We start from the raw sequence: 71,602 nt of genomic DNA on the forward strand, positions 1-71,602 counted from the left end.
AGTTCAGCAACGCGCCATAGCCATAGGATGAATGAAGAACACGGCATACATATCATTCATTCATATCTCTTACCATCTTCTCAATTTTATCATCTTTCTCTTATTTTATTGTCACCCTTTTTCCGCTATTTTGAATATTATTTTATGAAACTATTCTTAGATAAACGGATGTAACTAATTTGCATTATGGTTTTTATGATTTAGATTTCAAATATTTTGATTCTGATCGATAATAAACTAAACTAAGAAAATCTGTTTAATATCTATTTATCCACTAGACTAATATAAGTTGATTATTTTCTTTCATTTTTTTTTATTTTGGTCGATTGAATAACTTCCAATTGTAAGGTTACACACTGACACACACCGGCTCGAACCTAAGACCTCCCCCTAGGAAAGGGGAATTTGTGCTACTTGAGCAAAGTCTCATTAGCATTTTCTTTCATTATTTCTGTCTTGGTTTTCTTTCCCCCTTTAATGTTTTTTTTTTGCATTGGGTCTGTATTAATTCTTTTTTTCTGGACTTTTGGATCTGATTTGGACCAGCAACATTTTGTTGACAAGTTTCTTTTTGGACTTTTTGTTAAAAAAAAAAAGAGATTAAATTATTAAAATGCTGATCTTATTTTTGTTGTGTTGACTATGTTCTATACTATATGCATCTTCATTGGATAACTTTCTAAGAGAAGTGGGTCAGCTTTTGGCTAATGATGCAAGAGGGGTCTTGGTACCCCGTAGTGTAACTGTTTAGTGTTTTTTTTCCGTTAGGCCTTAGGCCTCGTTTGTAGACCAAAAAAAAAAAAATTACTAGACAAGTACACTGCATTAAGATTATTTTCTGCAGTTTAAAGTTTAAACTTTAAAGATCTTACTTTGTGGTCCCGTAATATCTGAGTATAATTAAATGGCAACTATTCAAAATGAAAATGATAAAAATATTTTTTTATAAAGATGTTTTATTTAAAAGTGTGATTTATTTATTTAGTCACATTTTAAACAAAAACAACATTTTTATATCATATCAAAATCTAACTATATAATCCATCATCCAAAGATAAAAAAAAATTTTCATAGAAAGACAATTATAAAGTCTTCATTGTATTGTCTACCTAATTAAATTTACTGTAGTATATACTATTATATATCCATGCTATGTATGGCAATGTCAAATAATGATGTGAACAAGTGACATTAGCACTCAATCAATGGAAGCTAACTAACTAACTAATGGGTAGAAATTTCAGACAGTGAAATAAATGTAATATCTTATTACAAAGCATAAATATCTGGTACAATATTGCAACGAATTGTATTCTTTTGACATGCTTAAAAACTAAAAAGGATTAAATCCAACTATTACTGACTCTATTTTAGCCTTGATCATGTAAATACCAAATTGAAGTTGCATTCCCATGAAGTATTGTTTTCTTCAAGTTTTGGCCATGCATAATCATTAATCTTTGCTTCATTAGAGACTTAATCCAGACAAGAAGCGAACTAAGACATGAATCAAATCTTACATTGGTTGCTAGGCTCTTTGAAAGTAAAGAATGCAGCAACAATGCACATAACTATATTTAATAAATCAACTCAGGGGAGGCAGCAACATTAACATTTTTTGTCACATGGAATTAGAAGTTGGGCATGGAGGAACTGGCACATCAGTAACCCCTTCAAGCATGAGCACAACACTCTTCATTGAAGGCCGGAGAACAGGTTCATGTTGGATACACCACAGTGCCACCTTCACCATATTTTCCACAACATTCTTATCCACTTCTTCCCAATGAACTAGCTTATGCACCTCTCCAGCAACAAAGCACTTATAGGCCCAACCAGACAGATGAATCTCATTTGGCTCTTAACACATTAACATCTAGGTTTCTTCTGCAACACACTGTCTCAAGAAGCACTATCCCATAGCTGTAGATATCAGCCTTCACTGTTATTGGTGTGTTCCTGTTCCATTCAGGGGCCAAGTACCCTCTTGTCCGTCTAACCCCTGTGAAGGTTCTTGTTTGGTCAGGCATGAGAAGCTTTGCTAGCCCGAAATCAGATATTTTGGCAGTCCAGAACTCATCCATCAAGATATTTTGAGCCTTTATGTCGCAATGGATGATGGGTGCCTCACATTCTTCATGCAGGTAGAGGATCCCTCTTGCAATATCCAGAGCTATTCTGACTCTTTCATCCCAATCTGGAAGCCTTTCATCGCCAAAGAGAAGCTTGCCAAGGGAACCATTGCTCATGTATTCATAGACCAGAAGCCTTTTGGGACCCTCGGGCACAGAAGCCAAGCAAGCGAACAAGGTTCCTGTGGTGTGTTTTTCCAATGGCTCTCACCTCTGCTTGGAACTCTCTTTCTCCATCTTCAACCAACTTCTCAAGTCTCTTCACCGCAATGAATCTCCTACTTCTTCCCGCCTTGTATAAAACCCCTTTGTAAACTGCTCCAAAAGATCCCTTTCCCAATTCTTGCTTGAAACCATTGGTTGCTCTCTTGAGCTCACTGTATGAAAATCTCCTCAAAGCCACTTCCTCATTCAGGCCCAAGTCCCCAATCTCCAAGAGCCTCCTGTACTTGAGAACTCGAATCTTCGACATCAAATGGCAAGATATCCCAATAGTGGAGCAGAAAATCAGAGTGAAAATGGAGGTAACAAAAATAATATGCAGAATTGCTTTGTTACTAGTATTCTTGATGATCTTATGAGAAAGTGGAGTCTCAGGCACAGGCTCACTACTAACATGATTCAAGTTCAAGTTTCCTACCCTGAAGAATTTCAAGGAGGGTACTTCTTCGTTCAACTGTACCCTTCTTGCATATCTGAGAGGGGTTTGCTGCTTCATACAAATCTTGCTACTCTGATCATAAGAAGCAGCCCAACCATTGCAATCTTTAAAACAAGAAGAAGAGCAATGTTCCTCATCTGCCATCTGTGCCTGAAAATAAGACCGGTCACCATGCCAGGCCAATTTATCCAAAGAAACCATCCTGTAAACCAATTTATCCTAAGAAGTTTCTTTTGCAGCCAAGAGTGTTCTGGTTCGGATCAAGGTAATCAAATCCCGGAAGACAATAGCAAAATGGATTCTCATCAGCCAGTGCACAGTAACTGTTGAAGCCGCAGAAGCCCTTCACAGAACAAGCATTATCAGGCCAAGTTTTTACTATGTTGATGACTTTGTTAGCCATGTCATGAGCATAGAGTCGAAAAATTTCATCAAAATCCAGAGTTGCACGATAAATAATTGTGTTCTTGTTCTTGTTCTCATTCTCAGCAGCAACAAAAAGATTCCGAATGGGCATCAAATTAGTGTCGTTCCTAATAAGTAGAGAGCCTGTTGTATGGTTGAGGTAAAGATGATAGGTGAAGGTGCAAGAAGCACTGGTGCTGGTGCCGGTGACAAAGTAAGCATCAGAAGGGTAAGGAAGGCTTTTGAGAGGGTAAGAGACAAGGTTGTTATGTCTCTGCATGATGAGATAGAAAAGCCCCATTGATCAACCTTTGTCCTCCTAAAATGGTGTCAGTTGGGTGATCAAAGCTCTGCCACACGACACCATTGAAAGCATTATAGATCACAAAGTTACCGTCATCCAGTATGGAAGCTGAAGCTGCTTCTTCTCCAAGGTTTGAAAATGAAAAGTTAGTGATATTGAGTGCTTCTTCTTCTTCTTCTTGTCGAAGAAGCAAGCCCTGTGTGGTTAGCTGCAAGGTGGACGTAGAGGGAAGTGGCGAACCCTCGCGGTTAGCGGTCCAGACCGTGTTGTCGGTGCCGAGAAGCCATATTCCAAGAGCGTAGCCATCACGGTGAGGATAAAAACCAAATGCAAAATTGCCAGGACTTAATAACCATGAACATGGATTGTTGCTGTTACTATTATTACCTTTGGGAGAGAGTGATTTGCCCAACCCAATGATATTCTCAACAGCTCTGGCTTCATTTGCTTATATTAGTATTAGCAGCAAGAACAGAACAAGAATGATGGAAATGGTAGCCATGAGCAGCTTCAGAATTAGCATGAGCATGAACATGTTTACTACTAAATTAAATTCCACCAATTAAGGAGTGGGTCCCACTCCAACATGTCGTAATGGCTATTGAGTCGAATATAAGGGATAATAAACATCTTCTCGATGAACCTTCATTATAACACTAATAATTATATCTCTAATACTCCATAAACCTCCATTATACACATTGTATAAATATTTCATTGGCTCCTCATACTTTCCTCCTCATACTTTCCTTTTACAACGTTGAAGTTGGAGGTGGCCATCATGGCCTATATGGCACCTTTTTGAATCTATGAAGCTTCGCCACTGGCAAGTCAACTACTCAAATCAACGCATCGAAAAGGAAAAGAATAGCCATGCACGTTGCATGACTTACCATTATAAGCAAGTCTTTTGGGGATACATACATGTATGCCTACGTTGAAGGAATTGTCTAAGTAGCTGGTGAAAGTATTTTCTAGTTCTTTAAGGTCTATGAATAAATATTCTAAATTTGTGGTTATTATTTGTGCCGTATAAACATTATAATTATAGAGAATGTTAGGTAAATAATGACTATTTTTAACAAGAAAAAATATGAGGAGATAATAAAATATTTATAAAATATCTGTTATATATTTTATTATATATTATTAATTTTTTAACAAAAATACATGATACTTTTTATTGTAATTAAAAAAAATTAAAATTAAAATTAAAAAGTTTTTTTCCTTCTTTTTTCTTTTTTTATCATCTATTTTATTTTACTTTTTAATTTTAATATTAAAAAAATATTTTATAATATTATTAAACTATGATGTGTATAACTAGGATATAAAGGATATAAATTTAACTAACAGATTTATTATGTAAAATACAAATCTACTTCTCATATATTTGTGTACTTGAATTTTTTAAATTTTTATAATACACAAATTTGACATTCAGATTTATGTATCGAATTTTTAATGCATAAATCTAATTATTAAATTTGTGTATCGCATCTAAATCAATTCTTTAGATTTTTTTTTTCTTCTTAACAAATTTGACCCTCCAATTTGTTTAATAACAATTTATAAAAAATTAACTCCATATTCAAAAAAGTACCAACTTTTTTAATAACTGTGCATTACACACCAATTTATTCTATATAAAAAAAATTAGCCACTATTTTTTTATATATTATTATTAATTATTAGTTTAACAATCAAAATATATCACATATCATTTGCTAGTTGTAATTAAAATTAAAATTTAAAATCAATATTTATATTTATATTTATATTTATATTATATTATTAGTTTGACAACAAAATATAGATTTTTTTATTTTGAATTATTTAATTATTTTATTTATTAAAATGAGCAAAATGTACTTTTTAAACTACCATTATACATCTCAAATATAAAAGGTAAAAGATAAATAAGTACAGAAGTCGAATATTATGTATTTGAGATGAAACACCTTAAAAAAAATTCCAAATGCACTTATATGTATATATTTAGAGTGCACAACATTCGAGATAAAGCCAAAAAATTAAAAAATATATATAAATATAATAATATGATTATTAAATAAAAATAAGTAATAATGAATAATAAATTATTAATTAATTTTATTTCGAAACAAAATACTAATTGTAAAAAAAAACTAATATATTAACAAAATAGATAAATATATAACAATAAAAGAATAATTATGTTATAATTAAATTAATAAGTATTTATTAAAAAATTAAATATATGTCTTCGAATTAGGACTTAGAATTACAGTTTTTGGTTTGAATCTTTAGGATTATTTTTGTTAGACCTATAATCTAATAATATTATTATTATTATCATAATATTGGCAATTAACATAATAATAATAATAATAATAATAATAATAATAATAATAATAGAAAAAAAAACAGTATAAAAACAAAAAGTTACAAGAAGAATAATATTAGTATGACTATAAAATTAGCTTATATCTACATTTGTCCCAATTATTACAATAATACAAATCTATTTACTTTTTTTTTTCAACCTTTGCAAACTTATCTAGACCTTTATTATATAATAAAAACGTTATTTATATATTAAAATTAATCACTAAAATTAGTATTATATATTTATATATATATTATTTAATTTATATTTAATATATATTTTATATTTTAATATATATTTTATATTAATAATTAATTTTAATAGTTAACTTTAAAATATACTTTAGCATAATTGATCTTATAATTCTTAAAAAAATAAGTATAGAGAATCAAATTTTAATCTGTTAATATTAATCAATTTTTTATTATAAAACTATTTCTTTTAACTTTGTTTTAGTAGAGGATTTGGTTTAAAGTTAAAAATTTATAAATTAAGAATTTAAAGTTAAAATTCAAAATGCAAAAATAATTTTAAAAAGATTATTGTTATTTATTTATTTATTTTTATTATATAAAAGTTGATATCTAAATTCTTTTATATTATGTTTAAACTATATTTTTCTTTTTGACGATGCCATATGTATATATGTCAGTAATTTTATTTATTTGGTAAAACTTAGAAACCAACAAATCATCTTTTAATAAATGTTTTTAAGAAAATTTAAAAAACATCTTATCTATTATATATTATTATTCAACTAAAACATAAAGTACCAATTAAATACAATAAATATACATTAAAAGTATTATAATAATAATTATAAAAATTTCAGTTACAAATATTGAAATTTTATAATTTATATGTGTTAATACTCTTACTATTATATTATTTGGTTTACTTATACTTACTACATGAGATTCTACTATTTTTTATTTCTTAATCTCTCGTATCAATTAGCGAAAACTCTTTCAAGTAAATTTAATTAAATTTGTCACATTTTTTTACTAAATACATTTTAATATATCATGATTATAAAGTTAATTCATAATTTTATATTTATATTTTTGGTATTTTTCATTCTCATTCATTTTTTTAAATTCAAGTAAATTCAAATTTGGCACATTTTCTTACTAAGTATATTCAAATATATTTTGATTATAAAACTAAATTTGTATTTTTGGTGTTTCTTATTCTCATTCATTGTTTTTAATTTTTCTTTAATTATTTACAATCCAAAAAATACCATATGAGAAGAGACAAAGTATGACAATTAAAGCAAATATAAAAATAAAAACAACAAATAAAAATGTAATTGTCTACAACTCTAATATAAAAAATTTATATTTCTTTAAAGATAAATGAATTCAAATTTTTAAAATAATAAACTATATTTTAATTTATATTATATTTTAATCAAATAATTATATAAAATTATATGTAAATTATCAAATAAATATTTTGCAAACTATTTTTAATATCAAATAATTCAAATTTAATATTAATTTACATATTATCTAATCAATCTCTAAATAGAGGAATGTTAGGGGGCAGCAATTTTGGTGTTTTATAACCGTCAATTGGTCATCAATAGTATTTTTAATGGTGTGAGATTATATCTAATGGTGAAAGATCATTCACTTTTATTTTGATAATTAAGTACTGGCCAGAAAACACAAAAGTTACTGGTCCCCTAGACTTTTTTACTACAAGAAAAGAGAGCTATTTTAACATGAGTTTTTTTAACGGCCATATTTAAGTGTAAAAATTAATATATATTTTTGACAAATATCACAAATGTTAAATTTTTTATGTTTTTTTATGAATAATTTGATTGTAGAAAATTACTCCTCAATTTTGACACTTATTTATTTTCAACTTACTCTATTATTCTTTTTCTTCGTTGAGCTCCGTCAATTTTGGCATCACACTACTCTCAATTTAGGATCATATTACTCATTCTTTATCTTCAAAATTTCAGTTTATTCTTCAGTTTCAAGATCTCATCTCATTCTTTGTTAAAAATTTTTGTTGAGAATTAAACTGCATGTTCACTACAAGAAAAGAGAGCTATTTTAACATGATTTTTTTTAACGGCCATAGTTAAGTGTAAAAATTAATATATATTTTTGACAAATATCACAATGTCAAATTTTCTATATTTTTTTGATGAATAATTTGATTGTAGAAAATTACTCCTCAATTTTGACACTTATTTATTTTTAACTTACTCCATTATTCTTTTTTTTTGTTGAGCTCCGTCAATTTTGGCATCACACTACTCTCAATTTAGGATCATATTACTCATTCTTTATCTTCAAAATCTCAGTTTATTCTTCAGTTTCAAGATCTCATCACATTCTTTGTTAAAAATTTTTGTTGAGAATTTTTTATGGTCAATAAGTGTCAAAATAAATAGTATTTTTGACGATTAATAAGTATCACAAAAAATATATTCTCAAATTTTTCTAACAAATTATTTTTGACGGCCAATATTTATCAAAATAAGATTTAAACTTTTTTTACAATTACTTATATGTCAAAAATACTATTTTTGACAAAATTTTTATTAACATGTTTTAACCGTTAAAATGGTGTCAAATTTTGTTTTTTTGACGAATTTTAATTTTTTTTGACACATAATAATCCTAAAAAATAGTCTATATTATTGTAATGTTCCCTCTAGATAATATAACACTTATTAAAATATACTATATAACATAATTAAATTACAACTCCACACATCACGCGAGTCTTATTCTAATATTTTATAAAAATTAATACAAAGTAACTTTCTACATTCAAGTGATAATACATAGATTATTTATATATAATTTTTCCATGTAAACATATTATAGTAGATGTCACTTTATTATGAAACCAAACATGTATTTTTTCCTTTCGATCTTAATTTTATTTCTTACATCGGTATTCACAATAATTAGTAATATGAACTATATTACTAAAATTTCTTCCTAACAATATTAATGTATGTCCTCTTAATATTATGTTATTATTGGATTTTTAGGATATTATTAAAATTTATTATATTATTATTAATTATTTAAAATTTAATGTTAAAATTTGTTATGTATATTTTTTTTTAATTTATAAAACTATAAATCTAATCCAATCCAAACCGCTTAAAGTTGGATTAGATTGGATCAGATTCTCTTAAAAAAATTATCTAACCAAAAACCGCAGCGCATACAAAATGAGTATTCGAATTGAATAATTTTTTTACTTAAAACCAATCCAAACTAGATTGTGAACAACCCTGCTAGTCAAGTGAAGCCAACTTTCAAAAAATATTGTTTTTTAAAATTTCAAAAAACCTAGATTTCGCAATAAAAAAAAAACGCACGCTCTCCCATTCCAGCCCTCACATTGCGACCTTCCTCTCCAACTCCCTACGCCACAACCGCACCGTTGCTCCGTGTCGTCGATCACCGTCACCCAACGCCTGTCTGTCACCGACAGCTGCAAGTCCTCCACCGCAAACAACGCCGGAAAGCCCGCCGCAGTGACGCCAGAGAGGAAGGCCGCGGCGGTTCATGTCACTACGCCGCGCCACACACTTTCGAATGAGAATTGCAATTTGTCCACCACCAACCACGCCGCTCTCCTACAGTGAACAACACAATACAACGTCTTTCATCGCTTCTAATTTCAATTGATTTTGAGTGTCTGTCTTTTTATTGTTGTAAGTTTTGAATGATTTTTGTTATTAATTTTGGATGTTTTTTTTTTTAAATTTTGGATGTGCCTTTTTTCACATGTTTTGAATTTTTTTGTATGACATGTATGTTTTTTCCTCTTAATTTTTTGGATTTTTTTTTCAATAATTTTAAATAACTCGTTATGTTTCTTCCTGCTAGTTTTTCGGGTGTTTTTTCTAATAATTTTAAATGTCTTATTTTATCAGTTTTAGATTTTTTAAAATAATTTTGGATATATATATTTTTTTATGTTTTGAATGTTTTTTTTTATTAAGTTTCTGATATATTTTTTTTGTTAGATTTTGAATTTTTTTTCACAATAACTTTAAATGTTTGTGTTCATTTAATTTTAAATATTTTTTTAAAATTTTGAATATTATTTTCAGTTGATTTTGAATATTTTTTAAAATAATTTGAATTTATGTTCTCACCAAAAAAAATAAAAATAAAGGGACTCAACTGACGGTGGGTTTATGTTTTATTTTTTTTTTTATTGGACTTCTTTTACGATCTATGTACTAATTGGCTAAACTCTAATTAGTTACTTAACAAAGTTAAAATAAAAAATACTCCTTAAACAAATACTTATATATATATATATATATATATATATATATATATATATAGTATAGATCGATCAAATTAGTTTTCATTACATTATTATCATTTTATTATTCTATATTTATTATATTATTTTAAGATCTATATAGACTCTTTTATAATTAACTATAAAATTCAAAATTCTTTTATTATAATTTTAAAATAATTGTACAAAAAAATTTTACATTTGTACGGTCTAAATCTAGTTATTACAAGACATAACCATGTGGTTTAATATTGCTACGAATTGTACTCTTGTGACATACTTAAAAAAAATCCAGCTATTACTGACTCTTTATTAGCCTTGACCAAGTAAAATACTAATTAGGCTGAAGTTGCCTTTCTTTTGAGTTGAGATATGGTCTATTCTAGTTTTAGTCATGCATACTGTTTAGTTTTTGCCGCATTAGCGTCTAAATTTATTCAAAGAAGAAGCAAACTAAGACATAAATCAATGGTTCTTACAGCTCCAGCCTGCTGCCTTATTTCACCTGTACTCATTGCTCAGGCACGAGTTTTACAATAAGAACTTGAAAGTAAATTAATACAGAAATAATGCACAAAAATATATATATTAAATCAACTCAGGGAAGGCAGCAATAATAACAATTTTTTGTCAAATGGAGCTAGAAGTTGGGCAAGGAGGAACTGGCACGTCAGTAACCCCTTCAAGCATGAGCACCACACTCTTCATTGAAGGGCGGAGAACAGGTTCATCTTGGATACACCACAGTGCCACCTTCACCATATTTTCCACAACATTCTTATCCACTTCTTCCCGATGAACTAGCTTATGCACCTCTCCAGCAACAAAGCACTTATAGGCCCAACCAGACAGAAGAATCTCATTTGGCTCTGACACATTAACATCAAGGTTTCTCCTGCAACACACTGTCTCCAGAAGCACTATCCCATAGCTATAGATATCAGCCTTCACTGTTATTGGTGTGTTCTTGTTCCATTCAGGGGCCAAGTACCCTCTTGTCCCTCTAACTCCTGTGAAGGTTCTTGTTTGATCCGGCATCAGAAGCTTAGCTAGTCCGAAATCGGATATTTTGGCAGTCCAAAATTCATCCATCAAGATATTTTGAGGCTTTATGTCGCAGTGAATGATGGGTGCCTCACACTGTTCATGCAGATAGAGGATCCCTCTTGCAATATCCAGAGCTATTCTGACTCTTTCATCCCATTCTAGAAGCCTTTCGTCGCCAAAGAGAAGCTTGCCAAGGGAACCATTGCTCATGTATTCATAGACCAGAAGCCTTTTGGGACCCTCGGCACAGAAGCCAAGCAAGCGAACAAGGTTCCTGTGGTGTGTTTTTCCAATGGCTCTCACCTCTGCTTGGAACTCTCTTTCTCCATCTTCAACCAACTTTTCAAGTCTCTTCACCGCAATGAATCTCCTACTTCTTCCCGCCTTGTATAAAACCCCTTTGTAAACTGCTCCAAAAGAGCCCTTTCCCAACTCTTGCTTGAAACCGTTGGTTGCTCTCTTGAGCTCAGTGTATGAAAATCTCCTCAAAGCCACTTCCTCATTCAGCCCCAAGTCCCCAATCTCCAAGAGCCTCTTGTACTTGAGAACTCGAATCTTTGACATCAAATGACAAGATATCCCAATAGTGGAGCAGAAAATCAGAGTGAAAATGGAGGTAACAAGAATAATACGTAGAATTGCTTTGTTACTAGTAGTCTTGATGAATTGATTTGTTCCACGAGTCTCAGGCACAGGCTCACTGCTAACATTATTCAAGTTCAAGTTTCTTACCTTGAAGAATTTCAAGGAGGGTACTTCTTCGTTTCCCTGTATCCTTTTTGCATATCTGAGAGGGGGTTGCTGCTTTGTACAAATCATGCTATTCTGATCATAAGAAGCAGCCCAACAATTGCAATCTTTCAAACAAGAAGAAGAGCAATCTTCCTCCTCTGACATTTGTGCCTGAAAATAAGAGCGGTCACCACGTGCCCAGGCCAATTTCTCCAAAGGGACCATTCTGTAAAACGCGTCCTCACTACACTTGTCTTCTGAGAAGTTCCTTCTACATCCAAGAGTGTTTTGGTTCGGATCTAGATAATCAAATCCCGGAAGACAATAGCAAAATGGATTCTCATCGGCCAGTGCACAGTAGCTGTTGAAGCCGCAGTAGCCCTTCACTGAACAAACAGTATCAGGCCAAGTGCTTACTATGCTGCTGTCTTTGGTAATCATGTCATGAGCATAGAGTCGGAAAACTCCATCAAAATCCAGAGTTGCACGATAAATAATTGTGGTGTTGTTCTTGTTCTTGTTCTTGTTCTTGTTCTGGGCAGCCGAATAATAAGAATTATCAAAAAGAAGGTTATGCTTGGTCATCAAATCAGTGTCATTCCTGATAAGTAGATAGCCTGTTGTTTGGTTGAGGTAGAGATGATAGGTGGTGATAGGAGCGTTGCTGTAGGTGCCGGTGGCATAGTAAGCATCAGAAGGGAAAGAGAGGCTTTTGATAGGGTAAGAGACAAGGTTGTTATCTTTCTGCATGACGAGATAGAAAAGCCCAATTGATGAATGGTCTGTTTTGGAGACACCAGAGACCAATTTGTTTCCATTGATCAACCTTTGCCCTCCTAAAATGGTGTCACTTGGGTGATCAAAGCTTTGCCATACAACACCACGGGAAGCATTATAGATCACAAAGTTGCCGGAATCCAGCATGGAAGCTGAAGCTGCTTCTTTTCCAAGGTTTGAAAATGAAAAGCTAGTGATGTTGAGTGCCGCTACTGCTTCTTCTTCGGTTCCTTGTCGAAGAAGCAAACCCCGTGGGGTTAGCTGCAAGGTGGAGGAAGAGGGAAGTGGCAAACCGTCGCGGTTAGCGGTCCAGACCACGGTGTTGTCGGGGCCCAGAATCCATATTCCAAGAGCGTAGCCATCACGGTGAGGATAAAAGCCAAATGCAAAATTGCCGGAACTTGAAAGCCATGAAGATGGATTGCTGTTATTATTATTACCATTGGGAGAGAGCGATTTGCCCAATCCAATGATGTTCTCAACAGGTGTGGCTTCATTTGCTATTATTAGTATTAGAGGCAAGAAGAGAACAAGAATGATGGAAATGGTAGCCATGAAAAGCATGAGCATGAGCATGAGCATGACAATATTTACTCTTAATTAATAACTTAGGTTCCACCAGTAAAGGAGAGGGTCCCACTCCAACATTCCGTATTGACTGGTGGCAATGGCACGCGGTACCCTTTTGAATCTATGAAGCTTCGCCATTGGCATGTCAACTACTCAAATCAGCGTATTATATTGGAAAAGAAAAGCCATACATGCAGGTTGAGCGACTTACCATTATAACCAAGTCTTCTTGGGGGATACATATAAAAGTATACATGCATGTTCACATGCCTACGTTGAAACTAAACGATTTCTTTAGTAGCAGTGTGCATTCATATTATGATAGGAAAAGTCTAGGCCAACAACTTTATCAAATTCTAGCTAGCATGTAATCAGCAAAGAAAAGTGAGTTATTTGATGAAATCCCACACTAATCTCACACCATTAAAAGCCTCATTAATGGTTATTTGATGGCTATAAATCCTAAAAGTTACTACCCCTAGCATTTCTCGTGAAGATAACTCTCAAAATATTTTTTAAGATTTATTTTTTGTCCTTACTTCCAAACTTACTTATTGCTTTGGTGTCTATGAATCTAATTTGTCTTTAAAATAGAGATAGAATAAAATAAAATTTACTCTTTTATTTTTGAATTCTATGAATAAAATTTAGATATTATAAAAATAAACCTTTTAAACATACTCATATAACTTAATTTATAAGGTAGAAGATAAAATTAAAAATTAGTTTAACACTCTCTCCCATATAAAAATTCTTTTTATATTTTAAAATTTTTTATTTATTTTTTTCCAGAATTCTTCTCTTATTCGAATCGATAAGAATTGAATTCTATACTTTTTGGAGGATTTATAAACTCCGATACTCTGTCATTAAACTATTTCTTTCAAAAAGTTATACTAATAATTACAAAAGCTCATTCAATTTTAGAAGTAATTTATTTATTTCATGAACAAACTCCCACTCATGGAAGCTACTAGCCTTTATAAACATACAGTTACAATAATGTATGAAAAAAATAAACACGAATAATGTATATAAGAAACTGAAGGAACAACAATGCTGTAATATGCATTAGTAAGATTGCTAAATTAAGTTGAAGCAAGAGGAGATGGAGGAGTTGGAATAGGTTTCCAACCTTCCAACATCAAGATAACATTCTTCATTGAAGGACGCAGTGATGGATCATCCTGCACACACCACAACCCCACCTTCACCATTCTCTCTAATGTCTTCCAATCTGTATCCTCTTCTTCTGATTCATTAACAACAAGCTTCCTCAACTCTCCTTCTGCATAACACTGATACACCCAACTTGAAAGAAGAACCTCCTCTGGACACTTCACATTTACATCTATACTTCTTCTGCGGCACACTATCTCCAACACCACAACCCCATAGCTGTAAATATCAACTTTCACAGACACCAATGGAGATGAACATGAAGATAAAGATGGTGATGCCTCATTCTTCCATTCAGGTGCCAAGTAACTGCTTCTTACCTCATCATCAGTAAGAAACTCTGGTTGTTGAGGCTGCTTCAAAAGCCGTGCTAATCCAAAATCAGATATCTTTGCTGTCCATGCTTCATCAATCAGTATATTTTGTGGCTTAAGATTGCAATGGACGATTCGAACTCCGCACTCTTCATGCAGATACTGCACTCCTCTGGCTACATCCAATGCAATTTTAATCCTCTCTTTCCATGGAAGTGCCTGATCATGATGATGATGATGATGATTCTTACCCTTAAACAGAAGATTCGCGAGGCAGCCATTGCTAACATATTCATAAACAAGAAGCTTCCTTGACCCTTCAATACAATACCCAACAAGCTTAACCAGATTCCTATGGTGAGTTCGAGCAATGGCAGTAACTTCAGCTCGGAATTCCCTCTCTCCTTCATCATCAGCAATCCTCTCTAGTCTCTTCACAGCAACGCTTTTGTTACTACCATCACCTGTTACTGTTCCTTTATAAACTGCTCCATAAGACCCTCTTCCTATCTCTTCCGTGAAGCCACTAGTTGCTTCCAGAAGTTCGTCAAAGGAAAACGAACGCAATGAACATTCCTTGGTGAATCCCAGGTTTGAGCTTGCAGACAACTTTGCATAACTATAAACATGATGCCTATAATTGAAGAAAACCGAGACAGCAATGATCACACAGAGCAATGTGACAGAGCCCAAAGAAGAGGATAGAATCAGTATTAGGCTTCTCTTGTTATCAACAACAACATGGGAATCCGGGTCTAGATGTGTTTGGTTAATTAGAAATCCTGAATGATAAGGCACTTTGAAAATGGCTGTGGCTGTGTCTGATGCATTTGGAACCTTTCTGCCATATCTGAGTGGAAGCCTGTATATGCTGCAGATACCACCATTATTTGCATACAATGCTCCCCCACAATCACAATCTTCCTTGCAAGACTCCTCACATGCTTCCATTGTTGTTTCTTTTGTAACCAAATATGGGAAATCACTCCATGACATGTGCTCCAAAAGAGTAACATCGTACAGCGAAGATGGGTCAGGATTAGATTGACATTCATCTTTGCTGTAGTTCAGTTTGCATTCCAGAAACATGCCATTGCTGCTGATGGGGACGAAACCAGGATAACAGTGACACATATTGGTGTTGGAGCAGTAACTGTTGAAGCCACAAAAACCATTGATTTGGCATTTATCATGCAAGGCTTCCCACCTAATTTCAACACTTAATGGCCTTCTATTTCCCTCACCATCAAATTGGTGCTCATACAATCTGAAAACCCCATCAAAATCAAATGTTGCCCGGTATATTGAGGTTGTGTTCTGTTTCTGAGAATTGCTATTTCTCAACAAGTTTGTGTTGTTGACAAAACATTGATGCTCTCTTAGGCAAAGAAATCCTTCCGTGTTAAGACTCAGCTGCACCGAACTAAACCAAAAAAAAAAAGTGTTAAGTTAAACCTTCTAGATGGAAAACTAGAAATGAAGTGAAGTGAATAATGGGGTGAATTGGGTGACTTACCCGGTAGTAGCATTGTCAATCTCAGCCCAGTAGTGATCCTCAGCGTATGGTAAGGTTTTGAGGGGATAAGCAACAAGGTTGCTATCCGATTCTTGCATGATAAGATAGAAAAGTCCAGTGGAATGATCTGTTTTGGACAAACTAGACACCAATCTGTTTGCTGCAGTTAAGTTCTGACCTCCTAAAATGGTATCGGTTGGATGATCAAAGCTTTGCCACACAACAACATGTGAATCATCATAGATTACAAAGTTTCCGGAATCCAGCATGGATGCCATAGAAGCCCCTGTGACATTATTAGTAATCTTTTGTCCTTGTTGAAGAACCAAGCCATCAATGGTCAAAAGTAAGGTGGAGGAAGAAGGTAGCGGCGGATCGTTGCGGTTAGCAGTCCATACTAGAGTAATGTCAGGCTCACCAAGCAGCCATATACCAACAGCATAGCCATAGCCTTGAGCATGAGGGTAAAATCCAAATGCAAAATGGCCAGAACTTGATAACCATGATGAAGATTGGTTTCCTTTTGGAGAGAGGGAATGACCCAACTCAATCTTGGTTATTCCATCATCTGCATCTGCAAGTGATGAGTGTAGCAGTAGAATAGAAGACAGAAAGAGCAGAACAATGAGAATGGGGGATTTAGAAGCCATGTCTATCTAGCTATTTGAGACTAATTCAAACTCCAAACATTCAATTTTAACAAATATGTATTAGTCTTTTACTTTTCCTCTTGCCGTGTAGAATGGTGAATGCAGCTTTAAGTTATGTAAGTCAATACCAGTCTTTAAGGCATAGATTTAGATTGATTCAATGGCATAATATCACTCATATCACTAAGGTTCTTTGGACTTGGCACAAACTGTATGGTGCAGTTCAAGTACTCATACTGTAAATTTTTTTCACTTGATAAACAGGCTTGTGAATGGTAATTTACTAAGTTTAAGTTGATTAGCAGGAAGTAACACTAAAGGCTAATGTGAACAAAAGAAAAACAAGTGAAAAACTAAAGCTAAAAGATGAGTGTTGCTGGTCCAAAAATAAGTCATATATAAAGCATAAACGCGTAGAGGAATAAAGTAGAGGCATCAAAGACAAGAACAAGAGTCTGGTGAAATGACCTTTCCATTGTGCAATCCACTCTGTGAACTCCACCTTCCATTCTCTAACACAACATTTGCTTAAGAAAACTTATATGGGAAACCATCTTTTAATTTCTCCGTGTATGTCCCACTTTTATCAAAGTGTCATTGACTTATGGGCCAAGACCTTAGTGATTGGCCGAATAAAGTAGAGTAGATTAAGAAAAGCTTCAGACTTATTTATTTTTGCATGGGACAAACCCTTATATAAGTGCCTGAAGGAGAGAAACCATCAAGTAATTAAAAACAAATTCAAGTTTCTATAGGAATACTAGTTTCTTCAATTTCTGGTATCATTGTTGGTGCAAAATGGATGCCATATTGAGCTACCTAGTTATGTTTATGATGATGACTTTGGCAGTAGTTCAAGCCCAACTAAGAACAGGGTTTTATTCTAGTTCATGCCCAAGTGCTGAGGCCATTATACGGTCCACTGTTGAATCTCACTTCAACAAAGATCCTACCATTGCTCCTGGCCTTCTCAGGCTTCATTTCCATGATTGCTTTGTACAGGTAATGCTATCTTATTGCTATCTGTTCTTCTATGCTGTCTCAACCTTATTCATTCACTACATAGCATTGTTTAAGCTTGATTAACAAGTCATTGGAAATATCTTCTTCCATAGGGGTGCGATGGTTCAATTTTGATTGCAGACTCTTCTGCAGAAAGGAATGCAGTGCAAAACATTGGTCTAAGAGGTTTTGAAGTCATTGATGATGCAAAATCACAGATAGAAGCTACATGCCCTGGAGTTGTCTCATGTGCTGACATTCTAGCATTGGCAGCCAGGGATGCAGTCCATTTGGTATTAAAATAACTAATCATGTTATGTGTATATCAAAATCAGCTAAGGAATCAGTCACCCATGTAGAATATATATTAAAATACAAAATACACATTAAAAATCAGTTAAACAATAAATTATGTATCTGTACACAAATACACCGTGACTGATTTGATAATTAATTTTTAGCGTGCACATAGCATTTTTGTAAAACAAACATAAGACGTATTATTTGTACTTACTTATTTTTGTTTTTGTTTACGAAGCCGACGCATCATAATCTAATAGTAGAAAAGTGTGTGTACAAGACAAAATAAGTACCCAATACATTTTTGTAAAATGATGTTGAACTCTATATTATCATGGACCAATGGACTCTTATAAAGGAACTGATAAAATTAACACCTGAGAAAAAATGGCAGAGTGGTGGTCCAAGTTGGCTAGTACCAACAGGAAGAAGAGACGGGAGGATTTCTTCATCAAATCAAGCCTCAAACATGCCTTCTCCGCTTGACCCGGTTTCTGTCCAGAAGCAAAAATTTTCAGCCAAAGGTCTAGATGTTCATGACCTTGTCACCTTATTAGGTATGCAATGTTTCACTGTATTTCACATTATTAAATACAAACTTATGTTGGATATAATAATCATCTTGTATGAAATATTCTATTGATTTATTATCATATTAGTCTATTAAATTACAAAACTTTCACAAATTAGAGCCCAAAGTGGTTTTGTAAATTAGTCGCATGCACTGAAATAGCGTTCAAGATCCTAATTACATTAATTACGTTTTTAGAATTGACAAAAGTGCACTATGTTAGTTTTTTAGTGTAACTAGAGTACCACCCGCGCTATGCGCGGTTATATAATTTATCTATATGACTAATCAATCATAAAAATTGATATTAAAGAAATAAAGAAAAAGTCAGGGATTAAACACAATGATATAAGCATGTGTAATAATAAAAGTCAATCCTTCAATTTAAATATGTTAATGTATGTCCAGAAGCTTCACTTCTTTACGAATAATAATTGTCTAGTTAGTTGCATTATAACGTAATTTATTTTTTCGTTTAAATTATTTTGAATTTCATTATTTTATTTGTTGGTGTATGATTATATTTTTTATTATCTAAACAAAGTGGAACAGATGACAGTTAAAAATAATTTATAATGCTATTTAAATTGTGATTTCAATTTATAAAAAATGTGTGAAATATAATTTTTTATTTGTAAATTTTGTTTAATCAGTTATATAATTAAATTGTAAAAATACCACTTAACAGTTAGTGTATTATAGTTATTCATTCTTTTTATATCAATCTTATTTAAAAATCAGGATAATGGTCCTACTTATATTTTGAACTACAAATATTCTATTGTACTAATATAGTATATAGTAAATAGTTACTTTACTATGAATTTTCTTTAATTTGATAATCATCAATGTATAGTATAGAAAAACAACTGAAAGATCAGTATTTTTAATATACCTAAAACTCTTTTTATCGTATATAATAATTGTAATAATATAATAATTTCATAATAATTATAGTAATATAATAATATAGTGCCAATACGAATAGTAATATAGTATGTACTAATATAGCATATGATAATTTTAAAATGCATTTGCATACAAAATGGGAATGACAATGCATGGAACTCACTTAGGTGTCAGCTCTTTAATTCATTATTTTTTTTATGTCATGTGTCACTCCAATAACAAAAAGCCCAATTAACTTATAAAAAAGACATGTTGATATTTTGACAGATGTCAACTATTTGTAATAATTTTTGATAAAAGATTACACATGTCCTCCTATCTTCTCCTTTCTTCTTCTAGTAGATCACAGATGTGTGTTGATTATATCCTATTACCCTCTCTACCTCCCATTCATTTAATGAAAATTAATTCTCACCTACCGTTTCACCGAATGGGTGCCACTAAATCAGATGACCCACTATATATAATGGGTAGCTGCAGATACTTGTAATTATAATCACTTTGAAAGAATCCTTTTATTTCCTTCGAAAATGAAATTTCAGAATCAATCATGTATTGTTGAATGCGATATCACTAAAGATGTTGAAAAAACTCGCTCAAGGCTGGCTTGAACACAGTTTTGGGGGAAAAAGCTTGCATGCATCAGGTACGATTCAGTGATCGGTTTGAAAGTTCTTTGGGATCTGCATTTTCATATTACAATTGTAAAAGGCGTTAACTTTTGTATGTCTGTTATGATTTCGTAATGTTTGAGTTTAATTATGTGTTCCAAAATGATCAGATTGGCCCAGCAAAAAAAAATGGTGGGGAAAAAGATCACCGAAACTTAATTGAGGTGATGTGTGATATCTTTATTAATTTACTTTTTAGTCTTGATTATTGCTAATATATTAACGAAAACCGTATGCTGGTTACCATTCCGATATAACTGATCCTGATATAAGTGGATACAAACAATTTGTTGTTTGTAAAAATAACCATTGAAAAATTGTTATAATTAGTAGATGCGTTGGTAAAATTGTGATCTGATTAAGCTTCAACTATTTTAAGTTTAATTTATGGTGGTGTTACTATTTGGTTGTGTGCGTTGGTGTTTCTTCGGGTGAAGAGAAATTTTGATGACGTTTTTGTCTCCTTGTTGAAGCTTCGTTTGGGTGAAAATGCGGCTCAAAAGATAAAAATAAATTGTGGTCTTGGAGGTTCAATGCTACCTGTATTCGTTTTGGACAGGTTCTTTTCCCTTTTCTTGAAAGTTGATTTTTCTTAATTTCATCTATGTCTTCTATGATGCTCATAATAGTAATTTTGATATTCTTGTTATGGCTGTTCTCCTTGTTGAGCGTTGATTTGAGCATAGATGCTGCTCAGGAGATGAAAGGGATTCTGAACTTCAATAAGAGATTTTGATATCTAATGCCAGTTGTGTTCGCTCTGAACGGGGATTTTTCATTTATATTATATTATAATCACTTTCCATTATTTTGCGAGAATGAATCAAATGCAATGTTCTATTTTGAAGTTGAATAAAAATGCAGAGAGTAATCTGCTGGTGTTGTTAGTTTTGGCTTGTGTGCATTGGTGTGTTAGTTCGGTTGAAGAGTAATTTTGATTGTAATTTCACCGTTGATTTCCTTTGAGTGAGAATGGATTTCAAAAGATGAAATGAAATTCTGAATTTATATCAGATCTGTGGAGCTCTGATGCTGTTGGAGAAGTGTTATTCCTTTTTTCAAGTTATGTTAGTTTCCTTTTTTTCTCTCTCTTTTATGATGCTGTTGGTATTCTTATGTTAATTTAAGTGAGGATCTTGCTGATTAAATGAAAATAAGAGATCAGATTTGGATTTCTAATTCTACTTGTCAATTGGTTTTTAAAAATGTGTTTTCCATTTATATTATTTTATCAATTGAAAATGATATAAAGCAGAGGCTGAAACGAAGAATCCTTCTAATGTAAGGCTTGCCAAAATTTGCTGGTATAGAGAAAGACAACTATGATATGGTCCAACGATATAAAGTTTGATCATGTATGCAATATAGTTATGCAGAGGTTTAAATTAAATAGCCATCATCTTTTATATGTTAAAGTAACTCTTGAAGAATGAGTAGCCATCATCTTTTATATTTTAAAGTAACTCTTGAAGAATTAGTTGTTAGCGCAATGTATCTTCTATCTTGTTTTCCATAAATTATCCGTGTGTTTGATCATCGTTGCTCTAAATTGTTGTGCAGCTTAGGAAGTTACCAAACCAACTATACTCAAGATCTGCGAAATGTATTGTGTAAGTAAGAAGATATCCTTATGAATATCTGAAAGAAGATATCCTTTTGAATCATTGTGTCTGTCCATTCTTGTTTGACACAACGGTAGCCTGCTATAGACTATCTAATTTAATGTATAAAGGAACAAATATATAAATAACCAAGACTTTCTAATTTACTGTATAAAGGAACAAATATATAAATAAAAATGGGTTAACACTCATATATTTCGAGTTTTGGTTTAGCGTATGTGTTTGCTAGAACGGTTTTTTGCCAAGCAGTGCTTGGTTTAGTGTATGTGTTTGCTAGCAGTTTTTTTGCCAAGCAGGTGTTTATATATATGTACTCTTGAACGGTAGCATGTTATGAAATTTTATAGTCTTCTGCATAACCACAGATTTTTTCATATTATGGATGTTAAATTCTGATAAGAGTGATTGCCTCAAATGTTATAAAAAGACATTTTTAAGAAATAACTTTATCAAATAATGGATAAAGTTATATCCTCACAGTTCTAACAAATTTTAAATTTAGACTTCATATATTCTGTTTCCACTCGCACTAAAGTTAACATGACTCGACTTATGAAATGGTAACTAATGCTCTTGTGAAGTCATAAATAGAAATGCACCATCTTTTGACTTATGAAAGGCCAACTAATGCTCTTGTGAAGTCATAAAAAACCAAATGCACCATCTTGAGGTCAGATTGATCGAGGGGCTATAGTGTTCTACTTGTGTGACTCCTTTTCTGGGGGTTTAATATGAAAGTCACCTGAAATAAAGAAAGAGAATGCTACCTTTTTTAACTTTTAGTTAGAAAAAATCACTAAATGTGACATGAGTTCTGTCGAATTGAATGAACGACATCTGAGCATATTTTCACATGTTTAATGCCATGATTTACTTGCTAATATAGTAGAATTAGAGCTATTTCTGCAAGCGGTTGTGAACTTTAATTCCAAAATGTCATTTTTTGGATTCTTGCTCTTTTTTCTCAACATATCTGGTTTGAAACTCTCTTTCTACTCAGCATATCTGGTTTGAAAATATCACCTGCAAAAACAATGATCTGTTAGGTTAATTATGATGGATTTGTGGTATATTGTTATAAGGATGGTCTGCCATCCCATATGGAGATCATTGTGAATTTCTTTTATGCACATTACAAAATGCGCTTATATATATATATATTCGAATGGAATTTATTCTGATGGAATGCTACATTTAATACCTTACTGATCCTATATGTTCGCTTTAACTTGATTGACTAACCCACAACCAAGAATTATAAATTGATAGGCCTACCTAAAAACCATGAAATTAGAACATCCATATATTAAAAACATATGAGGATCTTGAACTAGAAGCATGCAATTGGGACATACCTTATGGGTGGTACTCGCATAATAAAACTACTTATTCAACGTTTGTAAATACTTCTTTGAACACCACATTGTTTGTTTCTTTCTCTTTTTCTTACAGGCTTTTTTAATATCAAACCAACATGTGACAACGACTGCCCTTGACTCTTGTTAATTGTCATTGCATAAGAAACCATGATAGGAAATTGTCGCCTTTGAAATTTAATGGTATCCTATGATCAGAAGGGGTTAGGGTATTCTAGGAATAAACTTTTTGGCCACTCCTTGCCCTGTTAACTTTTGCTTCTATTATGTGCTTCCAAGTTTGGACACAACCAATCGTGTGCCATTACATAGACCTGCTGAGTGATCTATATTTCTTAGTAACATGATGGTGTCCCTACCTTAACAGTTATCTCATGGTTTGGTACTCCTGAGCATCTAATAGTTTAGGAACTCTGGTGTGTGAATTGATGCCAAAATCATTATTGTTCAGATTCAGAAACTGTATCAGAACTATAATAAGTCTGAGCTTCGGATGGTTCAAACTCATCATATAATGTTTATTTCATCAACCAGTTGTAGTGTCGGTGCGAGGATGGCTTTGTCTTTTACATGTGAAACACAGCTTGAACCGGAATAATTAGGGTAAGTTGCTTTACATATCGAATAAAGGATCATCCCAATCATGTATCAAATATCATCTGGGATCTTGATCTTATCAATACCATAGATGATCCCATTGCCATCTCCAATGCTTAAAATCCAATCAGCAAATTCTCTTAAGTCATTGTTTTCACAATTGCTATTGTCCGCTTGTAAGCGCATGTTTCTTGTCAAAGTCAACAGCTTACAACTATCCCATATATATGATGAGTTAATTGTAGCATTGACAATCTCTTGCCTACTACCTTTGGGTATTACTGGTAGTATTGTCGAAAATCACCTCCAAAAACCACTGTCTTTCCTCCAAATGGTTGTTCCAAGCTTGCAAAATTGTTGAACCTCAAATATCTCTCATGGTCCTATCGAGTGCTTCAATACAAAGTTTATTGACCATAGGAGCTTCATCCCAACAATAAGCTTAGCTCTAATTATTAATTCAGCCAATGGAGTATTTTGCTTTATGTTGCATGTTGAAAATTCATCCAAATTGAGTGGTATTGCAAAGCGAGAATGTGCCGTCCTACCACGGGTAATAAGAGGATGCTATGCCACTTGAAGCAACTGTCAACACGATTTGACCCTTGGCTCTCTTTTGCTCGTTTGTAAGTTGTTGTACATACACTTCATGTTCAGCAGTCAAAATTCGTTTATCGTACCGAAGCTCATCAGAAATCAACTTATTGTTTTCCCCATTCATAATTTGCATCAAACTTGTATCAATATCAGGGAATGGCATTGATGGAAAATCTCTTAAGCTCTTGTTATAACTCTTGAGTAGTTTTTCAATTTCTATCAACGTCAGATCCCATAATTCTTCATCTGTAATTTGTAACTCTGTTCAACAAAGTGTATACACCGTTGTAAGTAATAGTATGATTTTGAAGAAGATAAACATTTGCAATAAAATACATTGTTTTACCTCACGTAGTTGATTATTATATTTCCCAAATCTATATTGGATATTTTCAACTCCGCTATTTGGATGTATATTATCTATATAGCAATATATTTTCAGCTTCTTATGATATCTTCAATGCTTAATAGAATTGGATTTTTTGCAGGGCATATATACAGCAAGATGCAGAATAAGGAAAAAGGATACACCCTATTGTACACTTCGATATAAGCATTTATGACCATGGAGACATTTTGTGCATAGTAAACTTCAGATATAATTTGTGGCTCAACCACCTCGAGGTAGTATGTCATTTAAAAGAATTTGTTTTGATTCATGTGTATATTATTTTGTTAGTAATGTTTATTGTTAATTTAGGGAATTGTGTCCATGTCTTTTTGTTTTGTATGAGATTCATACTTTATTTGTGAAGTAAAATATATTATAATCTGGCACATTCATAAGTCAACTAATATTTATTGATAGAATTATACTGATAGTTGTCTAGTAACATTAATAGTATTGACAAACTGATACAAAGATAAGAACACTTATTTTTCTACAATTAATAATAATAACTATAACAGCATACCTTGATTGTTAAGTAACCTTCTTTGCCGATGAAGAATGTCATCAGATAGCATTCTCCGTGGTTTTCCCATACATGTTCCGGCCTAGCCATCGAGTTAGCAGATAGCATTCTCCGTGTGGTTTTTCCCATACATGTTCCGGCCTAGCCTCGAGTTAGAAAACAGAAGTGTTGCATAAAGCCTTCTTAAGTATTCTCCTGAGCCCCAGTGACTTGCTTCCTCTATAGCATCAATATATTCTTTATCATCAGCCAAAAGTCCATATGCATAGCATGCATCTCGAAATGTCGAGTAGATAACACCAAATAGTTCTAATTTGTTATAACTGGTAGGTCCTCTAACAAAATTTAGAAGTAGTCTTAGGTAGTAAATTTCTCCTGATCCTGGAGGTACAAAGAAAATACGGCCAATAACTACATGAGATTTTCTTGGAAACCATTTTCTAGTATTAGCCTTCCATACAAACTTAGAAGGAATTCCACATACGTCAAAGATCGGCTTCTGGGTATTTTTTGTTTGCCTCGAACCATCCTAAGAACATGGATTCTTTCACGACTCTTTCCTAGCAACGTCATCCAGGTTTTCATCGTCTTTGAATATCACTGGTTGTTCACCAGGAAGGTGAAAGCCTAGCTTACCACAGAAGGGTTCCTATAATGAATGCTATACCGAAAATTCTCCATGCAGCTTCAACACGGGGATATGTACCTACAATCATAATACATACTAACTTCATCACACTGATCATTATCCGCATCACTTGTGGCACTTTTGTAAATGAAGCTGTAACACGGTCGTGGCCTTTATTGACGTATTTAATAGATACTTAATCGATCTTGACTGGTTACACCATTCAACATTTATGTGAGCACCATATTTCAATAATAACTTCCTATTGTGAGGCAACGACATATCGATTGTCAAGTTCCACCTGATTTGGTTATTATTTTGCCATCATCCCCTGCGCCTATAAACCGGATAACCCGTCTTCAATAGTAGTACTCGCAACAAATCTCTTAGGAAGTGCCTCATGCATTGACCATTTTCCATGCAGGGTGAATCTTTCCTAAAACTCCGCATCACTTGTGGCACTTTTGTAAATGAAGCTGTAACACGGTCGTGGCCTTTATGACGTATTTAATAGATACTTAATCGATCTTGACTGGTTACACCATTCAACATTTATGTGAGCACCATATTTCAATAATAACTTCCTATTGTGAGGCAACGACATATCGATTGTCAAGTTCCACCTGATTTTGGTTATTATTTTGCCATCATCCCCTGCGCTATAAACCGGAAACCGTCTTCATCAATAGTAGTACTCGCAACAAATCTCTTAGGAAGTGCCTGCATTGACCATTTTCCATGCAGGGTGAATCTTTCCTAAAACTACCACATGGACCATGCATCATGTGCTTTTCCACTGCTTCGTAATATAGTGGATCGTTGACCTTGTCGGGTATCTCAGCACTTATGATCCGGTCTATCCCGTTGGAAACTTGTCATCATGATATAGAAATAACAGAATATGTGCATGAGGGAGACCGCGCTTCTGAAACTCGATTGTATAGACAACTGCAAAGGAGATTATGTACAAACACATGTATACAGGTTCTTAGACATTGTTGTACTTCCCATTAGTTAATACAGGAGATGCTTTTACATAGTTATATGATGAAAACGACAAGGCTGGTTAATTTCATAAATGATTGTCTCTTTATTCATACAAATCTAGCAAACTTTTTATAATTGAATGGAATTCGCAATTTGTAAGTTTCAAAAACTTCACTGGAACTGAATATATAAAAATGTAGCCATCTTAGGCTGCAAGTGAATTAAACAGTAATTTAGTTCCCTATTTTTACAGTTCCATATTTCTTTTCATCCAAAAATCTTCACATCACACATTTAATTTATAAGGGTCTTGTGTATATGTGTTAAGGTATTTTTGGAAATAGAAATTTCTATTGTGGATTTGTTTAAAAACGTGTGATAGAAGAAGTTAATTTTTTATTGTATAAAATGATTGGTTGCATAAAAAGTCAAAATATCTCCAACGAACATACATGTTGGAAGAGGTAAAAACATGCATATTAATATTAAAGAGCTAAAAAACATGCATATTAATATTAAAGAGTAGGTAACAGGATATTGTTTACCTGCACTAACGCGCCAAATATTTGGTTCTTTCTGATGTCTTGGATAAGTTTGTCCAACTTAACTTTGAAAGCTCTATACCATGTCTGGTCGGTCTTCTGCATGTAGTTCTCTATTCTTAAGAAAATCTTCTAATTCAGGCCATTTCGGATTACATGTGAATGTAAGAAAAAGGTCTGGATAGCCAACCACCCTGCAAATCGCCATTGCATCTTGGTAGTTTTGTATCATGTACCTAGGCCCTCCCGTGAAAGAAGGCAGGATGATACGTTTTCCTCTTGACGCAGGTCTAGTTTCCCCACTTAACACTGCTTCGGATAAGCCCTTGTACATTTCACACCTAAACTTTCTTGATCAAGCCGAATGTAATTTAGTCTGGCTGACTCAATCATGGAGAATCCGTCTACCAAGAATTGCTGAAATAACCTTCTTGAATAGAGCAATGGAGATGCATCGCTAGCCTCTCTTGGATCCTGAACGCAAAAAATCCTTCATTGAGACCTCTTGCCTACCCTTATCTTCTTTACCACTTTTTTATTTAGAGGAATGTCTTCCTTGAACCCATCCTCTCCATATGGAAACAATAAAGGGTACTGCAATGCCAAATAGGCTGGATTTAGCTGATTAATTCGTTGTAGCCTCCCACTATGTGTTTCAACCACAATGTCTCTATCAGTTTTGGCAAAATCAAAGTCGCCTACTATCAGCGCAGCAACCTCATTAGTGGATGGTAGGTTATATCGCCTACCATCTTTACCCCGTTTGCCAAACAACCTCAACTTCACTGTGGATGTGTAGTCAGGTCCTATAGACTCCCGAACCATTCGAAATGCCTTGACCAACACGTTGTTATCGTCCAACATCTTCTTCAAATCTCTAACAATATCTTCATGTATTTTGTTGTTGTCTTTTCCTCTGTATCATGTTCAATCATTTTCGAAATTTATGTAATTGTGTTAGTTAAATGAATAGTTTCATATTGATTTAATCATAATAACCATGGCCATATTTAATTTCGTTAACGCACCTTTCACTGCTATACGATTTTGAATTTCATTTTGTGTATCGTACACATATAATTGTGCAAATCTTGCCATGCACCCCTCTTCGGGTATAAGGCTACCCATCAGATGATAATTCTCTCCATATAGAATAAACGTGCGTGGCCCTTTGCTTTTTGTTATAGTTCGATCAATCTTGGCACCCATCGAGGTGAATTGGAACATAGAGTTATAAGTCCTAATGTTCTCACGGAAATGCTTGCTTTTGATGTCATCGCCATATAACAACTCATACAACCTTGGGTGCTTCTTGGAGCTGAGGAATTTCAACTTGTCCTCCTCTGCAACAGAGAGTATATGTAGGGGTAGATGTGTTGTATTGTTTTTGTGACCTTTCATCGTACCAAAACAAAGCATGGCAATATTGACATTCATGAATTGCATCTCCCATGTGCCAGTACTCTACATGATAATAGACAACTTAGCCAAATTGTCTGAAAACTAACATTCAATACATACTTGTGGCACATTAAGGTAGGTTATTTTCGGCCATATACCTTCGTTAGGATTTTGGAGGCGTGTTTGTGCATGCGTCATTAGTAGCTGGTCGATTTGCTGCATAATAGATGAAGTCAAGATATAGTTTTGAGGAAAAAGTTATCTTGTGTCACTTGGTTAGATTATTCCTCCAAAAAGTCTGTTACGTTTATGCATATATAGTATTTGGCATTCTGTAAAAGTAATTGATGAAACAAATGTTGCTTATGCTCATTAAATTAAAAATGAATTTTGACTTGACTTAACAAAAATAAACTTCAAGAAATTCAAAAAACTATCTTTGAAATTTAATTTTGATAAACTACCCTTGAAAAAATATTGTTACCAAACCAAATCTTTGTGTTTGAATTATTTTAAGTATGTTTATATTTTGGTCTATTAAGTAAATAGTATTCGTCATTTTAAGGTTACTTAATTATTTAGGCCTTAGTTTAAAGGAATGTAAACTAAATCCAATGCATAACCACTGAAAAGTTGAAGCTGGAACATTTTGTATCTTTTAAAAATTTTGGATCGTCAATAATTTTTAATATTTGGTTTGACAAAATATCTGTTATTGTTTAAAGATAACCTTTTTTAACTGGTTTACTTATTTTGGAGAACTTTGTGGAACTAAATATTCTTGTTCATTTTGTTCAACAAAAAAATGTTTTACATTAATAGAAAATTAAATTTTAAAAGGTAAATTTGATAAGCTAGTTGCTTTGAATAAAAGGCCGTAAAATCCAAGCTTTTGTGTTTGTGAGAATCACTTTTAGGTGTTCATTGATTTTTTTAACATAATAGCCAGTTTTGCTAAATAATTTTACTTTATTACTTATGCAGAGTGAGTTTAAAGGAATATGAAGTAAATCCAATACATAACCACTTTGAAGTTGAAGCTAAGACATTTTTCTCAATTTTTTCTAATTAACACTATTAATTAGGAATCTTCTCTAATATCTGCCACTTAATATTGTATATAATTTTCTTACCCATTGCTACGTTACTCTTGTCCACGGAGCCACCCTCGTCATGACCTCCATTTGAATTTGAATTAAAATTTGTGGCAATCTAGTTTTTGCTGTGGTTCTAAGTGAGGTTGGAGTTCGCGTATTCATCCTGGAATATGTTTCTGCAATAAATTTTTTCAATTGTAAATATGGTAGTAAGATTTGAGTGTATATATTTAGTTTATAGTTGAGGAACTAATAGTCTCGAAGCAACAACCCCTAAATAAAGGAAGATTATCAACTGAGTGTGTGTACCATGTGTGAGAAGATTTGATGCCCCCAGGACTATATGCGTTTGGATAGTAAACTTAAAAATCTATCTTTTGAACTATATCTACTTGGACCATACCGTTTGCATCAATTTCGTTAAAAATTATTGTACTCAACATAAACTACTTGGAACTAACCTGATCGAGTATTCACATTTCTTTTTTTAGCCAGCTTAAGAGCCCTTTCCCTCCTGCAAATTTTCGTCGTCTCTGCACTTATGTTACCTATAGGGTTCACACAATACATGTCATTTCCAAGCTTTACATCCCACAAATTTTTATCTGCTGACTTCATAAAACCCCGTATCCGAGATTGCTATTTTTTTAACAGTTTGTCCAGATCTAATATTCATAATATGACTTATTATTACGAAAGACAGTTCAACCTGTTGGAAAGTTTACATATCCGGGTCTAATAATCAAGTGGTGACACTATTATGAAAACAGTACAACTTGTTGGAAAATATATAGAAAATGAGTTAACCATATCAAAATATCTAGCCTATGGATGAGCACCATGACCACTGCCACCCACACTCATGATAAATTGCTATAGTAATTGATGGGGACCTTTTGGACGTACCTAAGCTGCCGGAGTCTATGTAGTGGTGTTTTGCAGTATCATAATTTTCCTTATCCTTGTAATGAGTTCCATAATGAGTTTCTCTTCCTTTTTCTAAAATTTCTGCATAGAAATTGAGTATAAAGTGAATCCATTTTTGTAAGACAATTGCTAATCTAAAGAACTTCAAATGTTATGTTACTCGCTGCTTCATTGTGCCCTTGTTCTTTTTCTTCTACTGTAACTTGAGATAGAAGACCTTGAGCTTCTTCCAGTCATCCTTTGTTCAAGTTTATCTGAAAAAAAGTCCATCTTAGGTTTTTGAGGCATGTTGATATCCCATACAGTTACATAGCATATTCCATATACTTCAGAATATGATGAACCTTATTAAGAATACTACCAAATTTTCGTTTAGGATATTATCTAAGTGGACATTATATAGTGATGAACATTGCACAGATTTCACTATTTTTTATTAAAAATTTACGCACCTGATTCTTGTGAAGATGAGCTATGGAAGATTTGCTGCAGAGGTACTCGAGTGTACAATGTCCTCTGAGAGTCTGATTGTGATGTCTTCAACTTCTTTTCTTGTCATCCATGATAATCTTCCTTTTACACCTAGATATGAATGAGGAGTTTTGGTCATTTAACAGTAGTCCTACATATAACTTCTAGTTTAAAGTTTCTTTAGCCACACACGGTCAGCCACAGTTTTTGTTACACATGTATTGTTGAAATTTCTACTGGTTTGGATATTTGTTAGACGTCTTCACTCACTAAAGAAACCTAAACTACTATCTCAATGCTGGTGTTATCTTTGTTTCTTATATGCCCCACTGTATTTTTTTTCCCTTGCCTCTTGACCTAGTTTTAGGTTGATTAATTTTTTGATTCACACTATATCGTGCTAATATCTACATTTATGGTTTAATTCAATTTGCATTAATATTCTGGTTTTAACATATTGTTTTTATGAATTATTGATGTATAGATTCATTCTTCGTGCTAATATCTGCATTTATGGTTTAATTCAATTTGCATTAATATTCTGGTTTTAACCATATTGTTTTGATTCCTTCTTTGTGGACTACAAAACACAATATATTAATAACTAAAAGATCCTGTTTCTTTTAGGGTAAAGTTTATCTTTTAATTATTTATTCATTTTTGACTTCTATTTTGACTCTTTGATATTATAAACTTGACCATTTAAAATGTTTTAAAAATTTCTATTATCCAAGGTTACTCCTTTTGTGTTATGTTTTGATAGCCTTTTTATACCCTCATGTTGCCTTTAATATCTAAGTAGTCAACTTTCTTAGTAATTTAGCCCCATTACAGTTTTATTATCCTACTATATTTGTGCTGGCCAAGCTTATTGTAACTATTTGCAAAACCGTCCAAATGGTTTATATTTCTTTGTGTTTAACTTAGTTACTATCGACTGTATGAGCTCAAATTAAAAATGCGAATTATGCTTTCAGAGATCTATATTATTGTGTGGACATAAACACTCGCAATATTGGTGTTACAACCAAATCTTATAACTATTTATATTAATGAGTAGATACTAAGCCAAGACACTCTAGGAAATCACACTAAGCAATGACCTAATACACTATAATATAATACCCTGCAGATTATATTCTGCTTTCTTATAAAATTGTAAACTCAAGAGTTTCTTTGACAAAACCAAACACACAGAACCAAGACAAATAAGAAACTAACTATCATCATGCATCCACTATAACAACTGAGGATGCTCTGACCTAAAACAAAATACAATGACATAGATAGACACAACAAATTTTTTGGAAACATAAGCTTGGTTACACAATATAGAGACTTTCAGAGTGCATGGTCATGGACTTGACGTGTACATTTTGTTGCCAAGTACGGTGCATCAGGTGCTCCCTCCTAGCTCCGTTCCACTTAAGTCTTGAAAGCAAAAGATCTGTCCTATCAGCATCATTGGATCCCCCAAAACGACTCCTACACTCCATGATGGAAATGATATCCTTTCCGATGAACATAGATGGATTGTAAGGAATGCCAAGTCCTGTAACTCGGATCCTCTTATCCCAATTAAGCTTGTCCTGTCCATCATGTGTAATTGCCCAAACTATAACTTCCCTTGAGAAGCCTATATTACGATAGGATATAAACCAACCCCATCATGCAGTTTGTAAGAGAGTGATAGGTTGATCTTGCATCAATTGGAATAATGCTTTCAAAAAACTGCCTTTGTATCATGGAGAAAGATATTATCAGTGATGGTTCAGTGAAGTTGGTTCCTTCCCAGCCAATCCAGTAAACAATTCCATCAACAATGATAGATTTTGGCCCCAACTTTGCACGTCTGGTGAATGATCCGGAATCACCAGTCATTCTCAAATGAATATAGCTCCATCCCCAAGGTCCTATGTATGTAATGGCGCTTAAAGACATGCACAATTCGATACTCCATGGAATCATACAAATACCAAATGCAAACTGATGATGACGGTAGTGTTTTTGGACTCATCAAATACATATTTCATCATTCCAGTGAGTGGATTCCATATGAGTAGACTTGAGTTAAGTCCTCCTTGAGATAATTTTATACAAAGAACTCCATGGTCTGAGCCAATAAGTGAGTCAGTTGGTTGATCACAATTGGAAGGTTTAGCTGCGTGCACTCCATCATTTACATCAGCACGAATGAACCCATTGGAATTTTCGTCTGCTGGAGGATTCCCAACACCAACAATGACATTGATGTTTTGACCCTTTTGTTCAGCCCAGTTCTGCTTCACAAAGTATGGTGTTAAGCCTGAAATTCCAAGACTTGTTGAGTGTCCTACACCTGCCAACAGTCTTAGGATCAGCCTTTAGTTAAGATCTTCCATACTAAGTCATCACCAAGATATGGTAATGGATTTTTTTTTGGGAAATGCCACTTTGTGAAATGCAGCTTGTAAATTTCTTAGTGAAGTTTCTTAGAGAGGGAGTGTTTATGTTTTGTTCTTGTATCCATTGGATTATGTCGTTTATATATAGAATGATAGGAGGTGTATTTCATGCAATCCTAAATCTATTTATGAAGGGTTTAGAGTACTTCATATATATCCTTTTTATTTACTTTTTTGTCGTCTATAACTATCTACATGGCATGCATCGATACTTGCATCATATGTGTATGGTGATTTCCAAATACCCATGGCTTTGCTTTGTTATAATCTGTCGATGCTTTATTATATATTTGTTAACCTAAAACATGAAACATGTTAAGTGATGTGATATAACATCTAGTTTGCACATTTAACCAAGAAGATACACATTGCCATTTGCTGATTCTCCTTATATAGCTGTGACTTTTTAACTTAATTATTAATTGTCACTTTTAACCTATAAAGCTATAAAAATAATTGTTTAATTGACCAAATGTGTAGTCTCCAAAAATTACATAGTGGTTGGTAACTATGTTGATCCTTGCACACATTTGTTATGACTTCGTTGCATTGACTAAAGACATAAAAGGCTGATTAGTTGTACAAACAAAACCAGCAAAATTAACTTTCATTTTTTTGTATTTGAATGCTTAGAAAAGTAAAAAAATTTTTGGCTAATGTATACATATTTTATATATATGATTACTTAATATGTTTTGTTGTGCAATGTGCTTTGATTTGACTAAAGAAAAGATTAATTATATGTCTAAAGAATGCCAGCAAAATTAGCTTTCATTTTCTTATATTTGAATGCTTTGAGAAGCAAAAAGAACTTTTTGGTTAATGTATACATACTTTTATATATATGATTACTTAATGTATATGTCATGATTTTACTGCTATTCTGTATATCCTCTTTAAAAAAAACAGAATTTGATAAGAATGGGCTACAAACTCTTGGTAAGTCAATTTCGAATATATATTAAAACTATTAATGTGGAATCGTGCTTGGATCACTGGAAATAAATGATAGTCATTATGATTTGATTGCCAGTCTTATGTGTTTTACGACTATTTAATCTTATTTATCCTGCTCCATAAAACTTAGTAAGATCCCTCTTTTTTCAGCTTAAAAGCATCTTGGTGAAGTTTTTAAATAGAGAGAAGTGTTTATGTTTTGTGTTTTGTGTCCATTGGATGGATGTCATTTATATACAGAATGATACGAATTGTATTTCATGCAATACTGTAGCTGTTTTAAAGGGTTTAGTCTCTTCATAAAGTGGGGCATTTTTGTTTTTTTATTTACGTTGTAGTTGATTAGTCTATAACATGAGCATTTACAGCATCGATACTTGCATCGCTATACAGTGATTTTCAAATGCCCATTGCTTTTGTTATAATCTGTAGTGATTTTCAAATGCCTATTGCTTTTGTTATAATCTGTCGATACTTACAACAAAATTAGTCTTTATTTTCTTACATTTGAAATGCTTAGAAAAGTAAAAAACTTCTGGCTAATGTAAAGTTACTTTTATATATATGATTACTTAATATGTATCTATTGTGGAATGTGGTTTGAGTTGACTAAAGAGAGAAGACTGATTATATGTATAATCCAAACCAGCAAAATCAGCTTTCCTAAGAAGAATAGTTGCATTAAATCTAAGTGTCAGCCTTTATTTTCTTACATTTGAATGCTTAGAAAAGTAAAAAAATTTTCTGGCTAATGTAAAGTTACTTTTATATATATGATCTTGAATGCTTAGAAAAGTAAAAAAACTTTCTGGCTAATGTAAAGTTACTTTTATATATATGATTACTTACTATGTATCTATTGTGCAATGTGCTTTGAGTTGACTAAAAAGAGAAGACTGATTATATGTATAATCCAAACCCAGCAAAATCAGCTTTTTAAGAACAATAGTTGCATTAAATCTAAGTGTCACCCTTTATTTTCTTACATTTGAATGCTTAGTCTTGTAAAAAAACTTTCTGGCTAATGTAAAGTTACTTTTATAAATATGATTACTTAATATGTATCTATTGTGCAATGTGCTTTGAGTTGACTAAAGAGAGAAGACTGATTATATGTAATCCAAACCAGCAAAATCAGCTTTTCTAAGAACAATAGTTGCATTAAATCTAAGTGTCAGCCTTTATTTTCTTACATTTGAATGCTTAGAAAAGTAAAAAAATTTTCTGGCTAATGTAAAGTTACTTTTATATATGATCTTGAATGCTTAGAAAAGTAAAAAAACTTTCTGGCTAATGTAAAGTTACTTTTATACATATGATTACTTAATATCTATTGTGCAATGTGCTTTGAGTTGACTAAAGAGAGAAGACTGATTATATGTAAAATCCAAACCAGCAAAATCAGCTTTTCTAAGAACAATAGTTGCATTAAATCTAAGTGTCAGCCTTGATTTTCTTACATTTGAATGCTTAGAAAAGTAAACTTTTCTGGTAATGTAAAGAGACAGAAGACTGATTATATTTATAACCCAAACCAGCAAAAGTTGCTTTCATTCTTATATTTGAATGCTTACAAAAGTAAAAAAAGTCAATTGGCTCATGCATACATACTTTTATGTATATGATTACTTAATATGTATATGTCATAATGTTTTTACGTCTATCTCTGTATATCCTCTTCGGGAAAAAATTGATGAGAATGAACAACAAACTCTTGGTAAGTAAATGAGTTTGAATATTCTTTAATATTATGTGGATTCGTGATTGGATTACTGGAAATAGATGATGTAATTCTCCTTGGTTGCCAAGTTGTGTGTTTAGTGATTTTTTAATATTTTTTATCCTGCTCCATAAAACTTAGTAAGATCTTTCTTTAGCAGGTATAATCCTTGTATTGTATAGATGGAGAAATTCTTATTAAGTCATATTATGAGAATTCAATTTGCTTGTGGATCACATCATGATATCTTTTAGAGTCTTAGAATATAGCCCTAAAAAAAATACAACTAAAATTCAATTTGATATTCTCTGTAAAATAACCCTAACTTTCAAATTCATTGAAAAATAACCATAACTTTCCAGGTGCTCTAAATGTGTAAATGCGTTGACTGTTGAAACCATCATAATGTAGAAACCCGATGAATTTACTTCCAAATGCGTGTGAACAAAAGAAACATGTATCGTCTTTGTCAGCTAACCTTTTTTATTATATCAACTTGATCGGTTATGCCATTTGAAAATTTTAAAGATTATGCCATTCAAATGACTATCCTTGTTGCAAGTACTTTACTCTTGGTTTGACACTCCTTCTGAAATATTTCTAATTTCATTATAAAGCTTTACCCCTGATTTGACCCTCATTCTGAAACATTTCTACTTTCATTATAAAACTTTTAGGGTTTATGCGTATAACATAAGATAGCTGTACCCTCCATTCTATCTGAAAAAAAAATATTTATATTTCTTGTCACTTAGTCGAGCAATTAGTAGATATATTATTTTATTCAAGTTATCCAATTTCTTTATGCCTTTAGATCCTTTGCTTTTTGTTTCTAGTTATTCGTGAAACCGGTTGAACTATCTCTAAAAATATATGGGGTCTTTCATCATTGTAATTGTCGAGGAGAATTTTTTAACTTAATCTGTATAAGGATCCATCAACTTTATCTTACTGAATGAGGATCATATCTTATTTGAAAGACATTCCTTTATGGACCTTGTCATAAAAAGATGTTGAAAGTTTTTATTGGGATTGCTACTATAATTAGTCAGACATCCCTTTATGGACCTTGTCATAAAAAGATGTTAAAACCAATAATCTTCTATTTCATTACGTAGCATTTTTATTATTAAATTTTTTTTCAGCACAATAATAAGCCATATCTCAAGAATGGAGTTTAATTAATAGTTTCTATTACTTTTTCATAAATTGAATTCCCATTCAAAAACCAATCTGCTTTCTAGTTATTTACCTTGCAATTTGAGAAACACAGCGAGTTATATGGCTTTTAGATATAGCTTCTCCAAGTTGAAAATCATTTTGCACCATAATTATACATGGTTAAAGAATGAAGTTTAATTAATAGTTTTTGTCCTTTGAACACCATTCTATAACTCGCGTTAAATTATGAATAGGCTTCCCAAGCATCACACAAATGAGAAATAAACTCTAAAGAAAAGTGATATTTTGGATTACTTGACTATATCAATAGTCGTTGTCAATATGTAAATAGTCCTTGTAAATTAGAAACTCCCATTTAGGAGGTTAGTTGTTTATAATGTCAAATTTGTGTTAACTTATAATCCATCACGTAAAAAATAAGTTCTAACATCAATTTCTCTGTGTTCCAATTTTGTAAGGTATTACTCATCATGGATTATGTTTAAGACATATATTTTCATACACCATAACATAATATTATAAATCATATATAATATAAGTCTCATTCAAATATATTCACGATAATACATTTTTTGGATATCATTGCACATAAGCAAGTCTTCTGATCCCCAAACATAGATCATCTTTCAAAACAAATAGTCTATGGTTAAACAAATACAATCAATATTAAATAGCTTTGTCAACTTCAGTTAATACTTAATTATCCGCCTCAGATGTTTGAGACTTTAGTTTTCCCTCCCTTTCGGGTGAACCTATTTGTCGAAAGCTGGCATTCTTCATCAACAACCGAACCATACTTCAAACTGCCGGCAATTCTTTTAGCTGGTGTTTTGTATTTGAGGCTTTCAACACAGTCTTCCATAGAATCCTACACAAAGACATGCATGACAGTTCATTAGAATAATTTCAGAACCTAAATCACGTTTATATATTCAAAACATGTGCATATACTTACCACAGTAAGCTGAGGATCATTATCATTCTTAAGATTACAACATGTCCGGACATCTCCAGCGTGTTGCTACCTCTATTCTCCTATTTAAAGTGAAACCCTACTCGTAATTAGATATTAATGTACATTTTGATAAAAAATATAATTGTATGGTCTGGAAAAACATCAACTTATTAAAGTGGAATAGGTATACACGTACAGTGATGTTCATAGATGTACTAACGTCCATTTGCTGAGGCTTGTTCTTTGCAACTGTTTCTTCATCACACACACTTTCATGACTGTGTAAATCTGATCATAGTGTTTTTATGTTACCTTTTCACATTGATTTTGAAAAGCACCATTCTATCCATCATGTTGTCTAGACTTTTTGGGTATTCATCCTCTTTAGCATCCTGAAATCCCAATCAATAATTAGATGTATTTGTGTGTATATAATTTATAATATTTTGAAAAACAAAACTATAACTTTAATCCCTAATAGTATAAGGATTTGGTGTGCTATATACATCCTTCTACAATTTTTTCAGCTGCTTTCCCACACTGGTTGGTTTCTCTGTCCCACAACAACAATGTAATGCTTCCGGTACCATCAAAGACCATGACCTCAACCTTATATCTGTTGTTTCACGTGATAATAGCAATAATTGTTTAGTACAGAGATCACAAATATCAAGTAAAATGAAGATGCTAATTGTTAATAATCACTCAAATTAAGAACACACACCTGAGTGCTGCACAACCATGGGTGTGGCCACACTTTGCACATTCGTACCTATTCCCAATAGGAGTTTCCACCTTTTTTGGACATCGCCTGCATGCTTTATAAAAAAATCATCCTTCCCAGCATTGATTGAGACAATAGTACCTGCAATCCAGGTTGGCCCCTCCTGGAAAGCATTACACACATTAAGACCTTTTACCTAATAGCTCATCTGATTTTTGAAACAGCATTAAAATTCATAATTACAATAACTTTTACCTCAACAGACTTTAAAACTTGTTCGATTGTTTTCACAATAGCCATGCCATTGTTGAGCTCATCAGTCCCAACCCATGAACTTTGGGTCGATTGATGGCTAATCCTCACTGAAGTTGACTCAGAGCCGCTCATTAGGCTGCAATTCACGTTTTAAATGGTTAGACAACATACTGTTACCAACCAAATCTCTGTGTGTTACCAAACCAAATCTGTGTGTGTTTGAATTATTTTCAGATTGTTTATATTGATCTATCTTTTAAATAGTATATTCGACATTTTAATGTGACTTAATTATCTAGGCAGCATTAGTTTAAAGGAATGTAAAATAAATCCAATGCATAACCACTGAAAAGTTGAAGCTGGAACATTTTTGCATTTTTTTCAAATTTGAAAGGATAATTTTGGATGCTCAATCATTTTGTATATTTGGTTTGACAAAATATCTGTTAATAGTTAAAAGATAACCTTTTTTAACTGGTTATCTTATTTTGGAAGAACTTTATGGGAACTAAATATTCTTTTTCATTTTGTTCAACAAAAAAATGCGTTACATTATTAGAAAATTTTATTTTAAAATATTCTTTTTTTCATTTTGTTCAACAAAAAAAAGGGTTACATGAATATAAAATTATATTTTAAAAGGTAAATTTGATAAGCTAGTAGCTTCGAATAAAAGGCTGCAGAATCTAAGCTTTTGATAACCTACCTTGAAAACAATGTTATATGACCACAAAACATTCAACTTCTCTTTAAAATGTACTGACCTTTTTTTGAATGACATAACTTCTTTTAGTTCTGGGTTGACATGGACCTTGGACAGTTCAAAGTGGCTCTGCACTGAAGTTTTGCCATTCCATCTGGTTGCTTTAAAATATTGGAGGATCACAAAGTGGTTCAAGTCGATCTTCATCAAGGTGAGGGAGCATCTGGTCAACAGTTTCGCCAAGAGAGTACAACTTAACCTGTTCTTCCTGTCATCAGCCCCAGGAATTCAAGCTTAATATATAAATAAAAAAACGAAATAAACAACATACATCTCTTAATAAAAACACATAGAACTCCAAGTCTTCCACAATAACAACCAATCGCTTAGTCTCTATTCCCTTGCTAGTTACTAATTCTCTTGGATCTTCCTTTCCAACAATTTCTCCAATTATATCTACAAAACAATAAGACACACACTTTTAGATATGGCTTTTCAAGTGGTTATAAATTTTCTGCATATCTATATATCATTACATATATTAGACTCACCAAACAGTTCAAGATCCTACTTTCTCGACTGTATGCATCTCTGCAAGGTTCCTAATCGAAATGCTTCCAAAGGAAAAGTTGGATTCTCTATATGTTCAACCCTTGTTCTATGTGAAAACACAAGTACCCACATACTAACACCGTTTTTTTCTTGGTCATGTTGTCAACAACTATGAAGTTACTCATAGTATACATGTGGAACTCAAGAATAACACTAATGTATTTCTTTGCCAGGGATCTTGGTATGGTTGCATAAATCCTGCCACCCTGTGACAACGAAGTGAATACTTAAAGAGTGAGTATATCTTTAACATGTTTAAGTCACAACAATGACATATAAAGCACAGTTATGTTTTTGTAATAATGCTCCTACCTGTTTATCTTGAAGTACCATTTCGATGGAGCCAATCTCGTTGACATTGAACTTGTTTGGAGTTGTCCACACCCTTATTACAAATACTTTGAAATTCCATGCAAGTTTTTTGGCGTTCACATCTGATACTAAATCAAAATGTTCATTCATTGCGTTTCAGGTCTCCTACCAGGTTGAGAAGTAGTGGAGAGTTTCAGGTCTCCCGCCAGGATTGTTTAATGACAAAAAGTGGATATTTGAATTATATATATGACTGGTTTACTTCATGTGCATTGTAATGTCAGATTTACCCATTGTATGTTGCTTAAATTTCTTACTTACCCTGCATGCCACTTGTCATTCAAGAAACTGCTACACGTGTCGAGCGTAGAACCATTACTTGTCTCCTATTATATATTAATAGATTGGTGCAATTAAGATCTCGAAAATTATTTTAATATACGCGGTCAATCTCAGGGACTATTTTAAAACTTAATTCAAAATTTCACAATTTTGTTTCATCTAATAATAGATGATAAATGAGTTAGACGTGTAAAATTCATACTAAGTGTACATCAAAATCAACCATAATATAAATACATATTAAAATATAAAATTCACATTAAAAATGAGACACAAATATATGACTGATTTTTATAATTAATTTTAATATAGACATAACATATATATTATATATATATATATATATATATATATATATATATATTCACCTGGCATAATCTTAGATAACTTTTTACCATGTATTTTCAGGTGCACACACCATAGGGCAGACAGACTGCAGGTTCTTCAGTTACCGTTTATACAATTTCACGACCACAGGGAACGCTGATCCCACCATAAACCAATCTTTCTTGGAGCTGCTTCAAGCTCAGTGTCCCAAAAACGGAGATGGTTTGAGAAAGGTGGCACTGGACATAGATAGTCCTGTAAAGTTTGATGTTAGTTACTTCAAGAACGTGCGTGATGGTAGTGGGGTTCTAGAGTCAGATCAGAGGCTGTGGGAAGATCCAGCTACAAAAAGTGTAGTTCAGAATTATGCTGGGAACATTAGAGGGATACTGGGATTAAGATTTGAATTCGAGTTTCCTAAGGCCATGATTAAGTTGAGTAGCATTGAAGTGAAGGCTGGTAGTCAAGGAGAAATTAGAAAAGTGTGCTCTAAATTTAAATTCTTAATTGATCTATTTCCGCTGCATAATGCATGTAACGCTTATAAAGATGTATATTTTGTGGACAATTTATGGATAGATAGAAATGGATTGTTTTGATGCATTGTCATTTGTCAATAACTAAATCTGATTCAGTACTTTATAAAATTGTTAGGGAAATTTCTTCTATGAAGAATGAATTTAGATGAAAAGTAAAAGATATAATTAAATTTTTAGAAAGAGTATGTATTATACATGTTTTTTTTCTTTACTAAAAAGAAAAAGAAAATAAATTCGTACTTTTTAGTTTTTATTGAAAATTATTCTTAACGTATGAACTGTTATTAAACAATTGTTAGCTTAGAGAAAAAAAATGTGATATGCATTTCCTAAATTGAAGTTCTAAGTTTGAATTTTACGAAAATTGTACTAACTAAGAAGGCTCACGTTAAAGCATCTATTCCAATAATTCACAACATTATTCTTTGAACCTTTTAAACTGATTTAAACCATATACAAGTGCATAATTTTTTTCTTCTCTTTCTTTCTCTTTTCGTATTTGTTTTCGTTCGGACCACTAATATGATTTAAACTACCAAGGTACTTGTAAAACAAGATAGTTACTTTATATTATTTTTATTATTATTATATAACTAAAATCATATCAAATTATATTAATTGGATCAAATAAATTTTGAGTGACATGCTATCACTTTACTTAATCCAAAAGGAATCTCTACTACATATATCTTGACATCATAACTCACCCTATGGTATATTAAAACAGACTTTTAGATAGTGTATATAGATATATATATATATATATATATATATATATATATATATATTATCTTGATCATCAAAATGTCTAAGACAGATTTACAACTCATCACTTGCTATCACTTAAATAGAATAATCATTGTTACCCGTAAGATTTCACGAAAGGACAAATAATTTTGGCTCCTTCAAATGACAACTTAATTTAAATTACTTAAACTTATAAAATTAATTAGTTGTCACACACGCGTGTATAAGATTTAATTTCCATATATTAATAGTGTACACTCTATATATATTTTTTTAGTGTTTTCTAATAATACTTATATAAATTTTTTAAATTTAAATGAAAAATTAAACAAGAGAAAAAATTATTAATTATTGAAGATGAAAAATCTAGAAAGATTTATCAAGAGTAACAGAAGTTAGAAAATGAATTTTTAGTTTAAAAATAAGTAAAATATACGAAAGAGATGTCGAGTATTATAATACATAAAATTTCAACCAAATTATCATTAAACATGAAAAAATATATTTTTTGATGCATTTTTAAAATAACATTTAAAAGTTTCCAATTTAAGTAGATGATTATATTAAAGATATTATCAAATGATTCACGTTCATGTTACTTATAAAAAAAAATCAAACATCAAATTAGTTATTTATATCAAATATTTTTTAAATATAAAATATATTTTGAAAATAAATTAAATAATATATATAATAAATACATAATAATTTATTTAAAAAAATAAATAAAATAAACAAATATTTTTTTACAGATATAAATTATTTGAAACATTTTTATTAATTTGTGCAATATGTCTTATCTCGTTTATGTGGGAGATAGAATTTTAATCTTAGCATAGCTAATTGGATCGTCCGATTTAATTATTATATATCTTATTTAAATTCGTCAATGCTAATCGGTAGATCTGATTTGTTATATATATAAGTGTGTAACTCGTATATGAGTTTTCAGATCTCTTCTCCTTGTTGTTCTTCTTCTTTTTCTTCTCTCAATTCCTCTATTTATGTTTTTTTTTTTTTTTTTGTATGAAGTTAAAAAAATTTGATAGTGAAGTTCATATTCATGTAAGTGAGAAAAATAGATGATAGAGTCCTACTAAAAGTATATTATTTCGGTCAGATTTTGTTACAAACATCTAAAGGAGTAATATTTATTTGTGAAAATTCATTAGATATTGTTATTCCATTCACAATCTCATTCGAAGAACTAGAAGGTGTGATTTGTGAGAAGATAGATTCTGAAATATCAAAAACAAAATATCATGTATTTAGTGGATTCGTTCAATTTAAAACCAAATATATAACTAATGAAGCGAGCATGCAAGAGATATTTTCAATGTACATTGAAAGTCGCGCTCAGATATCGTTCATTGAGTTGTATATTGAATTCGAACAATTTGAAGCCGACTGAAATATTGAACAGAAAGATCACAATAGTGACAGTGAAGAAGAATTTGAAATCAATTACGAAGTTGTTGGTCCAAACGGAGACGAAAATCAAGGTGAAGGCACTATGGTTTCAAATGTGACAGACGTGGCAAATGCACTCGCATACAAACATCCGTTTGAGGAACCATCTTTCATGCAAGTTTTGGATTTAAAAGTTATGCATGCTCTGGAATTTCCAGAATATATGAATGCAGGTACATAATTGCTTATATTTATACGAAGGATTAGAATTTTGTAATAATTTATATTAATCAATGGACCAAATAATTACGTGACATGTGAAAATATACTTAATTAGCATTTATTTATGTATTTATTTAGTTAAATTTAAGATAATAATATTTTTAGTTATTTATTGATTTAGTTAAATATTAATTAGTATTTATATTGATATAGTGAGTATTGATTTACTAGAGCATTTACTAGTGCTTTTTGACATTGAACTATTTCAATTTAGGAAACACGATAAAAATCAATAAATCGTAAATATTCTTCTACACTGTGATTGTACCAATCCGAAGACAGTAGCTGGTTACATATCAAATTCCGTGATCTCTACAAAAATATAGCAAACTATTAGTCAAATCATTATAATTTTCTAATTAAAATAACTAATTTATTAAACTAATGTTAAACTTCCTATTAATTAGCTAATTTAGTAACTATCGTGTATGTATAAATACAACTAACCTACCAATTAATTAATTATCATTATTAAAAAATTTACACAATTAACTACACAATACATATTAATTAAAACCACACACGGCTATCATAGATAATTTTACTAAATCTAATTAAAACAAATAATTTTACTAAATCCAATTTATTAAACTCTCGAGTAATAATAATTTAACTTCTAAATTTAATTAATAATCTTAGAAATTATTTTAATTTTTTTTGAATTTTTAAAAATTACCATATTATTATACATATTAAATATTTTAGTCATACTGTTTTTCAAAATGGGTATTAAATTATTTCTTACATAATTATTTATTTATTTAGTCATAGATAATTTACCGGATAATCATTCCTATATCACTAACAACAAATACTAACTTACTATTAATAATAACTAATAAATAAATCTAATTCTTATTTAACTAATAATATTTCACTTTATTAAAACCTCAACTATAATAATATATTTATGTCAATTAAAAAACTAACAATAAACAAATAATTATTACCAGAGCAAAAATATATTATATTTTACAAAACTTAATTATTAATCAAAATTTCCAAAATTATTACAAAAACTTATACAATAATTTAACGTAACTCTAAAGTTAGTTAAATATAATTTCTAAAATTATTACAAAAAATTCTAAACATATATTTTTTATTAATCTATCGCATTATCTAATTCAAATATTATTATTAATTCAAATATTCACTAACTACATCTAAATATATATTTTTAACTATTATTTAAATATATATTCCTAAATTTTTAACAATAATAATAATTCTGTACCATATATATTCTTAAATTCATTTTCTAACAATAATAATAATAATTATTATGTAACATATATCATTTAAACATATATTCTTAAATTTTTAACAATAATAATAATAATTCTAAAATATAAAAAAAATTAAAAAATAAACTTACATAATTAAAATGGCAAAAATAATTTATAATATAAAATTTTGGACGATTAACATCTTTATATTTTTGTGAATGAGGCTGCTAAGTGGATTAAAGGAGAAAGTGATTTTGGAAGTTCAAAGCGGGTAGAAAGAAGATATGTTAATATAAGAGACACCACTGTAAAGAGTAAGACATGTATCACATGTGACAGGAATGACACAAATCGAACGGTCTAATTTGTGTCTCTTAAATCGGATCATCCAATCACCTAAACTAAACTCGCTCTGTTGGATTTGTTTTTTCCTAACACCACATTTAGATAAAATATGTATACACTCTATAATATCGTCTTACTCTATTTTTTTCTCTATATCAAAATTAAAAAGTGAAACTAACCAGGTTGCCAACGTCATTAAGGCCTCAAGGGAGGGGAAAAATAAAATAAAAAAGAAAAGGACTTTTGTCCCAATTCCCAAATAAATATTCTTACCTAAACATGCAACAAGTACCTAAACCTTTTAATCCACCAGATTTTCACGAAGTTAATTAAGGAAAAGAAATTCTAGGAAATAAATTTAAAATAAAACAAATAAGCGGATAAATTTAAAGCTCAAGGATGATAGAGAGCAGAAAAACACGATAACTTGATAAGGATGAAGTTAAAGATATAAAATGTAGAATATAAAATATGATCCTCCAATCATAGATACCAATATAGATTGCACAAAATTAAAAGAAATTATATCCAACATAGTCGCAAAAAATATCAAATAAAAAACTTCTATTCATATTTGATTAAAAAAATTCTTTGCTAATATACATACCCATTAGTCAGAACAATTTCAACGTCACGCAGTTTTATATTACATGGTTTACAATACATTTGTATTATTAGTAATGTTATTATTATTATATAATTAGTTGAAGATTAAACCTGTTACTTGTGCAACATTCCATTCCTTGGCTTATTTAAAGGTTCCGTGCACTCATTCTTTCATTTCATTGCAACTTCTTCAACAAGAGAAAATCAAATATCCTTTAAGCTTTGTGATTGTTAAGGATGTCTATGGAGTTTGTGTGTGTGTCTGAAGCTCCACCCAGGAAGATGTTTGTGGAGGAACTGAAGTCTGTGTCTATGAAGATGCATACAAGGGAGCAGGCTAGGGATGGTGAGAAGCAACCTAAGCAACCTGAGGAGCGATCAGTTTCCAAATGGGACCCTACCATTGATGGATACCTCAAGTTTCTTGTGGATAGCATGGTTGTTTTTGACACTCTTGAGAAGATCATCCAACATGCTTTTTACCCTTCATGTTAGTTACAATCGTTATGATTCAAGTTAAAAAAATCATTCTTATTGTTTCCTTAGCAGGACTGATTATGATTATTACATGATTGAATCTCTTGATGTCCTTGTGCAGATGATGAATTCAGGAACACAGGGTTGGAAAGGTGTGCAAATTTGGCAAAAGATTTGAAGTGGTTCAAGGAAGAAGGTCATGCCATCCCAGAACCTTCTTCACCAGGTCTTAATTATGCAAAGTATCTCAAGGAGTTGTCGGAGAGCGACGAGCAAGCCTTTATCTGCCACTTTTACAACATCTACTTCGCACATTCAGCCGGTGGAAGAATGATTGGGAAAAAGGTAACAGATCAGATACATGTAAAACTCCATTTATGTCAATGTTGCAGATATCTCTGCATAGTTCTGTTATATTCTTTGCTATATTCTTGGTAATTAATCAATAGTACTGATGGAATGTTGTTTCACTTAGCCTTTGAAATTCAACCCAACCATGCTAGGTATACACTAGGCATGATAGTCGTATGAAATACATATTGGAATACAAAATACAAATTAAAAATGAGTGAAACTATACATGTATTTATACACATATATACTAATTGATTTGGTGGATGATTTTTGTTGTATATATAACATTTTTTAATTTCACCTGTTGGCAAAGGTTCAAATGATGTCACTTCCAATTAATGACCAAACTGAAAGAAAAATGCTATTTATACACCAAATATTCTTGATATTCGTATAAAAATATGATTGCTACTAATTCATTTTGTATTTAAATTATTTTTTAATTAACAAAACAAAGAGAATATATGTTTGATTGCTAAGAAAATATTAGTGTCAAAACAGTGTATATTATAAAGGATGTAGACGTAGCAGACTAAAACTAAAATAAGGAAGAATAGACTAAACAAAATTCTGCATGTGTGGTATCCCACCACTGCAGGGTTGATCCTTTTCATAACAGCAGCATATAAAGCTTTAGCTGTTGTAATATTTCTATACATTTTAAATCTATCTCAAACTATCAACATCTGGCAGAAAAACTGAAAAGATATATGATAGTTTACCTGTTCTGTACTCAAGATTTTCTTGCATCTTAATCTTCACTAATGCAGGTAGCTGAAAAGTTGCTTAACAAGAAAGAGTTAGAGTTTTATAAATGGGATGGCAACCTTTTCCAGTTGTTACAGAACGTGAGGGACAAGCTGAACAAAGTTACTGAAGTAAGTTTCTTTAACTTTCATAATCCTTTTACTACATTGCCTTGCAGTTTTTCTGATAGATTTCTTTGTGATTTTCTCAGGGATGGACTGAAGAAGAGAAGAAACGTTGTCTTGCTGAAACGGAGAAAACATTCAAGATGTCAGGCGAGGTTCTCCGTTTGATACTGTCACGATCATAGGCGCTGCCGCCATGATACCTCTGTAAATAATGTGTTCATTTATAAACTTTATGCACTCTCGGAATAACAATGAAGGACGCATCAGTGGACGCGGCTTCCATCTGGTGCGATTTGCAGAAAGTAAATACATGCAATGACTATCTTAAGGATTTAAATTCATACTATTGGCTGGGGATCCATCTTCACCTGGAATAATATACCAATGAAATCAAAAAGCAACATGTAACTCAGATATTGGAGTTGTACTGTCATTATAATTATATAATTAAATATTGTCTGTCTGGTGCATTACTTTGAGAATGAGCATTCATTGCCCTGCAAGCTAAGAACATTTTATGAAATGTATGTAACAACAATATCCTTTATATTATGATGATTGTGAAGTATGTGCTATTAAATTTTCAATTCAAGCAGAGATAGGTTTGCTAACTATGCACATGAGGTTCTTTTTTATGATTAACTGAGTATCCCTTGGTTGGTACCAACCAAACTGAAACTTGCTTAAAAATTTATTTAAAAGAAAAATAAACTTCTTCAAACTATTAGTCTGACATTGAAAAGTGATTATCAAATATCAATTGAACATCTTCCAAATTGCATATACTAATTATACAGAACCTGAAGATTATTTAATCGACCATGGAACAATCATGAGCTCAAAACAAAATCTTATTGTCACAGCTGCAGAGTACTATAACATTGATCACACATACAACAAAAAAGAAAATGAACAAACGGATTCCAACTTGCTTTTCTCTTCCTTTAGCCATGGGGAATCTTCAAAAATTCAATCTAGGCAATCTTCTAATCATCAAATGTGCTCATGAATCCACCAATGAAGCCAGCCCCATTACAATTTCCACACAAGATGTCCTTTTTACCCTGCAAGAAACATGTATGTTTGATAGGATTCCATTGTAGCTAATCACAAACAAAGAAGGGATTTGCCATTATGTTTAATAGACTTGAACAAAGTATTATATTCTGAGTGCTTTTCATACTCAAATTTTCAACAATGTTATGAAGAGGGGAAGAGAAGTTATACAAATATGAAAAGTATATTAGTCATGCCGGACAGGCAATCCAACACAATTACAGTATTGCTGAAATCGCATGATGCAAGCAAGATGTGGTAACGACGATGATGTTTATACATACACTCAATATTTCTATTGGAAATTGATATATACAAGTACATAATGGCATAGCAAAAAAACAAATACCACAGAAAAAATAGCTCAGAACACATGCTCATACTTGAAAATTTTGATCTAATTACCTGCATAGCCAACATAATCCTCCAGCTTTAAATTGTCCATTGAAGTGGTCTACCGAGTTAACTCCAGTGCCTTTGCATTGAGTGCATAAGATTGCACCTGATAGTAGAACAAAAGCATAATAAACCAGTGCAAATGATTTATACATGAATGAAGATATTTCTAATGGAACGCTATCAAGAACAAACTTAAACATCTGCCAGCTCATCCTATCAAGAAATTAGAACTATCTGTTCTAATTGTGACCAACATATATATATAAAATTAAAAATAAAAAGTAAAAGAAAGAGAAGCTAGCATCAAGTAGGCATTGTGAGAAACCATGATTTATCATCAAGAATGATAAATATTCTCCACTAATACAAAAAGAAGAGGACTATCATTGGCAATGGATTACCAATACTATGTGAAGGTATGTCCAGGCTAATTAATTGCTTTGTCACATGGAGAATGAAATGATAAAGGCTGAGCCACTACCACATTTCCAAATGTACAAGATCCCTAATGGAACTAGCATACCATTGTCATTGTAAGGTAATATCATTATTTGGTGCAGATTTCCATCACTATTGCCAAACACTTGTCGAGGAAAAGGGATGATATATTAAACTAGCAATTGCTATATGAAACCAGATAAAGGAACTCATTAAAAAACTATAAAAAGGTGGAAAACCAACATAGAAAGGCAATTAAACCAACATTTCCACTTACCATTTCCGTCACAGTCAGGACAAACAATGGTCTTTGTTTTTGTGGTGGTTTGACTGTTGTCTTCCGCAGCCTGTATTCAATCAAGCTCAGAAAGGAATTCAAGGCGTTTGCATTGCAATACACAAAAAATAGAAAACTAGTGACATTTGATACATGCTCTACCACATCAAATTTTTCAAGAAAAACTAAATATATACTCATGTCCTGAAGAATCAATTTATGAAATTCAAATGACCAAAATCCTTTCTTAGAACTTCGACCCTTCTTCACAATTGACGAATTTCCACTATTTTGACAAAGAATGGAAATTGATCGCCCAATATCATGAAGGTCCCTAACAACAAAGTTCAATGCTGAATAAGTTTTCTTTCTCCCAGCCAGTTAAATTTAATTATCACAAGATTGAATACTGAACACAAATAACTGATAAGCTCAGCTCCAATGGTCTCTCTCTGCTGCGAACAAATTATCATTTATGATATAAAACAAATGAAAAGACAAAGCATCATACTTTATAAATGGGATACTGAATTCAATCTCACCTTAACCTCCAAAGACTGAAATCTTCGAGCTTTAGCATTCTGGCATGCTTCTGTTATCGGAAAAGCTTTTCGAACAACCGAATTTCCAGTAACTACTCCTATTTCAAGTAAAACGAAGTCGCATTCAATTACATAAAACACTGCAACAACCAGCAAAACACGAGAAAGCACTCACAGAGAAAGTTAAAGGTACCTGGTCGGTTCGAGGACTTTAAGGAACAAATAGGAGCAAAACAAAGAGAGTGCGCCATTCAAAATCTCAAGGTCGAAGAAGGAGAGTGAGTTCTTCTCAGTTCTCAACTTCTTGGTGGCAACGAAAGTAGAGAGTTGAAGCAGATAACTGAGATAAGGCCCTCAAATTCGTTGGGCAAGGTAAAAGTTTATTCCTTTATTCCTTCAATGCCCTTGGGCATGTTCCAATTACCTGATTTACCTCCAAAGACGACAACTTTGATGACACAAAATGGTGGGCATAACGGTAATCACACTTCACCCCCACTTTATACACACTCCTCTTGTTGCTCCTCTTCGGTTTTGAGAAACACAAACAAATGGCGAGCACTCTGTTGTCCCTACACAGCTTTCTTCCGATCCATAGTAAGCATAATCCCTGGTTTGTTTTTCAAGATTTCATTTCCCCTTTCAGTTAAATGTCTTATGTGTTTGTTTCAGGGAGGAGGGAAGAGATTGGAAAGTTGAGTGCTTTCAGGACTTCATTTGGTGGACAAGTTTTGTGTAATCCAAGTTTTTGTGGGACACAAATAGCTATTAACAACCATGGAAACCGTTTAGTTGTTAACTCACTGGTTACTGCTTCACCCTTCTTTGGCTCTTATGTTAATTTTCTTGCATGTAATTGAGATAACATGAACTATTGAATTCTAGCTGTGGTCTGTGGTGAATTTTCTTTCGTTGACAGCTTGGAAGGAGGGTGAAGAGTAGGACCAGAGAACAGTGGTTCCAGAACCAGATTATAGGATTCCAATTGTGCTACTTGGTAGATACTTGTTACTTCTTCTCATTCTTTATTTGTATGTGTTTTAAGCACATAATTTTATGGTGGAAATTGGCATGGCATAATGAGTTGAATGTGCATATGTTCTTGGAAGCAAGGTGGATTCAAATCTAGAGGAATGAAATGGAAGCATATCTTACAAACTACTTTTACCATTACTTAAATGAGCCAATTCAATTTCTCCCTAGATTATTACTGTTTGACTCAAAATTGTACTATCAGGAGTTGCTGGTGGGTTGGCCTATACAGAGAATTTGGTACCTGCAGCTCCTGTTGGCCTTCTTGGATTGCTTCTCTTGGTTCAGGTAACTATTAGTTATCAGTAAATGGTGGTGTAATAAAGAGGGTCTCACAAACTTGCATAACGATATAAGTACTTTGTTTCAAAGAAGCTATACCATTTTCTTAGCTGCTTTTTTACCACTCTGATTACTACAATATGTATCATCTTTTCCATTCCATTTTTGGCAGCTGACTTTTTCTTTTATTATTTGTCTTTCCCTCAGGCCACTAGAGTGAGATTCGTCTTTGATGATGAGGCTCTGGTTTGTTGCCTTCTCGCCTCTCGCTTCTGTCAAACTCAAATAACCATTCATTTTTAGTCAATATAATCATAATGTATAACTTAATCTGCATATTATTTCTGTGATCTTGTCTTCATCTAAATGTATTGTTGATGCTTTTTGATTTTGTAGTTTTATTATGTATATATGATTGAGAGAAAATTTATGGTTTAGGAAGTAAGGATAGGTGACCAGCTTGAGGAATCAGGAGAAAATGCATTTGTGGGAGGAAAAAACCGCTGGAAGTAAGAATCAAATTTATTGTACATACTAATTGGAGTTTCAGAGCAGTAGCATGAATGAAAACCCTGCTTTTATATGCTGTTCAGGTACTCAACATTTGTTAATTGGGAATTCTGGTGGCCTAACTTCCCTATTTTAGTCTACTTCAAGGAGACACAAACAAAGCCTGAGGGACAAATTCATTTCTTCCCAATAATCTTTGTAAGTATAATAAATATAGGAAATAATTTCCAGCTACTTAAAATTTATATTTACTTTCAGATTCAACATTTTCTTCATGTTTACTGTTTCTTGATGATTTATTGTGTATGACAAGCAGAATGGGAAGCAGCTTTATGATGTTATGGTGGAAAGAGCTGGACCTTCAAAAACTAGTGGTCCAAAAGAATCCTAAAGAGCTAGCTGTGTGATTAGATCCTCAGGTATCAATCCCATATTCTGTATTTATTACCACAAAGCTGTAGTTACCAAATTGGTTTGCCACAACCGACAAGTTACATGGCACTTGTGAAAATGTAAAACATGTTATTTATCAACAGAATTTTTGTATATGTAGCATCTATGCCTGCACAAAATGGTTATTTGATCATGCCACCATAGAACAAAAGGGTTCTAAAATTTCCTAAGTGTAAATGTTTTTAAAGTTAGGATTCCTCGGAAACCATAGAAATCCTATGGTGATTATGGTCCTTGTAAAAAGGCTTCTGAAGATAAGAATATTGGTGTTTGTATTGCAGATATTAAGAGTTCCTGTTACTCCTGCACATTGCTCTCTGTTGATTCAAATTGCACACAAATTGAAGCTAAAGAATTCATTCAATGTTGACCAAGAAGATAAAATTCGTTCAATAATATTCTGGAGTCTTGTTAGAACATATGTGGATACTTTCGGTTTCCATTGATATTGATCAATTGTATTTGCCATCACAGACGGTGTATTGAATAACGTACACAATACGTATGTATATAGTTTCTGTTCTGTTGGCTGCTACAGATGATAGGTTCACTCTATAATTTATACGTCCATATTGTTTTATGACACCAAAAATGATATCATGAATTTTAATTTTTAAATCCTTTTCATAGACTGATGTATGAACCTGTTATAAATAGATTTCAATGAAAATTTGAATTTCTATTTTAAAAAAAAATTGTAGCTGGAAATCACTGCTCAGTGCTCAAAACTAAAATCTAGGATACAAGCCTCAAAGACACCCACAGATATATTAATGTACACAAGAATCACAAGAGAATTTCATGTCTAGAACATATTCCCTCCCAATTTCTACAGATAGATATACTTTCGTGTGATCTCAAGTAACTACCGAGTTTGCCGTTGGCGGCGTAGTTTTGCCTCTCATCTTAACTTCTTTCCATCAGCATCTCTAATCAAATTCACCATTCAAGAAGTAGCTTTTCCAGAAAAAGAGCAATGACTTGGTTTTCCATCAAGGTGCTGCTGCAAATCTGAAAGCTAAAAATTACACAATCAATCATCTTACATCCTTCTTGGTGCAGTGTGCATCTGTGCCATGCTTGGTGCAATCATTATAACCCACACTACTTAGGAAGTCTCGGATCTCTTTCGAAGTGCTATTGCTGGCCTCTAACAAACGCTCGTCTTCCTCATATATGAGATATGGTGCTTGGCTTCCCTTTCTTGAGAGCAACTTTATTGCTCCTTTGAGGACATGATATTCCCAGCCTTGGACATCTATTTTAAGCAGAAGCACTCGCTCCGATTCCGGAATCACTTCATCAAGAGGAACAGTCCTTACTTGAATTGCAACCTCTTCATTGGACTTGAATGCCAACTTTGCACCTGTGGCAGAGATAGCACTGTTGTCCAGCCTACCAACCAACTGATGAATCAAGTAAAAGAAAATTTGATCTCATCAGAACTCCCAATCTATTTCAACATAAACTAGTGACTATAACTGAAATATCACTCATTGCTTCCTATGACTAAACTAGAAGCAACCTAATGAGATATCACCATTAATTATGATTACATATGACATAGGATTAACATGTAAAACTTCACAGTTGCGTTTTCAATTTCCATTAGTAATTAATGTGAATAGTTACTAAGCTCAAACTAACTCCTGATATACATTAACCACTCTAATTACTTTACACTTTTAGAGAGTAAATGCGACACAATTGAGCTCTTACATTATCCTCATTAGCTGCAATTTCCTTCTCTCCTCTCTAAAATTCACCCTACACCTAAAGGATTATTTTCTAAGCTATTATATTAGTATCAGCCTTCATCAATTATAGCTCAAGTAAACAAATAAATAAATAAATAAATAAATCAACGCCAAATACAGGAACCAAAATTGAATTCAAGCAACAAAAATTACATTTAAAAATAAAATAGCACCTTGTGAACCGTAACGTTACCAAGCCGATCAGAAGCGGCAGCCTCAAACAATGTAACCAAATTGGTCACCCTGTTGAAGAAAATCCCTTCACAGATCTTCTGCAAGTTCTCAAAGATGGGCTCGAAGGCCAAGACCGGGAAGCCCATAGCCGAAGCGGCGAAGGTGGCCATGCCGACATTGGCTCCCACGTCGACGAAAAAGCCGTCTCTCCCTTCGGTCTTGGCCTTCTCCAGAATGTCCTGAACCGTCACGGATATGTCGGGCTTCCGAAAGGGCTTACCTTTGAGGATCCTGACGATGTTCTTGTGGGGCTTATCGGGAAGGGTTCCGAAATCGGAGAGTGAGAAGAGGAATGGGTAGCGAACCCCTTCGACGGTGCTAGCGATAACAGGGTGGGCCTGTGCGGAATTGAAGCAGTCAAAGGGGGAGATTGCATGGAAGGAGAGGCGATTGTTGAGGGCGAAGTAGTTAGGGTTAGGGTTAGGGTTAGGGTTGGAGGGGCGAGAAGAGGAGAGGAAGATGAAGATGAGGATGAGTGTGGAGGAGAAGAGTAAAAAGAGGAACTTTGGGGAGAGTAGCCTCGTGGGTTTGTCTCTTTTCCAGGCATTTGGCATTGGAAACGAGAATGGATGTGATTCAGGTTCGTGAAAGATGGGATCTTTTAGATTTCGATCTGCGAACGGGAGAATGTGATAGCTTCAACATGATCAATGATGACTCAAGTGAGTAGTGAAGACGAACAAGAGTGTCAGCAAAATGCAGCACAGGATCTAAATAAATGTTTTTTGTGGGTCAAAATTTTATTTTATTTTATCTAAATAATTAAGTGAGTAAAGTAATAATTAGGTTTTAAATATTTTGACTTTGAACTAATTAGTTTCTAAAGAAAAAAATATCAATTTGATTTTTTAAAATAGTAAATAGTAGATACATAATTTCTTTCTATTTTTTCATCAAGTAAAATTTAACATTAATGTTTATATATTATGTTAATTATTCTGATGTGTCTATTTATAAAAGTATAGTCATGTAAATAATAATTTTTAGAACAAAATTTTACTTATTTTTATAGAATTTGTAATAAATAAAGAACAGTTGATAAAATGTATATGAAAATTTAAAAAATAATAAATGTTCTATTGTGTAAAATTATATCGTTTTCATACTCATGTGACAGTAATGATACATATACCACCCTAAATAAGAGTTAATACTCTCCCAAAATTTGACCACCTATTCAATTTGACCCTCTAAATCTCAATTGACCCAATTTATATCCTGAAATTTTAAAATGTGGCTCAGATTGGCCCTTTCGTCAAACTCCATCACCAAAATGATGACGTGGCACCCAAATCTCACCACATGTCTCTCCTTCTTCCTCTTACTATAGCCCATCACCACCTCTCCTCTACTAACGCTCTCTCTTTCCAACAAATAACAACATTCACAACCCACCAATACCCGCATATTTTCACCGTCATAGCTTTGAAGAGTATAACACCTACACTCACCATTCCTTCATGACTGCAAGCAGACAGCAAATCAATGAATGTGACATCGTTAGGAACAACACCATGAACCATCATTTATGAAAAGAGCTAAAATATTTGCTTACCGTGACCATTCATCGCCATGCCGCAAATAACAGCACCCCAAGAAATAACATCCTTATGCACAATCATGTTGAAAATCTTAAACTCTATTTTCATGTAACTACATTTAGCATACATGTTGAGCAATGCATTGTCAATATTACCATTAATCACAAGGTCACATCATCCATTGCTCCAAATTTAAAGCACCCTTAGAAGCACCCTCACCCATTACACCCATCTTTGTGTTCTTATTAAGAGAGATCTAAAATGTAGTGTTGTGTTTCTTTTTCTTTTTCTATTTCTCTTCAATTTGTTAATGTTAGTGATTGTAAATGTTGTTTGTTGGAGAAGGAAGACGTTGGTAGAAGGAAGATGGTGATGGTGATGGTAATTGTGAGAAAGAAAATGATCAGATAATAGAAAAGTCCTTCATAAATGGCGGTAAAAATGTGTGGGTGTTGGTGGATTGTGAATATTGTTGTTTGTTGGGGGAAGGAGGGTGTTAGCAGAGGGAAGGTGGTGATGGCGACGATAAGAGGAAGAAGGAGAGACATATGGTAAGGTTTGGGTGCCACGTCATTATTTCGATGACAGAAGGGCCAATCTGAGCCATACCTTAAAATTTTAGGATATAAATTGGATCAATTAAAAATTAGAAGATCAAATTGAATCAATGGTTAAATTTTGGTAGTTATTTTAAATATTAACTCCTATAAATAATAAAATATATAAATGATTTTATTTTATTTTATACTATTTATTGACAAGATTTACTATCTTAAAAATTTTAATTAGTATTTTTTTTAAGAATTAATTAATTTAAAATTAATATTTTTAAAGATGTAATTATCACTTTATTCTAATTAAATGTTTGATGCTGCTACTTTCAAAGTTATCTTTCTCCATATATCCATCTTATTAGTATATGGGAAATTGAGAACGTAAGACAACAAACATTTTTGGTAAAAAGAATGAGAGATGATTAGCATTATTATTTTTTTGGTGAGAAACATTAGCATTAATTTAAATAAAAGATAAATATATAAAAAAAAGATTGACTATTAATTTGGTATCTAAAAAATTTAATTATTGACAAAAAAATTTTTAAAAGATGTTATTGACGAAATAACTATAACACCTTAATATAAATCCTTATACTCGAGTCATAAATTAATGATATTAAAGTGGTACGACTCTCAATGTGGATTATATTACGTAATTATATATATGTTGAAGGAAAATATTAAACGAGAAGGCTGAAAAAAAGTAAAATAAAATCGCGAAAATAGAAACTCTTATGTATCGATAACATATAAATAAGGCGCGATCAGAAAACGAAAGTACGAATAAAAAAGTAAGCAAAATGAGATAAAGATATAATATAATTGTATGATATATATAAATAGCCGCTAGTTGTGGCTTGCGAAGTTTAGACCGGCTAGGGTACAGAATGAAAACCAGTTTGACAACAAGAATTCCTATCTCTCCCAAAATACATCACAGCCTCTATAGGCCAATTTTAAAGGATTAAATACATAGCATAAGTTTTCAAACAAAAGCAGAGAGAATCTAAGAAAATGTTAGATAAGAGGATTTCAAAGGTCTTCGCCGTCTTTCAGATAAACCACAGCTCACTGTTGAGCACCTGGACCTGCATCTGAAAAACAGAAATATATAGACGGAATGAGAACCCCCGACCCATGGGTTCATAGTACGGTAAAAATGTCAAATAAATACAATGTACTATAATATAAATTCACTAAACATCTTAAACTTCTTATCTCGTCATATCCAACCTAAACTCTCACTAATCCATAACTTGGCAACTATCATAGAAGATTCTAATTCTAACCCAAAATCTTTCATACTTCTCCACCTCCCAACCGACTAACCCAAGCACCGAATCAATCACAAATAATACAGACAATTAATACACAAGTAAGGCAAGTAGGGCAATTAGCAAATATTCAGGAAACATGTACAATTAGGCAATCCAAAGCAATTAAGCGACCCCAAACAATTCAAACAAATGCATATGATGTATGTCTATCCTACTGGACGTGAGCTCACGTGTCAGTTACTTTGCCAGAACCCGATACATCCGGTAGCTAACTCGGATATCATCCTCTTGAAGATCGGTGGGCGGTACACCATCACGAACCCCACTATTTAAGCAGTACACCACCACGAACCTCGCAAGATCTTCAATTTGAAAAATAACACACACGTGGGCGGTAAACCACCACGAACCCCACACAACATTCTCTTTTAAAAACATGTGAGCGGTACACCACCACAAACCCCACAAAGCATTCTCTTTTAAAAACATGTGAGCGGTAAACCACCACGAACCCCACACACAACATTCTCGACACTGGGCAAGTGGTAAACCACCACGAACAGTGACGGATCCAAAAAATTTTAGAAGTGGGGGCAAAATAATATAGCAAAATAATAAAAAATATTAATATTAATATGTTTAGATTTTTAAATTATAGAGTATATTAGCTAATCAAATTTTTAATAAATAAATATATAATTAATACATCTAAAAGTATAGTAATTTAGTTAAATTTTTTTATTTCAATATTTCTGTAATATTACATGAGCTACATTTATTATTAATATTTGTGTCTAATCAAGTATTTAATATCTGTCAAATTATATTTATATTGATTATTTTTTATATGATACAAAAAAATTATAACTCAATAGCTAAAAAATTTATAAAAAAATATAAACTCGAATGAACTAAATTAAAATTTTGACAATTTTTTATTTTTGTGTCTGAATTTTTTTTAAAATTATGCGAAAAAGACAAAAAAATTGTGAAAAAAATAAAATTCAAATCAAACAACCACAATTATCTTTATATGTAGATATAGACAAAATAATATATTTTTCTCTATTAAATAAATATTAAATAATTTTTTGATATTTAATTGAAAAGTTAACATTTTATAATATTATAGTAAACTATTTTTTAACGAAAACAATATTATATGTATGTATAAATTAAATAAAATTAAATTAAATAAAATAATAAAAAATAAATAAATGATATATATTATAAAAAAATATTAAATACTAATAATCTCATTTATATTTAAAAAGTTAACCTTAACTTTAGGTAATTAAATAATTAGATTTTTATTAGTTATTATTAATATTTATTTTGAATTTATATAATATAAATGTTTCTTACACATAATTTTTTTTTAAGTGTGGGGGCAAATAAATTATTATAATGGGGGCAATTCTCTATACACATATATAATTATTATTAGTTTTTTAAAAATTCAATGGGGGCAATTGCCCCTACACTGTCACACATAAATTCGTCCCTGACCACGAACCTTGTCAGCTCAAAACTCAAAACCATTTTCATTATCAACTTCATTACAAATCATTCATTCATATACATATCACACTTTTACCCTTCTCATTCATAATTCGCCACTTCTTAAACTTTCTTTGTCTCCAAATTACTACTCTCTTTACCTTCTTCTCACCATTCAACATACAACTAAAGTTTAAGGGGCTAAAAGGATGAAAATAGAAGTTTAGAGATTCAAAATTACATTTTAAAACACAAAACTTATTTTACAGATTTCAGGGGGTCACACGTACGTGTGGATCACGTGTACGCATGGGCTTGTTTTTCTTGTTCGCGTACGCATGCACCTTGCTTGCGTACACGAGGGGCCCAACCTGAAAGAGTTGGTCACGTCGCGTGTTGGTGGTCGCGTACGCGAGTTCTGCAGAGTGGGTAAAAATGTTAAGTGCTGCAAAATTTTAGTTTTGAACCCTGAACTTTCGATGCTTATAATTTTCTCGTTTGAAAACATTTTTCATCCGTTTTTCGAACGGCGTAAACTTCACGGACCTAACTTTCATATCAAACAAGTTCAAAACAGTTTGAGAGTTCGGAAGCTGAGTTATGCCTCACCAAATTTTGGCCAAAATTCATATTTTCACAAAAGTTCATAAACCTCTATTTTACCAAAAAAACCATAACTCATTTCTAACATTCCATGCTTACAAACAACATCAAAACATACCAAATCATACCTCATCATCTCTTATTCATATTGTGACATCCTTAAGTACAAATTCATTAATCTTTACTTCAACAATTCACACACTCATTCAACAATTTCCTCACCCAATTACTTAATTACATATACGTTATTTATATTACTCTATCTCCATCACACCAACATCATACAACACATTTTTCATCAAATTATCAACATTCACAATTCATTATCAGTCATCATCAAAATCATCAATCATCAACCTTCACTTACCATTCTTACCTCTTTCTGGCCTCCGGCCCAAATTCACAGCCTCCAACCCAATATTTCATCAAATAAACCCAACCTCATAATTCACTATCCAATACCAATTTCAATCTTTATCATTACATCCACTACACATATAATACCAATCAATCATAGCATTCAAGCTTAATCCTAGGGTCTCCTAACCTAAAAATTCACATCATATTACACGGTACTTAAATGAAACTTAAACCGTACCTTAGTCGATTCCTTGTAAAACCCAAGGACACCTCAAGGTCAACATTCCTCTAGAGTCTACAGCCCCAAAGCCTTTCTGAACCAAATCACAGCCACCAAGGTTCAACAATCAAGCTTCCAACGTCATGAATGTACTCCAACTCAACAATATTCAATCTAAACCACATATATCACTATAATTAATCTCCAAACTCAAAATCTCAACAATTTCATAAGAGCTAGGGTTCTTACCTTCTCCAAATATTATAGGATTATAACCCAATAATCTCCTCAAGTTAGATTGACCCTAAACCCATTAAAACATCAAAATCTCAAAACCCCAAATACTAAATTTTTGAAAATGAGAAGAGAGGACAGAAACTAGGAATACAGTTTCCTTACCTTTTAATATACTGGACTTTGTAGAGAATTCCGAGACGAACGCGTGGCCGCAGATGACTCGTCAATCGGAGCTCTTAGGAAAAAAAGTTATGGAGGATTGAATTATGAGTGAGGGTTTGTGTTCTTCTCCTATTCCCCATTGCTTCAAAGTGATTCCCCTTGGTTTGGAGAAGAAGAGCTGAAGCTCTTTACTTAAATGGATGTTGGGTTGGACCTTGGGCCTAATATGAGTCCGGTTCAATCGGTTTGGCTCGTTCGACCTAATTTTGGGTCAAATTTTTTAAAATTAGTGTCAAAATTTTCGTTTTAATTTTCTCTATTATTTTAAACCTTAAAAATCATATTTTTATTTTTTTCTAGAATAAATTACAATTTATGGATTAATTATATATTAATTAACCGGGTTTACAATATTCCCTAAATAATTTGAAAATACGACAAAAATAACTAATTATTATTATTTTTTTATAAGTGACAAAAAAATTTTATATTTAGCAAACCACTTATTTATTTGATCTGAATCTTTTAGTAACATTTAAATAAATATTTAGAAGATGTACAAAAAAATTTGGGACAAACTTTAATCTCTAGATTTTTCTTTTTATTTTTTAAAAAAATACGGTCATTCATAATAAAAAAAACTTTTAAAAAAATTTATTTGACGTAAAATTATCAAATTTTAAGGATGAAAAGGTTTTCTATTTTTAATAATAATTGCAAAAATTACATCAAAGTCTTATCTCTAAAGTTTCTTTTTTTTAGAATATATATTTAATATCTACTTTTTTGTCGTATTTTTAAATCTTTTAAGGACTTATCTGTTGTTAATATTTTTTTGAAATTCTTTTTATCAGCAATATAAATTTTTAATTACCATTTTAGTAATTTATTCTAAAAAAATTATTAGTTATATAATATTTTTTTAGTATATAATTATATATATTTCTCAGTATTTTAATTATAATAATAATATAGTTAGGTATCTTTTAAACTACTCCTTTATAGTCAGTATTTTAATTATTGAAATGGATATGATCATTTTTTAATTATTTTTTGAATGAGGGTGTAATTTACAAATTACAATATAAAATTAGGTACATATAACTACTGGTCAATATATGTGCTTTAAACAACTTAATGTTATATCTAGTAAAACACAGAGTAATACCTCAAATAATATTTAAGAAATTTTTAATTAAACACTTTAATTCTGATCATTTTTACGTCAAATTTTATTTTAAAAAATAGATAAATTAATATTTACTGTTGTTCAATAAAAACATAACAACCTCTAAACATATAAGAATATAGACAAACAAAAAAAAGAAAAGATTTATTTATGTAACAAAACAAAAATTTAAAAATTGATTTAGTAATTAAAATTTGAATAAAGCTCTGAATCCAAACAAAATCCGTATTTAAGTTTATCCAAGTTGTTATAACAACTTTTCAAATCACGTGTACCTTTTCTTTTTTCTTCTCCTTCTCCTCCTCCTCCTCCTATTTCTTCTTCTTTTTCTTCCAAATTCGCGCAAGTTCTTTTTCTTCCCTTCTCCTTCTCCTCCTTATTCTTCTCCTCCTCTTTCTTACTTCTTTCAAATTTGTACACGCAGATTTTTTTTCCTTCCCTCTTTTTCTCCTCCTTCTTCTTCTCCTCCTCTTAGAGATCATCAATTCAATTCAGAATACCTGTGTTCCTTCAATTCAAAACAATTCATAATGAACCGTACATGTTATTAAAGTGAAACAATTGTATAGTACTAAATGAACGAAACATTATCTATTATATAAAATCAAATTCAAAATAGGTTTCTACATAATAAACCGAACACATTATAAGGTGAAACAATTGTATAGTACTAAATGAATGAAACATTATTCATTATATAAAATAAAATTCAAAATACATGTGTCTACAATTTAGAGATATTCAATTCAATTCAATTCAGAACACCTGCGTCCATTCAATTCAATTCATAATTAACCGAACATGTTATTAAAGTAAAACAATTGTATAGTACTAAATGAACGGAACATTATCCATTATATAAAATCAAATTCAAAATAGGTTTTTGCATAATAAACGGAACACATTATTAAGGTAAAACAATTATATAATATTAAATGAACGGAACATTATCTATTATATAAAATCAACTTCAAAACATCTGTATCTACAATTTAGAGATTATCAATTCAATTCAGAACACCTGCGTCCATTCAATTCAATTTAGCAATTGCATTCCATTTAATTCGATTGAAAAATAATCCATTAGCAAAATGTTGGTGTTATTGGTGATGACGATAACGAAAGGGGGGGAGGAAGAGGTATGCGTGTATTTGAAAGAAGAAGAAGAAGCAGGGGAGAAGAAGCACGGGGAGAAGAAGAAGAAAAAGCGCGTGTAATGACGCTCTTTTAATGAGAGTGATTTTTGTTGGTATTGGACCTACTTGGATAAACTTGGATGAAAAAATACTTAATTGTGTAGCATATCTTATTAAAATTTATTGAAGTTGATCGTATTTGACCTAAACTTTTTTATTTGGAATAATATTTTGAAAGGTAACTATTCTGTTAAAAAAATATCTTTCACAAAAAGAAAATCTTTTACATATAAATGCCTAAAATTTAGTGAAACATGTGTGCTAAAACTTTTTTTCCCCATAGTTTTAAAGACTTTTTCCTCTTAAATGGTAGAATTTATTCTATTAGACATTAGTTATTGATCATTTGATTGTGAGTTTATCATATTAGAATATTTTTCTTGGAAAATAACGAAGAATTAGAAAAGCTTGATTTACAGGTGTCGTCAGACTGCCAGCAAGGAACGAGGGTTCAAGGATTACAGCTCCATTCACATTGTAAGCAATCCAATTATGACTCATTGAACATGCATGCAAGTCATGCAACAATGCTTAACTTGAAGCATGGAATAACAATTGTCATAACAGAATGAAAAAAGAAAAACCACTTACAAATTATTGCTGCTTTACTCGTGAGAGTTCATGAGTGCTAATATTAATTTGAAACTAGAAAAATGGATATATAACTTAACAGCAGTATATTCCAATAACATGCATTACAACCCGTGTATTATTATATTTCTGAGCCTCTTCTCTCGGTTTGCTATGTATATATATTATAATAAAGACATTCTACAGTGTACACCAATCTCATTGGATGACTTTGGCATTTGTCATCCAGTAAAAATTCAAAAAATCATGTGAACCCAATTGATACATATTCACTACAAATCTTAGCTTGTGGTCCATCGTGTTAAAATTAGTGTGAAATATGAGTTCCAAGGGAAAAAAGAACCAATCCTTTTATGTTCTCCTTTTCTTGCCTTTGCTGATTTGATTTTTCTCTTAAGTATTAAGCAATTTCGTGAGACCAACTCAACACAGCAACCATAGCAGGAATGTTGAACCTGGTTGTCAAGATTATTATTCAAGAACACTGCCTGGTTAGAAATTCTTCTGATGATAACAAACCATTGATAAGGCGTTTAAGCCTTTCTGCGCCGGGGCCAGGCCTCAGTTCAGTGATATTTCTTATGTCAGAATATGATTTGCTGGTGTTAGGATTTACTTGTTTGAACCACTTGCCAGGAACATAACCTTCCGCATTTCGTCCCAAGAGTTCAGTATCGATCTTATCCAGGACTGGTTCCTTCCGGCCAAATTTCCGAGCAAAAGGAGCATTGCTTTCCACCATCTTCTGGTAGTTATTATCTGTAAGGTAGTGCGGATGCTGTTTCGGAGGGTTGTCCCATGATATGAAGTGAAGGTCATGGTTGACCGTGGTGTTGCGAAATTCGTCAGCATTGCAGATGACAGTGTGGAAATAGCCTTCAGGGGAAGATAGAAAGTTGGCATAATACATCAAGACTATTCTAGGCAAGTTATCCCATCCCCATAAACAGTACTCAACAAATTGGCGCGATAGCATCATCCAAGCAGAGCCTGAAAAAGGTAAGATAGCATCAAAATTAGCAGAGAACTAGAATTGATAGTTTTCAGTTCACATTTTCTTTTTGTTTCCCACCAGCATCCAAACCCTACTATGGAGGACCGACTAATTTGGCTCGGGGTTAGTCATTGCCCCTCAATTTACCTTACCTTTCAAAATGCTGCTAGACCAACTCAATGTTGGTAACTCCACATTTTTTTCAAGTCTTCTAGTTATGGAAAGCTCTTATTTGGTAAGGTGCTGTATTTCACATATTTAAGTAAACCTGGTTTAAATGATATCATGTTTAACCAAATATATTCAAAATAGGTCTAAATACCTAATGTATGAATTAAATGGTTTATGAGTAAGGAATAATGGAATATAGTACAGTTCATAAGGGACGGCTTGAAAAGGACTAGTACTATATTAGGAACACCGGCTGAGAGCATGGAAAATTTTAGCTGAAGAGAAATGTGGGAAATTGTAGGCTAACGAAAAAGGAATGGACAAAAGGGAGAAAGGTTATATAATTCTTAGAAATCATTCTCAACCACTGGCTAGTGGCTACTCTGAACTGTCAACAATTAATGTATATTGGATTCAAGATACTATCATCATTGTTCTGTTTTCCATTTTTTCTCTCCTTTTATTACTAGTGTTTGACTTAGATTTCTTTTCCGTATCCGCTTGCTTGTTTGGATTTTGTAATTACTAATTACAACCAACATGTCTTTTATAGCACATTACCATTTAAATGTTGTAAAATTTAAAATAATAAAAGAGATTTTGACAGAAATTAATATGTATCAGATAGCAGGTTTTTCTCACCTGTAAACAGCTTATATTGTGTGGGCACACTTCTTCTCTCTGTCACCCAAAACACATCAGATTTATTGACGCTATAAAGAGCTGGATCAATTATAACTGGCTTCGCTCTCTGATCCCTATTGGAAGGAAAAAGAAAAATAAAAAAAATTAAGTCTCACTTATAACGAAGAGTTACATTTGACATTTAACATTTAACATAATCATAAGTTACTTTAGAAGGAAATGTTATAAAATAATATGCAATTAAAAGTGAAGTTAATGTTACTGAAAACTTAAAAGGATTTACAACAACATACTCTTTCCAACCAATATCACTGGTGTGCTCAATGAAGTTTAGATGTCTCGGAATAGATGATAGTGTATGTAGCAGATCTGTTCAGCAAAATAGATGAAGTAAATTGAACTTATCACTGAACTAGTACTAGCAAATTCAAACAACAAAAGAACCATGAAAATTCTCCAGAATTCAAACTTTGTTCTATGAATATCAGTTGGTAATACATTCTATTTCCATGGCATAATGTGGTCATTGGTCACACTTAACATCTAGCTGATGAGCAGACTAACAAGACAGAACTCAATTTGAAAACACAAACTGGGACCAGATCATACCAATTCAATTTCAAAAAGCCTCCAAATTTATCTTAAGATTAAAATTAGCTACAACCAAGAAAAAAAAGAACACCCTAAGAAACAACAATCAGATGAGGTTCCCCACTGCATCCAAATTCCAAAACACAAAAGCATATCATTGAAATCATTAACACCAAACTCCACAAAATTGTCCAGTCCAGCCTCATTTCAAAAACAAATCAACTCCAAGAAAAGCGAACACACTAACCAACAAAAAGAAAAAGTTTAAACCCAACATCGTTTTAGTCGTCAAGACACAAACTTGACAAAGAAAAACGAACAACCGACGAAAAGGGTCATAAAAAAAACATTGAACAAAGTTGTTAGTTGTTAGTTGTTACCATCTTGTGTGACCAACGGATAATCCGAAGCGCTAAGGTTGATGAACCAGTCCCAGTCACCACCATCTCTGAGCAAAATGGCAGCAGCGTGAAGCGTGTTTGTAACCATGGTAGGTCCCCTGTAAGTTACCAAATTAGCCTTGACCACCATCCTGACGTTCCCAACAGCAGCAAACAAAGGCTCTTCCCTAACGAACTTAGCAAGGTCCAGTCTTTCGTGCGCAGGAGCTTCAAGATCGAGGTGAACAGCGTACTGGTTCCTTGGATGGTAAAGCGCCTTGAGAGTCCTCTTCAAAGTTTCACCGTCTCCCATTGAACCGGAGATCAAGTAGGCGATCCTTGGAACAGTGTTAATGGAAGATGTAGGAGAGAGGTTGAGCTTGGACTCAACAAAATTGGGAAGTTGATGGTGAGTGTTGAGGCGTGAACGGTAGAGGTAGAGTAAGGAGGTTGAATCTGAGGAGATGAAGATGGTGAGGAGTATGAGTATGGTGGATATGAGTAGAGAGAAGACTAGTGGTAGGAACCATTTCTTCTTCTTCTGTTGCTTGTTGTTGCTGTTGTTGTTGTTGGAGTCCATGGAAGAGTGTGAAGAAGGTGATGGAGGTTGCAGAGTTGAAGTGTAGAGAATGGTTTTTGAGGTTTGTGGAAAGGGGAAAGGGCGGCGCAGAATAAGGAAGTGTGCGCCGGAGGATCTATGCAAGGGGGTGAAGTGCGCACTTTACTATCAAGTGAGCAGAGATAGATTGGAGAAACGAAAAACAACATCTATGATCTATCTACTCTCTCTCCCTCACAGTCTCACCTTTGTTAATAACTAAATTTCAATTTAATTAACATTAGCGTACAACTACAAACATACCATAGACTCATAGAGGGATTTTTTCCTGTAATAAATTAAAAAATATATATATTTTAACTTTAAATACTAGTATATGTTTTTTGTGAGAAATAATAATTTTTTTATTTATAATAAAAAAATCCTACCATATAGACTATCTCGATATAGAAATTCAAAAAACAAAAAATCAGTTATTAAGTTAATCATAATATATTTGTGTTTATATATATATACATAATTTTTAAATTATTTTTAATATATATTTTAATTTTAATATATTTTATATAAATAATTAATTTAATAACTAATTTTTATCTATACATAATACAATTGTATATTATTTGGTAAAAGAGATAAAAATTATTTATTGTTTACATTTTGTTTCAATAAAATAAAATTATAAATCAATATTTTTAAGTACCAATCGATAACATTTTTTTTTTGTACGAAAAATTTTGGAATTAACAATTTTTTAATATTTTTTATTATTATTTGTGGTTAGTACAAGCACTAAATTATTTTTAATAAGTAAAATTTATTAATTTATATGTATAAACTATATTGATTCATATGTATAAAATTTTGATAAATATAAATATAAATTATATATATTTTATGTGTAAAATATTTATAAATATAAATATAAATTATTATTGATTAAATACTAACAAAAAAATAATAATATTTATTGACTATGTTAACATTGTCTTTTTGTAAAATTTTTAAAGCAGCATTATTACACTAAATATTCCTAAAACAATATTGTTATGCAAATTATTTTTAATATAATGTATAAATATGTGTATTATAGCAATATGATATAATGTTGTGAATTATCCGAGTAGAGTGCCAAAAATCATTGGCATCGATTTTTTGCAACTCACGGCGTGTGTATGTGTAGAAATTACACCAAGTGATTTTCATTATTTAATTGAATTTTTTAAAAAATATTCAAATTTTATTATTTAATTTTTTTAAAATTCAGAAATTGCACTCAAATGATTTTCTTATTTTTTTTAAATAATAGAATTCGTCTTTAACAATTTCTCTTTTCGTATTCGCTCTCATATTCTAATAAAATTGTAAAATAATTCAATATTTTCAAATTTAAAAAAGCATATATAAAAAAATTTCCGTTATTACTAATCAATTATACTATTAGTTTTTGTGATCGTCACTAATGCACCAGAATGTAGAAATGTAATAAATAAATAAATAAAGATCCGTAGTTGACTTTTAGAATTGACTGAGGAGACTAGGAAATCAATGGTGAATCCTTATACACGCTGCGTTCACATTTTTACACCCGGCTTTAGATTAGATCAATTATTGTCTTCATGTCTTGTGCTTATGGTGATAGAAAGAATCCATTATCTCCCATGATTTACCTCTAATTTATTTTTTAATCAAACAATTAGTTCGACCCTGTCGGGTTTATTGTCCTTTTTTCTTACAAAAAATCGTCATTATGCTTGCTTTGAGAATTATTCGACTCTTCAAGACTTCAACTCTCAAGTCTCAACTTATTCCTTTTCTTTTTTTTTTTTCTTTTTTTTTGTGACAGGAAACTTATTCCTTTTCTTTTCTTGCAAGGTGTTGCGATAATTTTTAATTATATTTAATTAAACTTTAAAACGGTTGTTACATACATTTATATTCAATTAATGACACATGTATAGTAGTGGTAATTTACCAAGAGCTACTGTTCACTTTTTAGTTTTTACTGCTACTATAAACAATAGAATATACCCGTAAATGTCAAGCAAGTTTTTGGTTATAAAATTAGTTAAGTTGTTATTCATTTTAACTATATTAATGTGCGTATATATAAAACTTAACTACTATATCAGTTATTAATATAAATTATATATTAAAATATAAAATATATATATATATATAAATTTATTATAATTAATTAATTGATTTAGTAATTAATTTTATATATACAGAATATTTTTATATTTATTTGTGTTAGTACTTAGTAGTACTAATGATAGTTCAGTTTTAAACAAAATTTAATGAATAATTGATGGGTTAATTAAAAAGCTAAAGGTTATTACAGAGAGTTAGTGGCTAGTGCTAACATATAAGTTTTAACTACAAATTAAGGTTTTTTTATTTAAATTAAATAAAAAAGTTTAATATTATCATATTTTTCTAAATCAATTTTTAAAACAGAAATCTCCTATTCTTATTATTATATAAATTATTTTAGGATTGTATATATTAGATGATATATTAAATATTATATCCTAGGATAATTTATTTATGAAAGTATTTAAAAGAATTGCACATAAATCGTCTCAAAGTACTGAACTTCCCAAAATGAACGTAAATCATCCCAGGATAAACAAGTTTACACAATTTTGCCCTAAAACACATTAGGATAGGACGATTTATATGCATCTCACAAAACGCAGCAGCCTAGCATGATTTATGTGCAACAAGCTAATGCACAATAAGCTGTGACGATTTATGCATATAATCAAACCCTCAATAGCTTCCCACAAGTAATGTTTGCAAAAGAGAACCCCCATTGATAGCAAGGAAGGTATTGGAGAGAAGGAAAGGTAGGGAAAAAGACAGTCCACAACGGAGGAG

At 32.0% G+C, this 71,602-nt stretch overlaps 7 protein-coding genes, 1 long non-coding RNA gene and 2 pseudogenes across 23 annotated transcripts; 3 read left to right on the forward strand and 7 right to left on the reverse strand.

The window, feature by feature from the left end:
- Positions 1-1,621: 1,621 nt before the first annotated feature.
- LOC130934619 (G-type lectin S-receptor-like serine/threonine-protein kinase LECRK3) lies at positions 1,622-3,499 on the reverse strand (annotated as a pseudogene).
- A 6,938-nt stretch (positions 3,500-10,437) lies between these two features.
- Positions 10,438-13,497, reverse strand: LOC130963061 (G-type lectin S-receptor-like serine/threonine-protein kinase LECRK3). The gene has a single exon (XM_057889214.1). It carries the CDS (start codon positions 13,308-13,310, stop codon positions 10,803-10,805), a length of 2,508 nt encoding a protein of 835 aa, XP_057745197.1. The 5' UTR covers positions 13,311-13,497; the 3' UTR covers positions 10,438-10,802.
- A 736-nt stretch (positions 13,498-14,233) lies between these two features.
- Positions 14,234-16,957, reverse strand: LOC130934627 (G-type lectin S-receptor-like serine/threonine-protein kinase LECRK3). Its single transcript, XM_057864179.1, has 2 exons — positions 16,308-16,957; positions 14,234-16,214 (listed from the first exon to the last, which is right to left on the reverse strand). The coding sequence occupies exons 1-2, from the start codon at positions 16,955-16,957 to the stop codon at positions 14,387-14,389; spliced, it is 2,478 nt and encodes an 825-aa protein (XP_057720162.1). The 3' UTR covers positions 14,234-14,386.
- A 696-nt stretch (positions 16,958-17,653) lies between these two features.
- On the forward strand, positions 17,654-42,595 carry LOC130960805 (peroxidase 25-like). 16 transcript variants are annotated; one of them, XR_009079265.1, is made up of 11 exons: positions 17,654-17,959; positions 18,073-18,252; positions 18,654-18,816; positions 20,282-20,385; positions 20,521-20,574; positions 20,884-20,969; positions 21,425-21,477; positions 21,971-22,020; positions 25,091-25,226; positions 41,295-41,355; positions 41,594-41,978. XR_009079265.1 is itself a non-coding variant. In XM_057886324.1 (4 exons), the coding sequence occupies exons 1-4, from the start codon at positions 17,756-17,758 to the stop codon at positions 41,608-41,610; spliced, it is 564 nt and encodes a 187-aa protein (XP_057742307.1). In that variant the 5' UTR covers positions 17,654-17,755; the 3' UTR covers positions 41,611-41,625. The 16 variants fall into 16 exon arrangements, 3 of the variants coding, with proteins under 3 accessions (XP_057742307.1, XP_057742294.1, XP_057742254.1); XR_009079248.1 differs by lacking the exons at positions 20,282-20,385; positions 41,295-41,355; positions 41,594-41,978 and adding an exon at positions 42,184-42,595; XR_009079253.1 differs by lacking the exons at positions 20,282-20,385; positions 21,425-21,477; positions 41,295-41,355 and adding an exon at positions 42,184-42,335 and having other exon boundaries at positions 41,594-41,630.
- LOC130960845 (uncharacterized) lies at positions 41,268-42,246 on the reverse strand. The gene is made up of 4 exons (XR_009079275.1): positions 42,171-42,246; positions 41,755-41,819; positions 41,434-41,598; positions 41,268-41,327 (listed from the first exon to the last, which is right to left on the reverse strand). It is a non-coding gene; the product is annotated as an uncharacterized LOC130960845 (long non-coding RNA).
- A 4,826-nt stretch (positions 42,596-47,421) lies between the features above and the next one.
- On the forward strand, positions 47,422-49,580 carry LOC130973098 (heme oxygenase 1, chloroplastic-like). The gene is made up of 4 exons (XM_057897508.1): positions 47,422-47,750; positions 47,859-48,082; positions 48,862-48,969; positions 49,050-49,580. The coding sequence occupies exons 1-4, from the start codon at positions 47,498-47,500 to the stop codon at positions 49,146-49,148; spliced, it is 684 nt and encodes a 227-aa protein (XP_057753491.1). The 5' UTR covers positions 47,422-47,497; the 3' UTR covers positions 49,149-49,580.
- Positions 49,581-49,656: 76 nt separating this feature from the next.
- On the reverse strand, positions 49,657-52,050 carry LOC130973114 (protein BUNDLE SHEATH DEFECTIVE 2, chloroplastic-like). The gene is made up of 5 exons (XM_057897528.1): positions 51,872-52,050; positions 51,679-51,776; positions 51,137-51,206; positions 50,427-50,524; positions 49,657-50,030 (listed from the first exon to the last, which is right to left on the reverse strand). The coding sequence occupies exons 1-5, from the start codon at positions 51,927-51,929 to the stop codon at positions 49,953-49,955; spliced, it is 402 nt and encodes a 133-aa protein (XP_057753511.1). The 5' UTR covers positions 51,930-52,050; the 3' UTR covers positions 49,657-49,952.
- A 74-nt stretch (positions 52,051-52,124) lies between these two features.
- LOC130973106 (uncharacterized) lies at positions 52,125-54,513 on the forward strand (annotated as a pseudogene).
- Positions 54,514-54,696: 183 nt separating this feature from the next.
- LOC130973091 (uncharacterized) lies at positions 54,697-56,624 on the reverse strand. Its single transcript, XM_057897494.1, has 2 exons — positions 55,886-56,624; positions 54,697-55,361 (listed from the first exon to the last, which is right to left on the reverse strand). The coding sequence occupies exons 1-2, from the start codon at positions 56,498-56,500 to the stop codon at positions 54,993-54,995; spliced, it is 984 nt and encodes a 327-aa protein (XP_057753477.1). The 5' UTR covers positions 56,501-56,624; the 3' UTR covers positions 54,697-54,992.
- An 8,844-nt stretch (positions 56,625-65,468) lies between these two features.
- LOC130974798 (beta-glucuronosyltransferase GlcAT14B-like) lies at positions 65,469-68,944 on the reverse strand. Its single transcript, XM_057899676.1, has 4 exons — positions 68,161-68,944; positions 67,483-67,558; positions 67,187-67,302; positions 65,469-66,369 (listed from the first exon to the last, which is right to left on the reverse strand). The coding sequence occupies exons 1-4, from the start codon at positions 68,738-68,740 to the stop codon at positions 65,855-65,857; spliced, it is 1,287 nt and encodes a 428-aa protein (XP_057755659.1). The 5' UTR covers positions 68,741-68,944; the 3' UTR covers positions 65,469-65,854.
- Positions 68,945-71,602: the final 2,658 nt, after the last annotated feature.

Source organism: Arachis stenosperma, chromosome 1, assembly GCF_014773155.1.
Source record: "Arachis stenosperma cultivar V10309 chromosome 1, arast.V10309.gnm1.PFL2, whole genome shotgun sequence".
Taxonomy (NCBI): Eukaryota; Viridiplantae; Streptophyta; class Magnoliopsida; order Fabales; family Fabaceae; genus Arachis; species Arachis stenosperma.

Excerpts from the sequence above, each read along its gene's own strand:
- LOC130974798 (XM_057899676.1), bottom strand. The coding sequence starts at position 68,740 with ATGGACTCCAACAACAACAACAGCAACAACAAGCAACAGAAGAAGAAG. Across the intron at positions 67,559-68,160 it reads TCCGTTGGTCACACAAGATG|ATCTGCTACATACACTATCA; the intron begins GTAACAACTAAC and ends TTTGCTGAACAG. Across the intron at positions 67,303-67,482 it reads AGTGATATTGGTTGGAAAGA|GGATCAGAGAGCGAAGCCAG; the intron begins GTATGTTGTTGT and ends TCCTTCCAATAG.
- LOC130960805 (XM_057886271.1), top strand. The coding sequence starts at position 17,756 with ATGGATGCCATATTGAGCTACCTAGTTATGTTTATGATGATGACTTTG. Across the intron at positions 17,960-18,072 it reads TCCATGATTGCTTTGTACAG|GGGTGCGATGGTTCAATTTT; the intron begins GTAATGCTATCT and ends CTTCTTCCATAG. Across the intron at positions 18,253-18,653 it reads CCAGGGATGCAGTCCATTTG|AGTGGTGGTCCAAGTTGGCT; the intron begins GTATTAAAATAA and ends AAAAAATGGCAG.
- LOC130934627 (XM_057864179.1), bottom strand. The coding sequence starts at position 16,957 with ATGGCTTCTAAATCCCCCATTCTCATTGTTCTGCTCTTTCTGTCTTCT. Across the intron at positions 16,215-16,307 it reads ATTGACAATGCTACTACCGG|TTCGGTGCAGCTGAGTCTTA; the intron begins GTAAGTCACCCA and ends TTTTTGGTTTAG.
- LOC130973098 (XM_057897508.1), top strand. The coding sequence starts at position 47,498 with ATGTCTATGGAGTTTGTGTGTGTGTCTGAAGCTCCACCCAGGAAGATG. Across the intron at positions 47,751-47,858 it reads ACATGCTTTTTACCCTTCAT|ATGATGAATTCAGGAACACA; the intron begins GTTAGTTACAAT and ends GTCCTTGTGCAG. Across the intron at positions 48,083-48,861 it reads GAAGAATGATTGGGAAAAAG|GTAGCTGAAAAGTTGCTTAA; the intron begins GTAACAGATCAG and ends TCACTAATGCAG.
- LOC130963061 (XM_057889214.1), bottom strand. The coding sequence starts at position 13,310 with ATGCTCATGCTCATGCTCATGCTTTTCATGGCTACCATTTCCATCATT.
- LOC130973091 (XM_057897494.1), bottom strand. The coding sequence starts at position 56,500 with ATGCCAAATGCCTGGAAAAGAGACAAACCCACGAGGCTACTCTCCCCA. Across the intron at positions 55,362-55,885 it reads GTAACGTTACGGTTCACAAG|TTGGTTGGTAGGCTGGACAA; the intron begins GTGCTATTTTAT and ends TTGATTCATCAG.
- LOC130973114 (XM_057897528.1), bottom strand. The coding sequence starts at position 51,929 with ATGGCGCACTCTCTTTGTTTTGCTCCTATTTGTTCCTTAAAGTCCTCG. Across the intron at positions 51,207-51,678 it reads TTCAGTCTTTGGAGGTTAAG|GCTGCGGAAGACAACAGTCA; the intron begins GTGAGATTGAAT and ends GATTGAATACAG. Across the intron at positions 50,031-50,426 it reads GATTATGTTGGCTATGCAGG|GGTAAAAAGGACATCTTGTG; the intron begins TAATTAGATCAA and ends TGTTTCTTGCAG.